The sequence below is a fragment of the Nicotiana tomentosiformis genome, chromosome 5 (assembly GCF_000390325.3).
Source record: "Nicotiana tomentosiformis chromosome 5, ASM39032v3, whole genome shotgun sequence".
Taxonomy (NCBI): Eukaryota; Viridiplantae; Streptophyta; class Magnoliopsida; order Solanales; family Solanaceae; genus Nicotiana; species Nicotiana tomentosiformis.
The window spans coordinates 43,123,499-43,195,587 of NC_090816.1; the positions used below are offsets into that span (position 1 = coordinate 43,123,499).

Genomic DNA, 72,089 nt, shown 5'->3' on the forward strand with positions numbered 1-72,089 from the left:
ATATATATATATATATATATATATATATATATGTGTGTGTGTGTGTGTGTGTGTGTGTGTGTGTGTGTGTGTATATATATGTGTGTGTGTGTGTGTGTGTGTGTATGTATGTGTATGTGTGTGTGTGTGTATATATATATATATATATATATTACAATTTACGATGTTAAATCAATTAAATATTGTGTACATATATGTATATATTAATTTCTCAGCACGTGCGTTGCACGTGTTTGTCAAGTCATATTGTCCATGATATATAAAATAATCTCAATATTTATTAAAATAAAGTTAAGAGTAATTAATTATACATGAAAGAAAAAAGTACAAGATCTTGTGAATGTGCATCGTAGTATGGTGGCTTATTTATAGAAGTAAAGATAATTGGATATCGTTTCAACCTACGCAATGAACAATCAAAGTTTGATTAGATACATATGATCTTTATTTTTTTTTATTTTATAAAGTACAAACATGAAATGAATTGTATCTTATATAATACCTTTAATGGACGATATTCATGGTAAATGTCCGTTTCATCTGTTTAGGTTGCTCTATCATAACAAAAACTCTTGTTGTTGAAATAGATATCTCTCTGAAAAGTGTAACTTAAAGTTAGCCATATGAGAAAACACATTACAACAATAACAACAACAACAACCTAGTATAATCCCACTAGTGGGGTCTAGGGAGGGTAGTTTGTACGCAGACCTTACCCCTACCCTGAGGTAGAGAGGCTGTTTCCGATAGACTCTCGGCTCCCTCCCTCCAAGAACTCCCCACCTTGCTCTTGTGAGAAAACACATTGTGGTAAATATATTCTAACATTGAAAATTGATTAATTCTCTGCCGTTAGTAAATGCCAAACATAAACATATAAAAAAATGTATCACGCTAGGCCATAAAATATGATACAATACATAAATATGTTGGCATAATACCTATAAATTGAGACTCTAACATCACAAAACCAAGGATTTGATTGTTTTCACCGTCATTCTAAGCAATATTTTCCCATAAAATAACAATTGTATGATCAATACCTATATTTTAAAATTATAAATTGCAAATATTACATTAATTTGTTCATATGGTACATCAAATGAACATTTTTCATGAAAAATTGTAATTTTAATTTATCTTTAATTTGTAAATATTATTTCTCTTCTCATGTTCCGTCACATTCCAAGAAATAACTTCATATTACTAACATGCAATCCACATTTTAAAAATATGATATTTCACGCATTGATAGGTATGAAATAATTATGTACAAACATAATTCATAAATTCCTATGAAGAATTATCAAAGATAATGTCGTCACTAAATTTATCGCCTCTTTCAATGATACAAAATCGTTTGAAATTTTTTCGGGGAAAGTAATTATTGAAAAATATTGCTTGGATCTTTATCCCCTACTAAAGATTTAACCAGCCCTTAATGACATAATTAAATATATAATTTCAAATAAAGATCCCCCTTGTTATAAAATAAAGACAGTAAAGAAAAGACAAGTATAGAGAGAAACTGATATATTATTCAAACTTCAAACTTATGTACATAATGAGCTGAATTCTCCTCTATTTATAGAAGAAAGGAAGCTGTTGTGTAAGCTGCTACTGCAAGCTGCTGTGTAAGCTGCTTGTAAGCTGTTGTATAAGCTGTTACTCTAAGCTGTTGTGCCAGATATAGATAATCTCCATAACGGAGTACCGAAATAATAAGCTTTTTCAGGAGGCTTATTTCCAATAGAGTACTAAATAGATAAACATATTTACGGTGAAGTTTCATATGGATAAGCTTCTTCTGGAAGTTTATTTACAACGGAGTACTAAATGAACATCCATAATATAATATATTTATAACACTCCCCCTTGGATATTCATTACAAGATAATGTGCCTCATTAAAACCTTACTAGGAAAAAATCCTGTGAAAAAAAATCCTAGTGAAGGAAAAAGAGTACACATATTTAGTAATACGCATTGCTAGCTGCCTCATTAAAAACCTTATAAGGAAAACCCTGTGGGAAAAAATCTTAGTAAAGAAAAAAGAGTACATCGCGTATTTTACTCCCCCTGATGAAAATCTTGTTTCAAATATTTAAGTCTCCGTATTCCAATCTTGTATACCATCTTCTTAAAAGCTGAAGTTGGTAAAGATTTAGTGAATAAATATGTCGGATTGTCACTTGAACGGATTTATTGCACATCAATGTCACCATTTTTCTGAAGATCGTGTGTATAGAATAACTTTGGTGAAATGTGTTTCGTTCTATTACCTTTTATAAATCCTCCCTTCAATTGGGCTATGCATGCAGCATTGTATTCGCATAAAATTGTGGGTCTTATCTCACATTCCAAATTATATTTTTCTCGAATAAAATAAATTATTGATCTCAACCATACGCATTCCCTACTTGCTTCATGAATAGCTATTATTTCAGCATGATTTAAGAAGTAACAACAATAGATTGCTTTGTGGAGTGCCATGATATGATAGTACCTCCACATGTAAAAACGTACCCGGTTTGAGATCTAGATTTATGGGGATCAGATAAATAACCTGCATCTGCATAACCAACAAGATCTGCACTATCTTTGTTAGCATAAAACAAACTCATATCAAGAGTTCCCTTTAAATATCGCAATATATGCTTAATCCCGTTCCAATGTATCCGTGTAGGAGAAGAACTATATCTTGCTAGTAAATTAACAGAAAATGCTATGTCAGGCCTTGTAGTATTAGCAAGATACATTAGTGCACCAATTGCACTGAGATAGGGTACTTCGGGACCAAGGAGTCCCTCATCCTCTTCTGGAGGTCGGAACAAATCTTTATTCACTTCAAGTGATCGAGCAACTATTGGTGTACTCAATGCGTGCATTTTGTCCATGTAAAAACGTTTTAAGACCCTTTCTGTATAGGCAGATTGATGGATAAAGATCTCGTCCGCTAAATATTCAATTTGCAGACCAAGACAAAGTTTTGTCTTTCCAAGATCTTTCATCTCAAATTCTTTCTTAAGATATTCAATTTCCTTTTGGAACTTTTCTGAAGTTCCAACAAGATTTATGTCATCAACATAAATAGCAAGTATAACATATTCTGAAGCCATTTTTTTTATAAAAATACATGGACAAATAACATCATTTATGTAACCCTCTTTCAGCAAATATTCACTTAGGCGATTATACCACATGCGCCCAGATTGCTTTAAACCGTACAAAGATCTTTGTAATCTGATTGAGTACATTTCCCAAGATTTTGAATATGCTTCAGGCATTTTAAATCCTTCATGAATTTTCATGTAAATTTCATTATCAAGTGACCCGTACAGATAAGATGTAACCACATCCATTAGATGTATTTTATGCCTTTCACGTAAGGCTAAATTGATGAGATATCAAAATGTTATGGCATCCATAACTGGTGAATATGTTTCTTCATAATCGTCTCCAGGTCGTTGTGAGAATCCTTGTGCAACAAGGCGGGCCTTGTATCTTTCAACTTTATTTTTATCATTCCTTTTTCACACAAAAACCCATTTATGACCAACTGGCTTTATACCAGCAGGTGTTTGGACTACTGGTCCAAAGACCTCTCTTTTAGCAAGTGACTTTAATTCCGATTGAATTGACTCTTGCAATTTTAGCCAATCAGATCTTTGTCGACATTCCTTGACAGATCGCGGTTCAAGATTCTCACTATCTTGCATAATGTTAAGTGCAACATTATATGCAAATATATTATCCACCACTATTTCAGATAGATTTAAATTAATCACATCACCAGTAGAACTTATTAAAAGTTCCTCACTCACTTGAGCCTCGGGTTCATTGATTTCTTCAGGAATCTCAGAACTAATCAGATCTTGGGTCTATTCAGAAGATCTCTTCATAATATCATTTTGATCATTTGTCGATTTTTTTTTTCTAGGATTTCGATCCTTAGAACCCAAAAGCGAATCTTTAGGTTCACTAGCTCTCATGCTAGTAGATGGTCCTGCTGGGACATCAATTTGGATAGGCATATTCTCTGCAGGGATATGCGACTTAGATGGCTAGTGTCCATTTTATGGGGGAAACTCAGCCGGAAATCTCCGTCGGAATCCACGATGAGTTAGACACCTCATAAACCCTTACATTCGAGGACGAATGTTCCTAAGGGGGAGAGGGTGTTACAACCCAAATTCGCATATCATAGATCACGCCGTAAGGTAGTCGATGTAAATCCAAGAAGAGATTATCTTTGAGATGATAAGAAGTTAATCCTATTGGTCTTAAACGATACAAGGGTGTATAAGAGTGGTTAACAAGTATTTGAAGTTAAACGAATCAAGGATGTTGTAACCCGTATTTTCGGATAACACTAGAGGTGATTTACTATCCCAAGAGGTCTTGTTTTAATGTATTTGAATCATATAATATCCGCATCATAAGTCTTGAAGTCAAGCGAGTTATGAAACAAAAGTTGATAAAAGTTGTCGCAACTTAGGTTTATAATTTTACTTAAACTTTAGGTCAAATGTTACTGCATTTTTCTCCCAATGTGCTTGGAATTATGGGGTGATCTACCTATAAAATTGAAGATCTATGAGTCTAGTTTCCAACGCATTAAACCGTTCATTGATACGATCTCGGAATAGAGAGATATTCGCGTTTTCGCGAGAGTGCGCCAAGCTGCTCTCTATGGGGCCCACAAAGGCGGTTTAAGGCATATGGACATATATAAGATACCTCAACCCCGTTTTAAGTCATTATGTTTCAGTATATTCAGACCTTATAACCCTAAAAACAGTCTCTCAAGGTTCTCTCATGATCCAAGACCCAAACAAAGGGCAAACAACACAAATCAAATGTCGGGAATCCCGTGGCGCTAGTAAGTTTCTTGTTCTTCTTGTTGTTGCTGATTTTTGTGTTGTTCCAGCTCGTGTGGGAGGTTGTTTTAAGTGTTTTATGTCCTGTAAATACACCTTCAAGTTTTTAATATCAACCCTAGGTGATTTCAAGTCTTCTAAAGTAATTCTAGTGCCGAAAAACCCGAATTAATTGCTAGTTTCGCTTCCTTGTTCTTGTGGCAGAATTGAAGGGATATTTCGTGGAAAATTAAGGTCAAATTGGAGTTGTTCTTTCTGTTTAAAGGTAAGGAACCTCTTACTCTATATATATTTAAGATTATCCAAGTTGCAGCTAAGTCGTTGAAGCTAGAACTTGTGAAATATATATCGAAAAGCTTGGTAGTAATGTTGTTGGTTGGTGGACTATTTTGGAGGCTCAATATGATTATTAATGATGTTGTTTGGGCTGTTTGGTGATTGTATTGACTTGTGGGAAGTCATATAAATAGGGGAGGTGCTGTCCGTTTCATCGTAAAATAGGTTGTGGTCGATACATAATAGTTACGACGCTTAAACGATAATGATAGTGTCATTTGTCTTATTGTAGACTAAGGAGTCGTGATATTTGCATAGCTTGAGGTTGGGCAGTATATACAAGGTATGTGAGTCTATCCCCTTCATTCTTTTGCACGACTCCAATTGTACATAATGTAATGAACGAGCTCCCAAAGATACTCTACTCTTAGAAGCTAGCAGTACTTACATTGCTGCCCTTCTTATGAAACGATTGATATTGATGTTACTTCTCTTATTCTTATATTATCAATGTTGTTGGTAGTTCCTGATTCTTATAAGATTCTTGATGAAGAGTTAATCCTAATAACGTGTACGAAGGATACCGACCTTACGTCACTCCGAAAGGTTCAAAATGTGATTCCAATGAGTCCAGCATGCATCATATATATGTATCTATTTTACTCTACCGAGCCGCGCTATAGTTGGCCGGGTATGGCACCTATTGTGCAACCACTGATCAGTTGGGTTTTACCGAGCTCCACGTGGCCGGGTACGATTCTACCGAGCCCTATGATGGCCGGGTACATTTTACCGAGCCTATTATGGCCGGGTACGATATGATGATGATGATGCCCACAAAGGCATATGTTTTAAACGTTTATGTATATATATATGTATGTATCATGTATTTCATGTCAGTAGCCCTCAGAGGTACCCAGATGTCACAGGTTGTATATTCTCTATCCGTGTTTACATTACTGTTCTTACTTATGCTTTCTTGCCTCACATACTCAGTACTTTATTCGTACTGACGTCCTTTTTATTTGTGGACGCTGCATGTCGTGCTGCAGGTCCTGATAGACAGGTAGACGTAGCTCCCCCACCACAGTAGGCTGTCCAGTTCAGCGGTTATTGGCGAGATCCCTTCTCCAGACTTGCCGTGGTCTTGGTATGCATTTTTGTTATAGACCTTATGGGTATGTCGGGGCCCTGTTCCGGCAATGTTGTAGCACTTATGTTCTTTTAGAGGCTCATAGACAGGTGTCGACTCATGGTAGCTCGTACCTTATATATAGTTTCTTGACAGTCTTGTCGTCCCATGTTATGTATGTTCATGACATTATCTTTCATTGTTGGATGTTCATGATCCATGTCTACCATTTATATTGATCTTGTCGGCCCTTAAAGATAATAAGGAAGGTTAGATAAAATGTACGTTGGTGCTCGGCAAGTATGGCCCGGGTGCTAGTCATGACCCTCCAGTTGGGTCGTGACAAACTTGGTATCAGAGCAAGTCTGTCCTAGGGGTTGTCTATGAGCCGTGTCTAGTAGAGTTTTGATTATGGATGTGTAGCGCGCCACATTTATAATCAGGAGGCTACATGACATCTAGGGTTGTTACCTTCTTCCTAAATCTAGATCGTGCGTAGAGTTGAGTCGTAAGTGTTCATATCTAATATTCACATTGTTTTCTTTCAGCGATGCCTTCGACTAGGAAGCAAGCGATTATTCAAACCCGGCATATATTCCTAACCTTCTCTGCGGGCCCATCTTACTGCGTTGTGGTGGTGCTACTGGCACATATACAGCACATCCAAAAATTCGTAGATGAGTAATATCTGGTTCATGACCAAAAACTAATTGTGACGGAGAATATTTATTATAATGTGTCGGTCTGAGACGGATAAGTGATGCTGCATGCAAGATAGCATGGCCCCAAACGGTAGTGGGCAATTTTATTTTCATAAGTAGTGGTCTTACTATCAATTGTAGGCGTTTAATAAATGACTCTGCAAGGCCATTTTGAGTATGAACATGAGCTACAGGATGTTCAACTTTTATCCCAACTGATAGACAGTAATCATCAAAAGCTTGAGATGAGAATTCTCTAGCATTATCAAGGCGAATAGCCTTTATAGGATAATCTGGGAATTATGCCCTTAATCGAATTATTTGGGCTAATAGCTTTGCAAACGCCAGGTTGTGAGATGATAGTAGGCACACATGAGACCATCTTGAAGATGCATCTATTAGGACCATAAAATATCTAAACAACCCACTTGGTGGATGAATAGGTCAACATATATCCCCATGTATAAGTTCTAAAAAGGCATGGGATTCAATGTCAACCTTCATTGGTGATGGTCTAGTGATCATTTTGCCTTGATAACAAGCATCACAAGAAAATTCATTATTTGTAAGAATCTTCAGGTTCTTTAATGGATGTCCACTCGAATTTTCAGTAATTCGTCTCATCATTATTGATCCAGGATGGCCCAAACGGTCATGCCAAAGCACAAAAATATTTGAATCAGTAAACTTCTGGTTTACGATAGAGTGTGCTTCAACTGTACTAATCTTTGAATAGTATAAGCTAGAAGATAAAGTTGGTAACTTTTCTACAATACACTTCTGGCCAAAAACATTCTTTGTAATACAAAGATATTCCATATTCATTTCATCAGTCGTCTCAATATGATACCCATTTCGGCAGATATTTATAAAACTCATCAAGTTTCTTCGGGACTTGGAGGAGAATAATGCATTATCTATTATAAGTTTTGTTCCTTTAGACAGAAATATAATGGTTCTTCCAGAACCTTCAATCAAACTTATATTACGAGAAATTGTTGAAACATTTTTTTTTCCTTATGCAAATAAGAAAAGTATTTCTGATCCTTGAATATGGCATGAGTTATTCCACTATCAATCACACAAATATCTTCATGATTGGTCTTTGATCTAAGCATAATTTGAGGATTATCTATATTCTTCAAAATGACATAAATAAAATATGTTATAGTAAATATTATTATCAAAGCATAACTTTTATTTATGTACAATAATTACATAACCATACTATCTATTACAAACAACCAAAATTAAAATATTTACATTTCTACAGATTCACCACCGATCATATGACTTGTTTCTCCTTCTGGGAGTGCAAAGTAATCAGCTATATCCAAATGCATGAAGTCTAAATTATCTTCAGAAATAAAATTTGCTTCAGCATTTTTCTCTGTCTTCTTTAGGGAGGCTTGATACAGCTCAACCAGGTACTTTGGCGTACGACATGTACGTGACCAATGCCCTTTTCCCCACATCTATAGCATGTATTTTCTGGCTTTGCTGCTTACACCGCTTCATGCTTTTGTTCCTTCCTTTTTCATTGTTGGTGGTGAGGAGGGTTCTTTGGTGCATTGTTATTACCACGATTAGAGTTTCCTCCCCGATCACGGCCATGACCACGACTGGGGCCACGTCCTTTTTCACGCTTAGTTTGGTGGAAGTTCGTCTCATTCACTTCAGGGAATGGACAAGAACCAGTAGGTCGGCTTTCATGATTTTTCATTAATAACCCATTATGTTGCTCGGCTACAAGAAGATGTGAGATAAGTTCAGAATACTTTTTGAATCCCATCTCTCGATATTGTGCTGCAAGAGCATATTCGAGGCATGAAAAATGCTGAAAGTTTTCTCCAACATATCATGATCAGTAATATTATCACCACATAGTTTCAATTGGGAAACAATTCTGAACATAGCAGAATTATACTCACTGCTAGATTTAAAATCTTGTAGCCTTAGATGAGTCCACTCATAACGTGCATGTGGAAGAACGACCGTCTTCAGGTGGTCATATCTATCTTTTAAATTATTCTACAGTATGACTGGATATTTAACAGTAAGATATTCCATTTCCAGGCCCTCATCAAGGTGATGGCGTAGGAATATTATTGCTTTGGTACGGTCTTGGTTTGATGCCTGATTTTTATCTTTGATGGTGTCTGCCAGACCCATCGCATCAAGATGAATTTCGGCATCAAGCACCCAAGACATGTAGCTTTTTTCCCGATATATCCAGGGCTACAAACTCAAGTTTAAAAAAGATTTGACATTATTTAGAACAAGAAAGTTCATACCTCTGATACTTTCAAAGTATTTTCTCGAGATGGCAGAGTCTCGTGCTGATAACGTGGTATAAAATAAAGACAGTAAAATAAAGACAAGTATAGAGAGAAACTGATATATTATTCAAACTTCAAACTTATGTACATAATGAACTGAATTCTCCTCTATTTATAGAAGAAAGGAAGCTGATGTGTAAGCTGCTACTACAAGCTGTTGTGTAAGCTGCTACTGCAAGCTGCTGTGTAAGCTGCTACTGCAAGTTGTTGTGCCAGATATAGATTATCTTCTACTATGGGTAATATTTATTCATAACGGAGTACCGAAAGGATAAGCTTCTTCAGAAGGCTTATTTCCAATGGAGTACTAAATAGATAAACAGATTTACGGCGGAGTCTCATATGGATAAAATTCTTCAGGAAGCTTATTTACAACGGAGTACTAAATGAACATCCATAATATAATATATTTATAACATCCCTCGACAAGAGACTCCTATAAAACCACCAAAAAGAGCTCGCTCAACAAGAGTCAACCTTTGCAGAAGAATCTATGCAAAGCTCAAACATATTCGTGCTACCAAATTTTAAGAAAAGACTACTGAGAGCTATAACTAACTAAAACAATTACAGTACTTAATTTTCCAACGGCACTACAGCAGTAGATAGCCACATGGAGAAAGGAAAAGAAAACAAAGTCGAATTCAAGGAAGCTAGAAGTCAAAAGGAGAAACTTATAGTATATGGAACCTGAAAGAAATTGCTACTCAATTTTTAGGCCTTTTGAAAGTAGTACTCGATCGGTTCAATTTATTCGAACCTTTTTGAAGTACAAGAATCAAATTGATTAATTTTCGATGTAAATTCTAACATAGAATTTTTAAATTTTTTAAAATAAAGTTTACATATTTAGAAACTGCATAAAAATACTATAAGTCATAATAACTAACTATTTAAAATATTTAAAAACATTTACATAAAACATGATCAAAGAAAAATCTTGTTTAACTCCCCAAATAATAAAATGAATATTTTTTAAAACGGAGTGAGTATTTATTTATTTATTTTAAATAATAATAAAATTTCAGTCTCATCTATGTCAATATTACTCCTCTATCAAAAGCCAAAGAACTATTCATCTAAAATGATGTCAAAGCATCCACTTACTCCAAAACCAAAAGATGATGACTCCTATATATGCATAGTGTTTAAAAGAGGATTTGGGGTTATAGTGCAATCAAATTTGATTGATGTAATTAACATGACATATTACCTTCAAGAAAATTGCATTTGAGGCTTATATTTATAGACTATATCTCCCTGTGGGTTGAAGACCAACCAAAGCAAATAAGTGTTGTCTCAGAATTATCTGAAAAATTCGTTCTAACTATCCAAAACCTATGCGAGAATAATTTGAATAAATATGACAAATTTATTGTAAATGGGGGAGAAATAAAGAAAGGGAAAGCATAACAAAGAAACAATATGTGCCAGAGGAAAAGAATAAGACGAAGAAATCCAAGTAGTAAATCTGGTCTCAACTATAAGAGTAGATTAGTTTAACTGAATAACCAACTATACTCAAAATATACACTACAAATATTACAGACGTCCGCAACTAAATGAAACTCTTGTATTGTTGTCTGTTTGTTTTTTGTGAGTGTGACTCATTCATTCTCCCTCAATATTGTTTACCACCCTGAGAATCTGCTCGGCGAAAGTTTCAACAGTACTATCAATATCTGTGCTTTTAATTATCTACTCATCAACATCTAGAAGAGCGGTAGATATACACTGGACTTGCACTTGGTGATCTTCATGAGACATTGGCGCCTAGAATAGATAGGTTCGTAAATATAATATTTACGACTGTTTATGAACCGTTGCTTAGGGATGATTGGTTTTTCGTTTTTCTTTCTTTTTTTTAATTTATTTTTTAAGTAGAATATTCATGTTTTTAGAAGGGCATTTTGGTAATTCAACTCTGAGGTTTCCACTTTTATAATAATATAGATACATACATACATACATACACACATAGTGCCCATATAAAAGTAATTAAATACACACACACACATATATATATATATATATATATATATATATATATATATATCAATTAAATATTAAATATTATTTATTTAAAAGATATCTATTGACTTTACCGACCGACTTCGGTCTGTATTTTACTTAAATTAATTTTTTTATAAAATTGAAATACTGACCGATTTCGGTCGAAAATGTGTGGTCGAACATTCCATTAAAAACTTAAATGTACCGACCGCAATTTCCGACCGAAGTCGGTCGTAAACTTTTAATATATGCCTACCACATATGGGTTTCTTCCCCGTTTCTCTCTTTTCTCTTTCTCTCATTCTCTCTTCCATAGTCATACCCTTCCCAAATCCCATCCAAAATCAACTCATCACTCCCTTCTCATCCAAAATCAATCCCCCCCTCCCAATTTCGTCTCTGCTCGTCCGTCGTTGGTCCCACCAGTGTCGCGCCACCATTGATCGTCCGTCAGCCACTGCTATTTTCTCCCAAAATCATACCCCTTTCCTCTCTTTGACAGTTAGTTATCTATATTTGTTAATTTTAGTTATTTAAACCCTTTAGATTTAGAGTTTACTGATAGTAGGCTATATTTATGCAATTTAGACACTATTTATACTCTAATTTAGCGGCACTTTATTGATATTTAAATGCTAAAAGATAACAAAATGCTCTAATTAAGAATTTGATGCTTTGTAGGAGCTACTCCGAGCTAGGAGGGAGCTAACGAGTGTTTCGGAGTCAACATGGAGTGTGAAAGGCCAATCGAAGGTTAGCCCGGTCGAAAAGGATAGAGAAAAGCAAGCGAGACGACCCCTCCAAGTGCGCGGCCGCGAAGTGGACCGTGAATTGGCCCGCGAACTCAAGGCAGTGAGGTAGTGAAAAACCGCGGCCGGATCCGCGGTCGAATCCGCGGCCGCGGACGGGCGGACGAAAGCCAAACACGCAGGGTGAACCTATATGAAGCCTAAACTCGCCCAGAAGTCAGATATAGCTGGTTTTAGAAGATTTTAGAGGCAAGAACAAGGGAGAGAAGACGGATAATTTTCTAAGAGTTTTTATCTTCTTTTTCATACTTCTATTTGTTGATTATGAATTATTTTAGTGATTTGTTTTCCATTAGTATGAGTAGCTAAATCTATTATCTAGGGTTGATGGAACCAATTGTTGGATGAAGTCTTGACTCAATTTTGTTATAATTGATCCGTGTTTGTTCTATGATTTTTCAACTACGTATTGTATTGTGGTTAATTAAAAGGGCCCTTGATTAATCGTGTCCAGTTACCTTGTGTTGCTTGAGAAAGAACACTTGGTTAGATTATTGTTGAACAACACCACTTTTGGGTAAGTTAATAGATTAATTACTTGAATTTAAAAGTGAGGTTAGAAATAACGAAGCTTTGGTGGGATAATTCTGAGTTACATAAATTGTTAACTAGAGTAGTTCGAGAGAATGCTTCTAGTAAATTATCGTAATTGATCGAGAGATAATTACGGTAGCCCGAAACTCATAATCCTCATAGAGTATTACGGCGAGATTATAGCTAAAGAGTTAAGAATTAATCTGGCAATTGGGAAAATCAATAGCCCTAGATCCTTTTACCCTTGAATTCAACTTTAGTCTTGATTATTGCTAATTTTATTGTCATTTTTCCTTAGCTAAATAAATTCCACTGATTATTCATAAAACCCTTGCATCCCGAAGTTGTCTGAGCTTATCATTAGCATTATTTAAAGTTGTAGTAAATAGGCTAGTTCCCTGTGAGATTCGACTCCGGACTTGAACCGGGTTATATTTGCAGCGACCGCTTAGTCCTTTTTACAAGGCATAGTTGGGCGTGATCAAATTTTGGCGTTGTTGTCGGGGAGCTAACGGTGTTATTTATTACAACTTAGAAGAATTGCTAGGATTCTTAGTTTAGATCAATTTCTTACGGCGTTTAAATTTTTCCATTGAAATTCTAACGTTTGAATTCTCCTGTGACTCGGGTGTATGCCTAGAAGCTGTTCGAGAATTGGTGAACTTTTTGAAGGACTCTCAGACCCCGAGAAAGCATTCAGGGGATTAAATTGAGCCAACAAGAAGAACAAATAGTTACAACAAAAATATACACTCGAAATTGAAATGGGCAACGTGGACGATGTCAACGAAAACAATCGGAATAATCGGGTTGACCCAAACAATGGAGTGGTGGCACCTCTTGTGCCAGAAGCTGCTCTTTATGATTGGGCACAACCAACTACTGATAACCTAGCCACCGCCATTGTTGTACCTCATATACAAGTGGAGACATTGCAGATCACCAACAATATGTTGCATCTGTTGCAAAATAAGGGACTGTTCTTCGGGTCATACATTGAAGGCCCACAACATCTGAAGAATTTCCTATCAATATGTGTGACCCAAAGATAGCCGAATGTGACTCCTGAAGCCATCAAGCTATTACTGTTTCCATTCTCTGTGATTGGAGAGGCTCAAACTTGGCTGAATTCGCTCCCAATAAACTCTATTGACACTTGAGAAGAATTAGTCAAACAGTTCTTAAACAAGTTTTATCCTTCCAACAAGAATAAAAGGCAGATTGATGAGATATTGTAGTTCAGGCAGAAACCAACTGAGACCTTGCAAGAAACCTGGGAGAGGTTCAAGGGTATGCTAGTGAAGTGTCCACACCATGGCACTCCAGATCAGATGCTGGGACAGAGATTCTACATGGGTTTAGCAGACAGTTTGAAGGCCAATGTAGATGCTTCAGCTGGGGGTGCATTTTTGAGCAAGACATTCACAGAGTGCAATATTCTTCTTGACAAGATGGCTTAAAATTCAGGCTGGATGGCTAGAGGTACGACACTTACACCAATAGTGCATTCTGTTGCTCTTGACCCAAACAATTCCCATGCAGAGAACATAGCCACTCTCATGACTCAGATGAGCATACTGACAAAGAAAATTGATGAGATGGGTACAAAGCAAGTGCACATTATTGATACAACAAATGGAGGATTGTGTACTCCTTGCATAAACCAGTCATATGTGTGCTCGTGGAGTGGAGAGAATGACAACCAGGGATTCAGAGAAGACATGAATTATGTCAATAATTTTGGAGGTCAGAGGCAAGGTGGGCAACAATGGGGACCAGCACCAAACCAGCAGTACAGACCCAACCTGCCATAACACAACTCCAATTCTGGAGGCGCACGGCCACAAGGTCAAGTTGTGCCTTATCAAAGGCAGCATGGTTATAATCAGCAGCACCAGCAACAGTTGGCCTACCGACCACCTCATCAACAACAGGACAACAACATGGTAGAAATCAGGGGTATGCTACAACAACTCATTGGAACAAATGGTAAGATGCAAGAAAAGTTAGCAACACATGACTCAGCAATCAAAGGCATTGAAACTCAACTGGGATAGCTGTCTAAGGCTTTGAACAATCGCTTGCCTGCAAATACAAATATTAACCCAAAGGAGCAAAGCCCAAATCAGCTAATGCAGTGAGTCTCAAGAATGAAAGAGATTTAGATAGAGAGCAAGCAGTTGTTCAATCTAGGAGAGAGACAACACCAACTACTCCAGTTACATTAGAGGCAGATGGTTCAGCAGAGCTCACCGAGGTGGTAGTTGAACAGGCACAGGTTGACAAGGGTAAGGCAAAGGAAGGTGAACAAGTCTCAGAACAGGTGGCACCTCTTGTGCCAGAAGCTTCCAACAAAGAAAAGACATCAAGTAGTGGACAGGGGTTGACTCCTACACCATTCCCTCAAAGATTGGCAAAACAAAAGAAAGATGATCATAACAAAAAATTCATGGAAATACTTCGATAGATTCAATTGAATATTCCACTGATGGATGCTTTGAGGGAAATGCCAGGGTATGCAAAAATGATAAAGGACCTGATGTCGCGGAAATTTAACTTCCAGGACCTGTCCACTGTAACTCTGACACAGACCTGCAGTGTGGTAGTGACAAGACCTACGGCCCAAAAGGTGTATGATCCAGGTAGTTTCACTATCCCATGCACTATTGGGAGTTATGTTTTTGCTAAAGCATTGTGTGACTTGGGAGCCAGCATAAACTTGATGCTCTTGGCAATCTATACAAAACTGGGCATTGGCAGAGCTAGACCAACCTCAATGTTACTGCAACTAGTTGATCGCACAGTCAAAAAACCTACGGGAATTCTTGATGATGTGCTTGTGCAAGTGGAGAAATTTGTATTTCCTGCAGACTTTGTTATTCTTGATTGTCAGGTGGATGAAGAGATACCTATCATTCTGGAAAGGCCATTCTTAGCCACTGGGAGAGCATTAATTAATTGTGAGATTGGAGAGTTGAAAATGAGGTTGAACAATAAAGAAATAATATTCAACGTTCAACAATCCATGAGGAGACCCAGTGAATTTGCAAACTGCTCACTAGTGGAGGCCGTGGATGTGATACTGCAAGAAGAGGATGAGACCCTTAATGTCAAGGATTCACTAGAAGTCTGCTTGATGAATTTGGAAGAGATGGGCGGTGAAGGGTTGGCAGAGTGGGTCATGGCTCTCGAAGGTCAAGGATTCTGTAAAAGGGAACCTCAGTTCGAGCCCCTACGCTTAGAAGAGAGAGCAACACCACCTGCAAAACCATCAATAGAGGAGCCACCACAGCTGGACTTGAAACTGCTTCTATCCCACCTCAGGTATGCCTTCTTGGGGCCTAATTCTACTTTGCCTGTTATTATATCATTTGGTTTGCTAGCTGTGCAGGTAGAGCAACTATTGGAGGTATTTCAAGAATGTAAGACTTGGTTGGACCATGATAGACATAAAGGGTATCAGCCCAGCCTTTTGCATGCACAAGATTCTTCTGGAAGAGGGGCACAAACCTTCCAGGGAACATCAACGACGGCTGAAACCGAATATGAAGGAAGTAGTAAATAAGGAAGTGATCAAGTGGCTGGATGCGGGTATCATCTTCCCCATCTCTGACAGCAACTAGGTCAGTCCTGTCCAATGTGTGCTGAAAAGGGGAGGAATGACGGTCATACAAAATGAGAATAACGAGTTGATCTCAACTCGTATAGTCACGGGGTGGCGGATTTGCATGGACTATCGGAAACTGAACACAGCCACTCGAAAGGACCATTTCCCATTGCCTTTCATTGACTAAATATTGGACAGGTTAGTTGGGCGGTCCCACTTCTGTTTCTTGGATGGATACTCGGGGTATAACAAGATCTTAATAGCCCCGGAAGATAGAGAGAAAACACCCTTCACTTGTCCATATGGCATCTTTGCCTTTCGGAGAATGCTCTTTGGACATTGCAATGCACCGGCTACATTCTAGCGGTGCATGTTAGCCATTTTCACTGACATGTTGGAGGATATTATGGAGGTATTTATGGATGATTTCTCCGTGGAGGGGGATTCATTTGAAGATTGTCTTCACAACTTAAGAAGAGTGCTCAAAAGATGTGTGGAGACAAATCTGGTGCTGAATTGGGAAAAGTGTCATTTTATGGTACAAGAAGGAATAGTGTTGGGGCATCGAGTATCCAGCAAGGGCATTAAAGTCGACCATGCCAAGGTTGATATGATTGAGAAGCTGCCATCGCCCACTTCGGTAAAGGCAGTGAGAAGTTTCCTTGGGCACGCCGGGTTCTATAGGCGATTCATGAAAGAGGTTTTCAAACTTTCTAACCCCTTATGTAAGCTGCTTGAAAAGGATCAGCCCTTTGTGTTTTCTAATGATTGCAGGTTAGTTTTTGAGGAGCTGAAGAAGATATTGGTGACTACACCCATCATAGTTGCACCCAACTGGGAGCAACTGTTCGAGCTCATGTGTGACGCCAGTGATTATGCTATAGGAGCAGTCTTGGGGCAACGCAAAGACAAGATGTTGCACCCGATTTACTATGCAAGCAGGACGCTCAGCGGTGCACGGCTCAATTACACTGTAACGGAAAAGGAAATGCTGGCTGTAGTGTTTGGCTTCGACAAATTCATGTCGTACTTAATTGGTTCAAAAGTTATTTTTTGTACTGAACATGCAGCAATTATACTTGATAGCAAAGAAGGAGTCAAAGCCACGCTTGATTCGCTGGGTTCTTTTGCTACAAGAATTCGATCTGGAAATCCGTGACAGAAAGAGGACGGACAATCAAGTGGTAGACCACCTCTCAAGATTGGAAGGAGCTGAAAAGAGAATGGAGGTTGAAGACATAATAGAGACATTCCCGAATGAACAGTTACTTGTTGTGACAATGGAGGAGACGCCATGGTATGCTGAAATTGCTAACTATTTAGCAAGCGGTATTGCACCTTTTGAACTCTACTCAATTCAAAAGAAAAAGTTCTTCCGCGATTGTCGAGCCTATTATTGGGACGAACCTCTATTGTTAAAAATATATATAGATAACATGATCTGGAGGTGTATCCCCGAGAAAGATCAACCTTCTATTTTGCAAGCTTGTCATGCTTCACCATATGGTGGACACTTTGGAGGAATCCGGACAGCAGCAAAAGTGTTGGAATCGGGATTGTATTGGCCTACCCTGTTCAAGGATGCCCATTCTTGGGTCAAACGTTGCGATGAATGCCAAAGGACAGGCAACATATCTCGCCGTCACGAGATGCCGATGACCACAATTCAAGAGGTGGAGGTTTTTGACATATGAGGGATCGACTTTATGGGGTCGTTCGTCAGCTCGTATGGTAACAAATATATATTGGTAGCGGTTGACTATGTCTCCAAGTGGGTCGAAGTGGTGGCTCTCCCAACCAATGATGCAAAAGGGGAAACAAGTTTCCTAAAGAAAAACATCTTCACACATTTTGGCACCCCGAGAGCTATAATCAGTGATGGTGGAACCCATTTTTGCAATAGAGCGTTCGCACGTCTGTTGGAAAAGTATGGAGTTTGCCACAAAGTAGCCAAACTGTACCACCCACAGATGAGCGGGCAAGTTGCAGTGTCCAATAGAGAAATTAAAAGTGTCCTGACAAAGACAGTGAATGCAACAAGGACTGATTGGGCGAAGAAGCTGGATGATGCATTATGAGCATACCGCGCAGCATTCAAAACTCCAATTGGTATGTCACCGTACAAGTTGGTGTTTGGAAAGGCATGCCACCTTCCAGTAGAGCTCGAACATAAAGCACTTTGGGCACTACGGCAGTTGAATCTGGATATAGAGACCGCAGGCACCAGCAGAGTCACTGAGTTATATGAGCTCGAGGAATTCAGGTTCCATGCATTTGAGACTGCTAGATTATACAAAGAAAAGATGAAAATGATACATGATAAGAACATCTTATATCGGAACTTCAAGTCTAGAGATCTAGTGTTGTTATACCACTCGAGATTGAGATTGTTTCCGGGTAAGTTGAAGTCCTGATGGTCAGGACCCTTCAGAGTGATGCAAGTGTTCTCAAGTGGAGCTGTAGAAATTGAATCCGAAGATGGGACAAAAAAGTTCACAGTAAATGGGCAAAGGTTGAAACATTACCTTGGAATGGTCGAAGAGAAAGGGGATAGAGTGGTGATAACTTTGGAAGAGCCCCAGTACGCAAATGAGGAGTGATAATGAAAGCCGGCATTGTGCTGCGATGTTAATTCAGGCACTTCTTGAGAGGCAACCCATGGTTTGTTATAAATCATCATGTCGCGACGTTAACTAAGGCCCTTTTTGGGGGCAACCCATTATTTTCTTACTTTGGTTGTTGTAATTGATTTTGTACGACTTTGACCGATCTACTAGTGTGCAGGGCAAAAGTTATACGTATCGGAAGGATTCGGGGGGTCGAAATTAACCCGAGAATAGGTAAAAATGCGGCAAAAACAAAAATTAGCTAGAGACGAAGATCCGCGGTCGCGAATTGGACCGGGGATATGGCCGCAGATTTTGGCCTGTGTTCTGTCCCCCGTCCACGACTGCGGATTGGACCGCAGATTGGGGTGCAGATATTTGGTCCCCCTCTGCCCAGAATCCGCATCCGCGAATTGGACCGCGGATATGGGGCGTGTCCAGGTAAAAAAATTTAAATTTTTAGTCAAATATTTTTTTTATTTTCCCTAACTTAAACGCCCACCACCCCCACTTCCCCCACTTCTCTTCTTTCCTTCCTAACTTCAAGTCCCCAAACCCTTCTTCTTCCCGCCACAACTAAAACGCCCCCCTCCCTTCCCCCATATTTTCCTTTCAACGCAAGACTCTTCTCCTTCCTTCTCTTCTCCACTCAACCAATCTTCAACCTCCGTTCTTCTCAAGATCTCCAAGTAAGTACATGATTTTATTCCTCTTTCTTAGTATTTTTCGTTTTTCTTTACAGTGATTTTTTTCAATCTTTTCCCTTGCTATTATATGTATAGGGTAGTAAAATCGTAGGAGCTTTTGTCTGGGATTTGGATTGTGGTTTATATGTGGTATATGGAGTCTATTTGAATTGGTTGATTTGGGGGAAGCCATTGTTGGGTTTGTCAGGAATGGTAGTCTAATTGGGTCTTTGGGTGACTTGGGGGGACATATGCACACTACCTATTTGTTGATTTACCTTAATGAGTGTTGAATATAAATTGTGACCAATTGTGCGAGTGAAGTCTGAGTAACCGTCATTGGGTCACATACTTCGCTCTCCACTGATAGTAGTATTTATTGTGTAGGTAACATGCAACCTTCAAAGAAGAGACGCGCACCGGCAGTGCAGCTACCGAGGCTCATCTCGGGGACGGGCACCGGCAGTGCAGCTCAGTTTGATCATACCAGGTTTGTCTCCAGAGCTGCCCAAGACCATTTCAGTTTAAAGGCCACTAAATGACCTGTATCGGAAAGGGGTATTGACAGGGCGTCCCTCCAGGATGAGTGCCCTAATATGTATCAGGAGTTGATCAGGCACAGATTGGACAGCTTTTTCGAAGAGCCGGAAGAGGGTAACTTGATGCTTGTCCGGGAATTCTATGCCAATTACCCCGAACATGAGGATAGAATATGCATTGTGCGACACACGAGGGTGGATGCCTCGATAGAAACCATCAGGAGAGTGTAGCGATTACCTGAATTCAATGGGGAGGAGGATTTCTATGATACTTACAGGAGAGAACCCATCATATGAAACAGGTTTTTCAGAACTATCTGTGCACCAGACAAAGAGGTAGTGTGGGTTGTGCCGGAATCGAAGCTACACTCTGCCTCACTCACTTTTTAAGGAAAGTGCCAGTTGTACATCATCAACAGTCGCTTGTTGCCGTCCCACAACACCACGGAGATAAATGGTCCGAGAGCTGCCTTGATCTGGTGCTTCGTGAATAGCCATGACTTTGATGTGGCCAAGGTTATTTAGTCTGAGATGTTCGTCCGTTCACCACAGAAGAGGTATGGGTTCTTTTTCCCCTCTCTGATCACTAGATTGTGCCGGGCAGCAAGGGTGCCTGAGAACCCAAATGCGGATGGCATAGTAAAGAAAGAAGCAAAGTTCCGGACAGACAAAGTGACCATCGGGAAAGACCCGGTGGCACCAGGGGCAACTCATAGTGACGATTCTAATGCATCGTAAGAGGGCGATGAAGGGCATGAGGAGGTTGAACCTGCCTCACCCCCACAGGAACAAGCTGCAGCGGCTGAAGGACCATCCTAGTTCATACGGAGTACACAGATGACAGCCTTAGAACAAGACATGGCAGGACTGCGCACTTCCGTCACGGAGTTAGGGGCTAGAGTTGATACTTTGGCCACCCAAAATGCGAAGTCAGAAAAGAAAATCATGGGTTGGCTACGTGCGCTAGGGATGGCATGTCATCTCGACCCTGGCACTGTCTCCGATCAAGACTGATCCACCAGGGAAGTTCCTTTACCCTGCATTACTTTACTTTGTATGACATGGGGACATGCCATCTTTTTAAGTGTGGGGTGGGGGATACTTTGTTGTATGTTGTATGTAGATAGTTTTGTAGTTTATTTGTATAAATCAATTTTGACTTGACCCGACGATGGATATCATTCGACGGGTTTCTTGAAGGACTAAAGTCGATCGAAAAAAAAACTTTCTTTTGTAGTAGTGTATCAATTCCCCCCCCCCCCCCCCTTGGTTTTTCTTTAAACTACGGTTCTTTTTCAAGGATTTTGTTTGAACCGGGTGTAGTTAGTTTTTTATTTTTAGTTAGGAACTTATGTGCTATGGGCAGAATTAGAATAGGATCCCTTAATTTCGTAATGCCCTGAATATAGCGGTTACTTTAGTGTGACGCTTAGGCTCATTTGTTGACTCTTGTAAAAAGGCCTTAAAATATATGTTCTTAATTTGGCTTAAGTACCCTGATCTGAGTGTTTGATGATCTAATCTGGAATGAGTCATGTGTCATGTGTGTGCGAGACTTGTTATATTCTGTGCACGACATTTAACGCCTAGAACTTGCCCTGTGTGTCTGCAAAGTGAAATGGTAGTCCTGTTTAGTCTGGGAAGTGATATAGGCATTTCTTTGTTGAACCATATATATACATACTCCACCCACCTATTTGCCATGTACCATAGTTAACCCCGTTGAGCCTGTAATCTTATTTCCTTGGAAATCACATTACAAGCCCTATCCCTTGTTTGAATTAACCATCTTTTTGAACCCTTTACCTCTCGTAAGCACTTGAAACACTATGAATTTACAAAGGATAAAGTGTGGGATAGTTGGTGGAGCTTTTGAGTGGAACTAGGGAAATAAGGAGAAAGGTATATCTTGTTGGAAAAGCCACTTGTGAAAAAAAAAAAAAAAGAACATTGTTAATAGTGTATCATGTTGATTGGTAATAATTCTTTGGTGGCTTTTAAGGTGATTGTGCTCAAAGAAGAAGTGTGGGGTGGTATATGTGGTGTTAAAGATGAAAATATTGGTTTAACTTAGGTGTGGACTTGATTGTAAAATAAATGTATTAAAGTGATTAGGAAGGTATAGTCACTATTATATCCAAATATATCATACCCAACTTGTAGCCTACATTACATCCAAATAAAGTCCTACTTGATCCTAAATGTAGTGAACTCAATTAGTAGAGTCGTACACTACGGGCAAGCCTATGGTGCATTTTCTGTGGCACAAGAATGTCATTTCTGAGGGTGAGTGAATTATGTTCCTTTTAAAGTTCCTCAGTGTGTGTGAATTTTACTAATTGTGAAATGAGTCTCTTTTGTTGTGAGCAGGCACTTGATTCATGAAGGAGAGGTAAGTCTGGACTTATGAATTAGAGTAAGTAAGTCGGTTAGGAACATTGCGTGGCTAAAGGGAGTCAACTCTTGAGGTGTAGATGTTGCACTAATGTCCTCAATTTATGTGAAATATTCTTGGTGTGACGAGTAGGGAAGTCGCTAAGAGAAGTTAGGCCTCTTAGAGTGTGGTTTGATTGCTCGGGGACGAACAATGGTTTAAGTGTGGGGTGTTGATAGTAGGCTATATTTATGCAACTTAGACACTATTTACACTCTAATTTAGCCTCACTTTATTGATATTTGAATGCTAAAAGATAACAAAATGCTCTAATTAAGAATTTGATGAATTGCAGGAGCTACTCCAAGCTAGGAGGGAGCTAACGAGTGTTTTGGAGTCAACATGGAGTGTGAAAGGCCAATCGAAGGTTAGCCCGGTCGAAAAGGAGAGAGAAAAGCAAGCGAGACGACCCCTCCAGGTGCGCGGCCGTGAAGTGGGCCGCGAATTGGCCCGTGAACTCTAGGTAGTAAGGCAGTGGAAATCCGCGGTCGGATCCGCGGACGGGCGGACGAAAGCCAAACATGTAGGGTTAATTATGTAATTTTCTAGGCGACTAACCCAAACCTATATGAAGCCTAAACTCGCCCAGAAGTCAGATATAGCTGGTTTTAGAAGATTTTAGAGGCAGGAACAAGGGAGAGAAGACGGATAATTTTCTAAGAGTTTTCATCTTCTTCTTCATACTTCTATTTGTTGATTATAAATTATTTTAGTGATTTATTTTTCATTAGTATGAGTAGCTAAATCTATTATCTAGGGTTGATGGAACTAATTATTGGATGACGTCTTGACTCTATTTTGTTATAATTGAGCCGTGTTTATTCTATGATTGTTCAACTACGTATTGTATTTGTGGTTAATTGAAAGGGCCCTTGATTAATCGTGTCTAGTTACCTTGTGTTGCTTGAGAAAGAACACTTGGTTAGATTGTTGTTGAACAACATCACTTTTGGGTAAGTTAAGAGATTAATTACTTGAATTTAAAAGTGGGGTTAGAAATAACGAAGCTTTGGTGGGATAATTCTGAGTTGCATAAATTGTTAACTAGATTAGTTCGAGAGAATGCTTCTAGTAAATTATTGTAATTGATCGAGAGATAATTACGGTAGCCCAGAACTCATAATCCTCATAGAGTATAACGGCGAGATTATAGCTAATGAGTTAAGAATTAATCCGGCAATTGGGAAAATCAATATCCCTAGATCCTGTTACCCTTGAATTCAACTTTAGTCTTGATTATTGCTAATTTTATTGTCATTTTTCCTTAACTAAATAAATTCCACTGATTATTCATAAAACTCTTGCATCCGGAAGTTGTCTGAGCTTATCATTAGCATTATTTAAAGTTGTAGTAAATAGGTTAGTTCCCTGTGGGATTTAACTCCGGACTTGAATCGGGTTATATTCGCAGCGACCGCTTAGTCCTTTTTATAAGGCATAGTTGGGCGTGATCATTTACTCTTATTGATTTTGTTTATAATATCATATAAGGTACTTGGCTTAGCTAATTTAGAAGATATTATGTTAGAAGGTTATGATTATGATTTGCTTAGCTAATTATTGTTTTTCAATTTTATTGATCATGATTATGATAGAGTTTGTTAAATTATAATTTAGGTCTTATTAAATTATGATTTAAGATTTATTAATTATGATTAATAGTAAGTGAGTTAGTCTAATTGAATGGCTTAACTAATTCATTATTCTAGTGAGTCTAATTATGTTTAATGCTAGGGATAGAACAATATTGTATTCAAATTAATATGCACTCAAATTATATAAATTAACTACTTTGTAACTAAAGTTTATTATGTAACTTAATTCTATAAATTAATTGGAATATTCAATTAATATAACATATAATTTATTTGTTCTTTGTGTAGATGGAATATCGTAGTTGGATGTATAATAGGAATTATCCTAATCGTCGATTCTTTAGGGAGGAATTTATAGAAGGGTTAAATTTATTAGTCATGCAATGTCACATTAACCGTTTCGGATTGGAGGGATGATTAAGTGTCCTTGTACGAAGTGTAAGTGTTTGAATTTTTTGGGTTCAGAGGATGTTACGACTCATCTTTATAGAAAAGGATTTATGGATAATTATTTTGTATGGACTAGTCATGGAGAGGTTGATGGCAGTGATGGTGTATTTCATAACGTAGTTGTTGGTGAAAGTAGTAGGTCGATGGAGAATAGCGTCCAACATCCTAGATACTATAAATGGTTGCGGATGCTTTTGGGATGCACTTCGAGTTTGAACCCCATGAAAGTGTTGAACAAATTCCTAACGAAGAGGCAAAATATTTTTATGAACAGTTAGAGGCCGCTAGTCGTCCACTAAATGAAGGGAGTGTGCACTCTCAGTTAAGCGGGAATGAATTCTTTCCTTGGCCTTATGAGTGAACTAGTTGACCCAACTTTCAACATACCTGAAGATTTTTATAAGGCTAAAAAATTGATTTCTAAGCTAGGACTCTCGTCTATGAGAATCGATTGTTGTGAAGATGGTTTCATGTTGTATTATAAGGGTGATGCATATTTAGAAAGTTGTAATTTTTGTGAAAAAACTCGTTTTAAGTGGGTTTCCAGCAGGAAGAAGGTTGTTGTGACGTCGATTCATTATTTACCTCTTATTCCTAGATTAAAGAGGTTGTACGCATCGATGAGTACAGTCAGAACTTGCCACCGAATGACCAAGGCAAGCGACATTCCATTTCAGATGAAGAAGCACAGAAGATATGGTTGGATGTTGTCGGTGGTCCTAAAAAGGGGATAGCATACGGCCTTCCAGAGAGATCACTTCGGCGCTACAGGGTTGGATTGCAAGGTATAGGGACTTCCGCCCAGGGCGAGGCACTTGATAGGTCGACTCTCTCAGCTATGGAGAAGAAGATCGCAAAGCTGTCACCAGAGCTTGAAGAGATAAAGGCTAGAGAAGAAAAGAGAGATAAACAATTTGATAGCCTTCAAGGTCAGCTAGAAAAAAGGGACTAACAATTTAATGTCCTTCAAGGTTAGCTGGTCAATCTTCTTGCTAGTGGTGCTTTCTCGATTTGTAAGGCCCCGTAAAATTTTGCAAATGAAAAAAATAATGTTTCATGGTGCCGGACTAGGATTACGTGTTGGAGGATTGTAGAAATTCTTCGCGGTGAGCTTGCGAGCCGCAGCTCGAACTTTTTGGGTTGAACAATGCACTGAAAATTAAAGGAAAAATTTTGGCAGTGAAATGCGTTTCTGCGGTCCATTATGCGATCGCAGAATCACTCTACGGGCTGCATAATGGCCGCAGAAGTGAGGTAGGAAAGGGTCAGTTTGGATGCCATTCTACAGTCGACTATGCGACCGCAGAACTGTTTTGCGGTTCATTATGCGACCACAGAACAGGTCTGCGAGCCGCATAGTGACCGCAGACACAGACAGATTTTTGCCGGTTTTGGACACCAATTATGCGACCGATATGCGGTCCGCATATCGATTATGCGATCGCATATACGATCGCAGACCCTGTTCTGGAGCTTCATTTTTGGATTTTTACAACCCGACCCAACTTCGTTAAATACACGCAAAGGATCATTTTTGAGTAAACATTCTGATGTTTTAGAGAGAGAGGAATCCTAGGCTAATTTTCATCAATCTTTACTCAAATCTTGGAAGATTAACAAGGATAACCCACAATGTCTTCATCCTAAATGTAAGATTCTACACTCAAACCCTCAATTTCTAATTTTGTCTAGAATTGGGTAATTAGTAAGATATATTTTGATGAGAGTTGTTCATCTTGCATGCATGTATTATCAAAGGGTGTAAGAAGATTATTGAGCTAAAATGGTAAAGATTGGGTTGTGGGATGATGGAATCCTCCATAAAAGGACCTTGAAACCTTAATGCACACCTAGTGTTTGATAAAATGCTCAAATGAGCTAGAACCATGAGCATCTTCCTAATTTTGGTTTAATTTGTTATATTTCTATAATAGATTGAAGTTGCTAAGAATTCCGAAATATTTTAGAGTTTAAGAAAGCTCGATTGAGGTATGTTGGCTAATATCTTCTCTTAGAATTAAATCCCACGATATTCACGTAATTTATGTAAGACCCGAGTGGTTCATTAGAAAATTGCCTATTCCGAGTAAGTTTGTGTTGAAAGATATATGTTCAATAAGTATCCTAAATGCTTTATTCATGTTATGTTATCAATTGAGGATGTATTCAAGTATGGGTTGTATATTAATAATGTTTCAATTTCAAGTCAAGTTCAAACGAAGGCTATTATGCCAACTTTTGTGAAATATCTATGTGCCTTAGACTCTTAATTGCACACATGCATACTACACACTATGATTTGAGTTGTTGTTATTGGTGATAATGATGTTGATGTTTGAAAGTGAAAAAGTTGAGCATGAAATACTAAATACGGCCAACGTGCGAAGAATGGTTTTATAATTGTGACCAATAGTGCCAACGAAATGAAAAGATGAAAAAGAAGTATGAAATGCGATGATTGATATAAAAAGGTTGATGTCTCGAATAAGACAGCCTAGCCGATCGGGTCGTGATCGGACACCATGTCGCACACATGGTGGTGATTGTGCTAGAAATTATAATTGAATTTGAGGTTGTGGTTGATGTCTCTAATGAGATAGCCTAGACGATCGGGTCGTGATCGGACTCCGTGTTAAAGGTACGGGAGTATTGATATTGAGAGTGATTGTGGTTGATATCTATAAAGAGATAGCCTAGCCGATCGGGTCGTGATCGGACTCCATGCTAAGAGTACAGTGGTATTGGTATTGTGAACAATGGGAGTGTGAACAATTGTATATCGGTGCTAAGAATCACTAATCTGAAAATATGGAAATTTACGTGAAACTTGATGTTTTGGTATTATTCGAGACTTTCATTGATTTTATGATTATTCCTCCTTGTAATATTATTTGTTCTATTGAGAAGGTGTTTAGTTATACATACTAGTGCTATTCGATAGTACTAATGTCTCTTTTGCCGGGGGGGCTGCATCTTTAAATGGATGCAGGTGATTCCACAGCAGGAGATATTGATCAGTGATAGCAGTACACCTTCTTCCCAGCTGACTTGGTAAGCCCCACTTCATCTCGGGGTCATGAATCTTTTGTACTTTGTGTATTCTGTTTGAGGTATAGTCGGGGCCTTATTTCCGGCATTATCATTGTACTATTCTTTTTCTATAGAGGCTCCGTAGACATAGTGTGAATTGTATATTGGTGCTGGGGAAGTCAAACTCGTTGTGTTGTGTTTGAGTTACTATTTCCACTTCATATTATGAAAAATAGGTGTGAAATTGAGACTTTAAATGAAGTAACTAATGATAACAAATTAGTATTACAGACATGATCACTTTATTATTTGATTAACAAAGATATATATTCTCTTTATTCATGAATGAGTTTGGGTAGAAGAAAATCTAATAGGCTTGCTCGGCCGGGTTAACTCGGTTAAGCGCCGGTCGCGCTCCTCGATTTTGGGGCGTGACATGATTTCTCGGTCTCGTGAGTCTTTCTCAGATGCTAATCCTTCTTGTCGTGATCCTTCAAACCATGCCGACTATGAAGCTTCTAGTAGTGAACATAGAGATGATACAATACAAAATACTCCTTGAGTGATGTGTATTGCTAAACAAAGTCTTGAACTTGTGAATATTTAGTTGGAATAGTTTTGAATGATGATTATATTGTTGATATTCTTTTGTTGATATTATTTTATTATTGAACATTTTTACTGTTGTTGTTGTGGTTGGCGTTGTTGTTGTGGTTGTTATTAGCGTTGTTGTTGTGGTAGGCGTTGGTTAATTGCGGTTGTTGTTGGTTAATTGTGGTTGAATGGAAGCAATATAATGCTGCCATTATAAGATGATTATTGGTTATAATTGGTATGTGGTGTAGCTTAAAAGTAACCATATTCTGTTAGGTTTTTACCCAGAAAACCGACCGACTTTCGACCGATTTCGGTCGGAATGCTCATATTAAAAGCCCAGAAAATCATAATTTTCGACCGACTTCGGTCGGTAATTTCAATGTGCAATCTGCAAAATTTGAAATTACTGACCGAAGTCGGTCGGAAATAGCATTTTTTATTATTTATTTTTTAATGATTCCGACCGATTTCGGTCGGTGTGTTAAAATTTAAAAAGAAATGTAAAATTATCAAATAATTATATTTTCGACCGAAATCGATCGCTAGGTGTCATGCGGAAGCTAGCAATGCAAATCTTGAATGAGGATAAATCGTACAATAAAAGAGAAATATACCAAAAAAGGCACAAATATTTAACATGGTTCGGTTAATTTGACCTACATCCACGACAGAGATGAGCAATCTACTATATAAAAAGAGAGTACAAAATATCTAGAGAACAACCTCACGAAGAGGCAAACACAAGTGACACACTAACACTTGTCCCGTAAAGTTCTCCCCCCTAACACGACTCCCAAACCCCATATGGCTACATTGTAGATGCTCATGAATGAGAAGGAAGGATCCTCAATTTATAAAAGTCCAAACATTTTCCTACAAGAAAAGGGACTAGCCAAATATGTGAGATTTATAATTTCCTTCTACAAGAAGTAAAACTCAATTATGGTAAACATGTTGCTCTTTCCTTCAAGAGATAGGAAAACTAAATATGGTAAGAAAATCTGGACAACACCTAACACCGACTTCAGTCAGAAATTATGATCGTCTTCGGTCGCCACACGTTAGCGACCACTATTTTTTCAACGAATTAAAATCAGTCAGTTTTTCTATGTTTCCGACCGATTTCGGTTGGTTTTCTTGGACGGATTTTTGCAGTTTTTTAGTAGTGGACTAACAATCGAGTTTGCTTGGTATTGCAGAGCTTCATCATGTTTTAACCTCTCACGGATTTGCTGCTGTTTGAAGATGCCAAACTGCTGTAACTGTAATTTGTGTAACTGCTGCTCATCCATCAGTTGTTCAATACCGAAGTGTCGATGTTGCTCCTGTCCATGTTTCCAGGGCTGCAGCAATTCCATATGCAAATGCAGTTGTTATAACTTAAAATGTCCTTCCTGTTTGAGTTGCTCTTGTACCTCATGTACTTGTTATCCTAGGTTTCCAAAGTTAAACTGTATTTCTTGTTTTACAAAAACCTGCTGGTCCCCATGCTACTGCTGCTAATACTACAACAAGCCAACAAATAAAAGTGGAGTAGTGGAATCACGGTTTGGTAATGTAATACCGATCTTATCTTATTACTCCATTGAGTCTTATCATGTGAAAATGAGATTCTTCTTTGTAACACTCGTTTGGACAATCGGGAAGGGAATGATTCATCTGAGACTCAATCCTTGACGTCAAAGATGACAAGTACAGGCATAAACCTAACTATTACTCCCTGACGTTATGATGATATCGAGAGTAAAACTTCCTAACTTTAACCGTGAATTCAGAATATAATTTGTAAGGTTTTTAAAAGAAATTTACATATTTGAAAATTACGTTAATATCACGACCTCAATTTTCCTCCGTAGGATGTCGTGACAGCACCTAGTCTTTAAGACTAGGTAAGCTTAACACTTACTAAATTAATAGAAGAATTCAACCATCAATGATAAATATGAAATAGAAATCTTTATATATAACTTACAATTCCAAAAACCGGTAGTACAAGTCATAAGCTCTACTGAGTTTACTACAAGAATCCCTAAATACAACTGCTCAGAATGGAAATTAAACGGTAAAAGTACAATATCAGAAGGTGACTCTGAGGCCTGCGAATGTGACAGGTTTACCTTGAATCTCCACATCAATGCTCGACCAGCTAGCTAATAATAAACAATAGCCGAGGCACCTGAGATCTGCACAAAAAATGTGCAAAAGTGTAGTATAAGTACATCACAACGGTACCCAGTAAGTATCAAGACTAACCTCAGTGAGTAGTGACGAGGGACAGTCAACACACCCACTGGACTAAACAATCTGAACAAGTATACATGTAGAACTAGCGGGGAACAATATCAGTATAAGGCTAGGTATGATGACAATAATAATACAACATTTATAAAAGGGACTAAAAGTAACAGATAGCAACGAGACACAGCAGGTAATAACACTGTAGAGTAAGCTGAGCACAGTCCAAATCCGGTGAAACCAGAAAAGAAGACAAGTCATAACTAGTAGGAACAACCAATTTCACACCAGTTTTACACAAGGATTTCCACGAGGTGCCAAACCTCAAAATCACAAATCACGGGTCCCAATTCGTGAACCCTAACCACTTGGCATCTTGTGCCCACATTACAACTCATAATTGCACGGACGACTGACGTGTTAATAGAACATCCCTCACACAAAAGGCAAATAGACAAGAGTACGTATAATGGTTAATAACGTCAGGATTCATCTTTTACAACCGATATGGGTAAATTAACTACGTGTATGCTTGTGCAAGTGTTCTACCACAATTCAAGTCAACAAATAAGAGTAGAAACAATGAATGACACATAAGAAACGGTCACCACGAAATGTACAATATAATAAAGGCAGCAATGAAGTTTGGTGCAGCGACTAGCAAAATAAGATTAGCTACATAGAACTGAGCAAATAGTGCAACATGGAGGGAAACAATTAATAGTATGCCAAGGAAAACAACAATCAAAGACAAGTGCACACAAAAGGGAAATGACAACAAGAGCCCTACCGAGGTACCGCCTCGTAGTCTCAAATCATAAAATGAATCACAACTTTCCTTATATCACCGCGGGAGCCTTTATATTTAGTTTTGAAAGTCATTTTTCACGAAATAGCATCCCGCATTTTAGCCCACTTTATCACACCGATGACTTCTAGTAGTTCCCCTACTAGCCACGCGTTTCAAGCCCACCTTATCTCACTGCATGCGTTTCAACACCCAAACCTTATACCACCGCATGCATTTCAATAACAACCGCACGACAAAAACCGCGTGCAAACACAATAACAATCGCACGACAGAAACCTCGTGCAAACACAATAACAATCGCACGTCAGAAACCCCGTGCAAACACAATAACAATTCTCTCAACAACAACACGTGTGCCAAAACATAACTCTCAAATAAATGACTTTCACAATATGTGCCCACATGCCACAACATTTCCTCAAAATAGTTTCAATATCATAACCACGTATAGCCATCGGCTCAACAACAATGAATACAACAACAACAATAACACGAGAATACGGCAAGTAAATTAACACGAGAACTTCAGAACACAAAGAAACGGAAGAACGAACTCACAAAGAAAGACACAACATTGAAGTAATAATCTCAACAAGAATAGTTCAACAAGGGAGAGGTAATGTGTAACAATTATTCTACGAAAGTACAATTCGACAACAAGAGAAATAGCATGAATCAATGACCTCAAATAAGAATATGTCAACAATGAAAGGGATAACAAACTTCCATTAAGGCTAAGCAATTACGGAAGAGATAATAATGATTTCAATTAAGGTTAAGCAATTACGGAAGAGATAATAATGACTTCAATTAAGGTTAAGCAATTACTGAAATATAATAATGATTTCAATTAAGGTTAAGCAATTACGGAAAGGATAGCATGACGACAAAAGAGGCAACAACTTCAGTTAAGGCACATAAGAGTTTAATCGGCAATAAGGGTAGAACATGAAGCAATTAATTCCAATTAAGACACGTAAGGGTGAATTTAGTAAATGAGGGATTTAACATGACAAACAACTTCATATCTAATGAACGTAAGAACCTAAGAGCCCTAAACGGTCAAATTTCCACAAATACGCCCGAGCACGTACTCGTCACCTCGCGTACACGGCCTTCACATGACACAATTAGCACAAATGACTCAAATTCTAAGGGGTAGTTCCCCCACACAAAGTTAGGCAAGATACTTACCTCAACTAGGCCAACTCAACCCTTGGAAATAGCTTTTCCCCTAAAATTCGCCTCCACACGTCTTAAATCATTGCTATTGCAAAGCCTAAAAGTGGTTTGATGAAGTACTGAGCCAGAAATCCAACACCAACAGTCCATGGGTTCCTTAAGCATCGTCGGAAGTCCTCAAATGTTAGTGTCAAACCATCAAAAGCATTAGAAATCCCAAACCAAGAGTGAACAGGTATGTTTCCAACCAAGTGACCACGACAGGTTTATAGATGCCAAGGATTGTACCTAATATAACCCAGAGAGGAAAAATAGTGGTCAAAGTCTCAATTATTTCTTTCGTATTGACACATTTGTAGCTGCGTTGCAAGATATTTTTGAATTCCACAGTGAAGTGATCCCAATAAATGAGGATTGAACTGGGAAAGCAACATCTGAAATTTGGTTCTTATTTAAGAACAAATTACATCTTCCACTCTCATGTCCACTAAGTCCACTCCTTATACCTTAATATGGACATTCAATATAACTATTAGGCTTAATAAAAGAAAATTTCAAGTAAATTCCCAAAATCAACTACTAGCCAATGATCATTCCTAAACAATCGTATCATTAATCAACAGTACCAAAATTGCAACTAAATAAATCAAACTAATGAACAGAACACTAAAGAAGTAAGAAAAGAAATGTGGAACATACTAAAATGGGTGGATGTCCTTCGAGCAGAAAACCCCTAACTTGGTCTGTGAAGTGCGTCTGAAGACTGCAATTAACAATCTTTTACAATAAATCTGGACAAAGAAGCCATTTGATTAGATTAGCACAATATGAAGGACGATTGAGGGTTCAAGTAGCAGCGATATTGATTGGCATGAGGGGTTTTGTTTTGGAAAAGTGAAAGAGATGGGGTCCAAGATAGCAGATTCTAAAAGTTGTGGAAACCAATGAACCACACAAGAAATAAACTCTAAGAGCCCGTTTGGACATAAAATTTGATGGAAGTTTTTTTCAAAACAAATTTAATTTTTTTCAAAATCAGCATTTATAATTTTTAATTTTCACTTGAAGATCCATTTTGGAAATTTTTGATAATTTAAAAAATTCCAAAAAGCTATTTTTCAAAATTTTCACTCACAAAGCTTCAAAAACAACCCAAACTAAAATTTATGTCCAAACACAACTCTAAATTTCAAATACCATTTTCTTTTGAAAAATATTTTCACCATTTTTTCGAATTTTACAATTCTTATGTCCAAATGCCTACTAAATGTTGTTCGGTTGTATTTTGACTATGGGGTAGTGTGCTACTGTCACCCGGTCGGATACCTCCAAAACCAAATCCGAATATACGTACAATTCCAAAATCATCATACGAACCTATCGAAATAATCAAAATCCGATTCCGAGTCCGTTTACCCAAAAGTCAAACCTTGGTCAACTTTTACAACTTAAAACTTCAAAAATGAGAATCATTCTTCCAAATCAATTCTGAACCGCTCGAAAACAGAAACCAACCATACACGCAGTCATAATACATAATATAAAGTTACTCAAAGTTTTAAACCACCGAATAGAATACTAAAGCTCAAAACGATCAGTCGGGTCGTTACAATTAAAAGTAGAATAAATCACAATAATTCACAATTTCAAATATTTAAAAGATATACCCCCTCCGTTTCAAAAATATTGACATTAGTTCCTTATTATTCTGTTTAAAAAAGATTGGCACCTTTTAATTTTTTTTTTAATAGGAAGCACTTATAACCACACAAATGTTATGACACATTTCATATTATAAATTTTAAAAGTTTTATAGTCACACAAATATTATGGCTTATTTAAAACCAAATATCTCAAAAGTCTTCCTTTTTTATTAAAATTTATGTCAAGTCAAACTATGATATTCTTTTTCAAACGAAAGGAATATGAAAAGATCAATATTAAAAAAAAATTATTTGACTCTCGAAATTCGAACAATAACTCTTAGTTTGCAAGTATGGTGGATGGATAGGTTCCCACCCTTATTAAGAAATCTTGGTTTCAAATCCTTGGAATGGAGAAATCTCTAGTAAGTAGATGTTTCCCTTCTAATAGACTGTATCGTGCTAATCTATATTAGTTGAGTCCAATGGGTTCAGGATAGAGGAGGAAAAAAAAAAACTCTCAGCAATGAACCTTGTATATATTAATTGCTTCAGTCGTGTTTTTCATTGCCCTTTTAGAAATAAAATCAATTACTAACAATTAGCGGCTTAAGAAGATTAAGGGAGAAATAAAATCCAAATTTAAATACTGCGAAAAGATTAATGCACTGCTATCGTCTAGAGCACTTGCTGTCTCGTTCGGCCTTCTACTACTTTCCAGAAATGGACGCTCTTTGATGGACAATAGGCATATGACAGATATATTACAGACAACAAGGTCTTGTATAACGAAGTGTCGCTTTGGCCGAGTGGTTAAGGCGTGTGCCTGCTAAGTACATGGGGTTTCCCCGCGAGAGTTCGAATCTCTCAGGCGACGGTACTTCTTTTTGTTTTTCTTTTTTCTGTGTCTTTGTTTTATCGGCAAAGGGCCAAATATACCCCTCTACTTTCGAAAATGATCTAAGAATACCCTTCGTTATACTATTGAGTTATCTATACCCCTGCAGTCATACTTTGGGTTCAAATATACCCCTCATTTAAACTGAGGCACACGTGTCATCATCATGTTGGTCAATTGCGAGTGTTCGAATCTCTCCGGGGACGATACTTCTTTTTGTTTTTCTTTTTTCTGTGTCTTTGTTTTATCGGCAAAGGGCCAAATATACCCCTCTACTTTCGAAAATGATCTGGCCAAATATACCCCTCTACTTTCGAAAATTGATCTAAGAATACTCTTCGTTATACTATTGAGTTATCTATACCCCTGCAGTCATACTTTGGGTTCAAATATACCCCTCATTTAAACGAAGGGACACGTGTCATCGTCATGTTGGTCAATTCTAAATATCTCCTAATTAATTAAAAAGACTCATTACCCATACCCGAAAAATAATTTTTTAAAACAATTCTTTTTTTGTAAAAACTGGAAAAAACTGAAATTATTTTTACTAAAAACAATTATTTTTTTTTCAGTTTTTACAAAAAAACTGCTTTAGAAAAAAGTGAAAAATATTTTTGTAAAAATTGAAAAACAAAGAGCTGAAAATTAATTTTCTAAAGCAATTTTTTTTGTAAAAACTGGAAAAAACTATTTTTGTTTTTTACTAAAAACTGAAAAAAAATAAAAATATTATTTTTCCAGTTTTTACAAAAAAAATCTGCTTTAAAAAAAGCTGAAAAATATTTTCTAAAATAATATTTTTAAAAATTAAAAAAAACTAAAAAGTAATTTTCTAAAGCAATTTTTTGTAAAAACTGAAAAAATAAATATTTTTTTTTTCAGTTTTTAGTTAAAAATATTTCAGTTTTTTTCCAGTTTTTAATTGCTTTAGAAAATTACTTTTCAATTTTTTTTTCAGTTTTTACAAAAATATTGTTTTAGAAAATATTTTTAAGTTTTTTTAAAGCAGGTTTTTTGTAAAAACTGGAAAAAAATATTTTTGTTTTTTTTAGTTTTTAGTAAAAAAAAAAAAAAATTAGTTTTTTCCAGTTTTTACAAAAAAAAAATATTTTTCGAATATGGGTAATGAGTCTTTTTAATTAATTAGGAGATATTTAGAATTGACCAACAAGACGATGACACGTGTCCCTCCGTTTAAATGAGGGGTATATTTAAACTCAAAGTATGACTGCAGGGATATAGATAACCCAATAGTATAACGAGGGGTATTTTTAGACCATTTTCGAAAGTAGTGTGGATTTGGCCCTTTGCCCTTTTTTTATGCATAACTGTTTGGACATTTTCTGAAGTGTCAAACTCAACTGGTATAGGGGGTCCCAGAAAGAAAGAAAATAAAAGGTATTGGGCCAGCTCGAATTGTCTTTGTTTCCCAAAAATGGGTTCTGAGATTGCATTTAGGGAAATTAAATGGTCCAGCTAACGGCAATGGCGCCTTTAATCTATATTTTCTGCTCTCTTCTTATATACGTTAGGCGGGCTTAAATAGACCTAAGTCTAGTTTTAGAGGACATTAATACAACTAGAGACCTTTATGCCTCTGCAATTGCAGATAACGTGTCACTAACTGATGTACTACAATAACTTTTCTAGCTAATTAGGGATAAACACATTTCAAGTTAGATGGCAATTGATCGAATAAGTAGATTATAGCCTTCCTGTTTGGTTCACCTTAGGACATAAGTAACGGCATCAACGCCACTCAATAGAGGGCAGCAAATATAAATAACTTTCTAAAGATGATAGTCTCTCCCGGAGTAAAAGGTATTGTATTATTTTAGGATGCATCTAGATACAAGAGAGCGTATTTACCCGTAAAATAGTACAGTTTAATTTATAATATGGTTTATAAATAAGTGAATTGATTTGATCCAAAAAATATTAAAAAAATAAGAACAAAAAAATTATGAAACGAAATTAAAGGAAATTACAAGTCTAGCTTAGGACTTAGCCTTTCCGATGGCAAGAGTGAGAACAATATTCAAGAACTAAGACTGAGAGTTATATTATCAAATGAGAGTAGAGTACAGCTTTTTTGGGTACAAAATGTTTTTGTCCCCTACGATGATGATAATTTTCTTATTTATAGCTATATTTAGGGAGATAAGATCCCTAAATCAAGCTACTCTTAAATGAGAATAAAACTATCATTAATGGCTATATAACGGATGGCTATAAATGCAGATATTCTTTATAACGATTGCTCATTGAATGATATCCGATGACAACACTTTGAATCTTTATTATCGGCTACTCTGCTTTCGGGATTCGTTCAGCACCGATTGCATACTTACACCCGGTGCCAGCTGTTTGCTGACTCACGTCACACATGTCTATAGTTTCACGTGTCACTACGTCATTTGCCCAGTGTTGCTCCCAAACGCATACACAAGTATGCGTGATCATACAAGTAATATAGGATTGTAAGTTCAAATATCGTACCCTCAAGGACTTGATTAACTATCAACTAAATTAAACCCAAACAATTAATCTATTCAAGCTATTTCTAAAGTATGAATATTTAACTACAACTAATCTACAGTAGCAAACTAAAAAATTAAAAAAATAAGTTGGTAATCTTTGAGATGAATTCAATGAGAGAAAATATTCCAGAGCTATGGGTTAGCTAACAATCCCATTGAGTTTTTTTTTTACTTAAATTGTCTAATTAATTTATCTGGTTTATTGGTTGACAGGGTTAATATTGCTCATAGCCTTTTTCCGAAGTACTACTCGCATATTCAAGCTAACCTAACGCCTATATTCCAATGGAATTAGGATTAACAAGAGCGCATTAACAATTACCGTATAATAACCAAGCAAGGAGATTAGGTATATCCCTATCCTAACCGCAAATTTGTTCCCCGTTAATCAGGTTCAAGATCTCGCTCTACTCAATCTTATATGCAATCTAAAATTCTCTCTCCCTAGTTCAATCCTAGATTCATAGATAATATTCAATTGTTGATCAAGCAATCAAATAATTAAGCGCAAGATTGAATAAATAAACCAACATGATAAAATAATAAGAATAATTCAAGCTTCATACTACAACGTTCATGTAGCACCCAAAATTCTAGAACTAATAAATTATGAGATTAAAAGAAGAGAAGAAAAGAGAAGAAAAACTAGTTAGAAGCCTTCTCCAAAGCGTGGTTTGTGCTCTCCTTAGGTCTAAAGTATGTCAAAAGTCCAAAAAATAATGTTTTTTCATGTATTTATACCAAGTAGGGTCAGACCTAGACGAATTCTCCCTTTCCTAGTCGAAATAGGAAAACTTGCAAACCTAATACTTTCCATGCGTCGCATTGTGCGTCACCCAGGGAATGTCGCACTAATGCCTATTCCTGTCATACCAAAAAACTCAGTCTCTGAACTTTGGAGATTTCTGACAAAACTTTGCACTAATGCCTCGCACTAGTGCATTTCTTCAACAGTTGCTTCTTCCTTGAATTTTGACGTCCAGAATTGATCCTCGACCCCCGAACACGATCCCGACTCAATCCCTTGGGCTTTTACTCAGACTTCAAAGCTCCACATAGCTCGAATTAGTTCCACAATATCTACATAACTCAGAACAGCTCCTACAAAATATAAAACACATAATAAGTGCAAAACACTAGCGATTAAAGCTCAAACACAATAGATACAGTAAATTAGAGTGCGATAAGCGACTAAAATACGCAATTATAGACTACCATCAACACCCCACACTTAAATCATTGCTCGTTCTTGAGTAATCAAACAACACTTTATATAGACACAACCTTTTTAAACAATCCTCCTAACTCATTACACCAAGAATATTTAAAATACACTAAGGACAATAGTGTAACATCATCATCTCAAGATTTGACTCACAAGCACCATGCATTTTTCACAACCGCTCACTTACTCTAACGTAGAGGTCAAGCATTACCTTTCCTTTATGAATCAAGTGCCCTCACACAATAAAAAAGAGTAGTTCCATACTCAATAAAATTTAAGAATAATTAGGAACTCAATATATAAAGAATTCTCTCACTCTCAGAAATAACATTCATATGCCACAAAAGATGCGCCATAGGCTTTCCCGTAGTATACTGCTCTATTAATCGAGCTCATTCAGTCTAAGATCAAGTAGGACTTTAATTGGTTGTAATATAGGTTGCGGGTCGGGTAGGATACATTTGGATATAAGAGTGACTACACCTCCCTAAGTACTTTAATACATACACTTTAATATTTAAAACCCCACACTTATGTCAAACCATAACTCCACATTCACATCAATGTATATTAACTCCATTCTTCTTTAAGCACAATTATATCAAGAGTCACCACTATCAAGGCAATATTTTTTACAACAATACAACTATTTTTTTTCTTTGTTTTTCAATTCAAGTGGCTCTTACTTTTTTAAAATAATGCACCTTTCTCCTTATTTCATTAGTTCCACTTAAAAGCTAAACTAACCACCCCACACTTTAACTTTTACAAAGTTCATTACAATACAAGTGCTCATGAGAGGTGAAATGGTTAAAATATATGGTTAATTCAAATAAATGGGTAAGGCATATAATGTGGTTGCCAAAGAAATATGATTATAGGCTCAAAGGGTTAACTACGATACATAACAATTAGGAGGGTAAAATATATATATATGGCTCAACAAAGAAACGCCTATATCACTTCCAAGACTGAACAAAACTACTATTTTGCTTTGCAAACACACGGAGAAAGTTCTAGACATCAAATGCAATGCACAGAATAACACACAAACCTCACACACATGGCACATAACTCACTCAGGATTGGACTCATCATGACACTCTAGCCAAAGCGGTTAAGCAAAGTTAAGATCATACAATTTAAGGTACTTATACAAGAGTCAAAAACTGAGCCTAAATGTCACAACCAAAGTACTCACTATTCTCAAGGCATAACAAAGTCAAGAGATATTACTTCAATTCCAATCACATCACACTGGCTCCTACTCCTAAAAAAATACAACTAACTACACCCGGTTCAAACAAAACCCTTGGAAAAGAATCGCGGCACAAAAAAAAACTAAGGGGTAATTGCTACACTACCTACAAAAGAATTTTTTTTTTGTATTTTTTCTTTCGACTTAAATCCCTCAAGAAAACTATCTAGGAGATCCATCGTCGGAAAAAGTCCCAATTTTCTGATTTTTTTTTTCGCAATCAAAAACTACTACACTAAGCTAAGATAGCACAGAAAATGACACAGACAATCTCCTCACCCTACACTTAAAATTGTGCAATGTTCTCAATGCATACTATAAATAACAAGAGGGTAAAAGAGGCTCTCTGGTAGGCCAAAGGCCGAAGAATTAGCAGCTCACGGGTACTCAGACTTCCCTCAGGTATGGTCCTTTGTGCGGGCACCCCACACTTAACTTCAACCACCTGCTCAATTTTTCACACGCCTAATGGATTTATTCCATGCTCCTACTCCTACAAAACACAAAAACAACACTACAACGATAACACACAAAAAAAAATAGAATTGGGTTGCCTCCCAACAAGCGCCTTATTTATAGTCGTGGCACGACTTACATTACTTCATCACTTTTCCTTCCACTTTGGGGATATGAATTGCGCCCCTAGTTTTGCATCAATTTTTCTGTCACGTTCCTTGGGCGGTGGTGTAAAAATAAAGAAACCAAGCAATAGGTATCGCATCTTGCACTTCTTGGCCTTTAAGTGAGGGATGTCGTTTTGTCTCCTTGGCATCACAAATTTCAGAATATAAGCACTTTGTCCTCCATTCATTGACTCTTCCATAGGCTCGAGTGGATCAATTCTCATGTCACCAATCAAGCACAATATTGAAAAATGGTTAGAATGAGATCCAATGCGCTCCAACTCTAGAATCGCTTCACTTTTGACATCCTCACTTTTGCACACTTTGTCAACCCTGGCATTATTAATAATATTTTGGTCGAGTAGTTGGAATTTCTTTTTTCGCTCCACAAGGTGGCCTGTATCCACAAAAATTGGTTGTAGGGCATCAGGCGCCTCAAATTTTTTATTTAATTGAGCCTGTATATCATGAATATCTGAGCCAAATTGGTCTATCTCTTGCCTGAGCTAAGTTTTTTCGTCTCTCAGCTGTTCTGCCATATTTGAAAGACCATTACGTAGAACCCCATGAAATTTTACCAGTTGAGCTTGTTCCTCTAGCCAAGATTGGATCACGATATCTGCTTCTTCAAAGTTATCTTCTTGTAGGAACTCGCTCTCTTCGTCGAGTTAAGGTTCTTCTTGAAAACTGGCCATTAATTCATCCATTCTAGCTTGCAGTCCTTTGATCACTAAGGTAGTCTTTTTTGTGAATTTTATCTTGTTGCTCGGCTACTTGCCTCATCACATCTTGTTGCTCGGCTACTTGCCTCATTATGTCCATAATGCGAGCAATGCGTTCCATATCATCCACTTCATTTCTCCTATCAAACTCATAAATATTATTAGAAATATCATAATAAGAGCTCTGAGAAGGATAACAAGAATTAGGACAACCATCCCAATGGCCACCTTGACCACCACACATATTACGAATATTCCACTCATAAGATTGAGATTCATATTTTTGCTACAAGTGTGATCCTCCACAATATGGACAAAGATCACCATAATAAGAATAACCAATATTCGACCAATTCTCATTCCAAGATGTCATATTAACAAAGATAATAAAATATTAAACTAAGATAAAAATTAAAAAAAACTTGAATAGACAAAAAAGTAAAAATCTAATCTAGTAGAATAGTTAATTTCTAAATCCCCGGCAACGGCGCCAAAAACTTGTTGCTCCCAAATGCAAAGGCAAGTATACGTGGTCCTACAAGTAATATAGGATTGTAAGTCCAGATATCGTACCGACAGGAATTTGTGATTAACTATCAACTAAATAAACCCAAACATTTAATCTATTCAAGCGATTTCTAAAGTATGAATATTTAACTACAACTAATCTAGAGTAATAAACTAAGAAATTAAAGAAATAAGTTGGCAATCTTTGAGATGAATTCAATGGGAGAAAATATTCCAGAGCTATGGGTTAGCTAACAATCCCGTTGTATTTTCACTTAAATTGTCTAATTAATTTATCTGGTTTATTGGTTGACAAGGTTAATATTACTCATAGCCTTCTCCCGAAGTACTACTCACCTATTCAAGCTAACCTAACGCCTATATTTCTATGGAATTAGGATTAAAAAGAACGTATTAATAATTTTCGTATAATAATCAAGCAAGGCAATTAGGTATATCCCTATCCTAACCGCAAATCCGTTCCCCGAGTTAAATCCTAGATTCGTAGATAGTATTCGATTGGTGATCAAGCAATCAAATAATTACGCGCAAGATTGAATAAATAAACCAACATGATAAAATAATAAAAACAATTCAAGCTTCAAACTACAACGTTCATGTAGCACCCAAAATTCTAGAACTAATAAACTATGAGATTAAAAGAAGAGAAGAGAAGAAAAACTAGTTAGAAGCCTCATCCAAAGCGTGGTTTGTGCTCTCCTTAGGTCTAAAGTATGTCAAAAGTCCAGAAAATAACGGTTTTCCTTGTATTTATACCAAGTAGGGTCAGACGTAGACGAAATCTCCCTTTCCTAGTCGAAATAGGAAAACTTGCAAACTTAATGCTTTCCATGCATCGCATTGTGCGTTGCCCAGGGAATGTCGCACTAATGCTTTTTCCTGTCAGATTAAAAAACTCAGTGTCTGAACTTTGGATATTTCTGACAAAACTTTGCACTAATGCCTCGCACAGTGCCTCGCACTAGTGCATTTCTTCAGCAGTTGCTTCTTCCTTGAATTTTGACGTCCAGAATTGATCCTCGACCCCCGAACACGATCCTGGCTTAATCCCTTGGGATTTTACTCATACTTCAAAGCTCCACATAGCTCGAATTAGTTCCACAATATCTACATAACTCAAAATTGCTCCTACAAGGCATAAAACACATAATAAGTGCAAAACACTAGCAATTAAAGCTCAAACACAATAAAAAAGCAGTAAATTAGACTGTGATAAGCAACTAAAATACGCAATTATATCCTACCATCACCCAGCTACCACTAACCAATGTTACCACATACAGATAGTCCCCTACTTTCCGGTGACGCAACTCTGTGTTATGCGAAAGTAGATAAGAGTTTCTTTCATAGCGGGGAAAGTTCTTGAACGGCCTTCTAACACTTGAAAGGGCGCACATCTTCTCCAATTAATGACCCGAACATGTGTTGCTTCATGATTCAGCAAATATTTCCGCCCATTTTTGAGGTAATCATGACCACGATTTTTGTCATCTATAACTTCTCTACTACTCCTCATTTTAACTTTTTACCTTTTACAACTTATTCTTCTTCGATTTATATCGGAACCCTACTGCAATTTCAACTTATTTAGTAATTCTTTTCTTCACAAATTTCTCACCATCATGTTTTCTAACATTGCTGCCTTCGGGAATTTTGGCCTTTTCTTCGGTGGAGGTCCAAAGAAAATAAGAACCAAAAAGGTTGATGTCGAGTCTGAACCTCCAACCGTAAACACCATCATACCTCTTCACCTTAGCACAAAATCTGACCTTCAAGAATAAAAAGAACCTACAAATCCCAAAAGTGATAGACACTGGCGTGTTAACATGTGCCCTTCTTCTATCCGTCCTCCTAGCATTCTTGTCGTGAAGGAGGATTGTCACTGGGACAACATTGAAATCCTCACTCCTAGTGAGGTAGAAAGGGTCACTTTCTCCAAATCAGGGTTCATGTATGTTTTTACATACCCCTTCACTTTGGGCCCTTTCATATTGATAGTGGGTGAAGGAGTCGACCCAATAATCTTAGAGTTTTGTCACCGGTACCATATATGGTAGGCATAAGTAGGCCCTTCCGTGTAGCGTACGGTGGCCTGCCTCAGCCAGTTGTGCTCGAGATCGGGAAAACCTTGACTCTTGAACATATGATGAACCTTTACTCCCCGAAGATCTTTCGCGGGGGTGTGCTAAAACTTACCAAACGTGGTCATCATGCCCTGCTCACCATCGTCGATGATGATAAGGACTGTGGATAGATGGAACGATTCATTGTTATTACTACTAGGGACATCCTCCCGGCCGCAGCACCTCTTCTTCCGGAATCATGGAATCCTTTCCGTAAGTTTTTCGGGCATCTATTTCCTTTCCATGTAAAAAGAAAACTTCTTTATTTGCTAAATTTTTATTTTCTACATTCCAGCCACTCAGTATGAGCCTCCACGAGTTCAAGATATGGACCGATGGGTACAAAAAATTCTGGATATTACAACATCAGAGTCCCGGAGATGGAAAGAAATGGCTCCCAAATATGGGTCAAAAGCCAAAAACCATGGTAAACAAGGATTCTTCTTCCCTTCTTTCAATCTTTCAATATATCTCAGAAGCAATTTAACCTTCTTCTTCTATCACACAGGACTTTAGAAAGGATCTGTCGTTTGCCCCGACATCGATATCCTTGATAACTCGGAAGAAGCCAAACAACTACTTTAGAATGTCCTTAACCAGAGGAGGGCTCGCTAATCTACTCGCCCTTCCGGTGAAGGTACCTCCTCTCTGAATCCCCAGCCCAAAAACAAGAAATAAAACATGAAACATCCCTCCTCAGCTGGGACTCAGGAGAAGAGAATAAAAGAAACACCAACCGGACCGGCCACAGTGGTCCTAGATGATGAAGAAGGAGCCGATGATGAATAGGCTCCCCTTCAAAGAAGAAAAAGGTCTTCGTCAGCTCAATCGGATGATGAGTCGGGAGAGCTTCAAACTCCACCACCAAAGAAAGGTCAGAACTCTGGGGGGAGATGGACATAGTCGAAAACGCTTCATCTCGTTTTTGAATCCCCATGGTTGTTTTTGGTCAAAGGAGTTCAATTCTTGACCTCCCTCCACCGACAACTTCTGAGCCGATAACAATTTCTTCTCCATCTATGCCAACTGTTTCTTCTCCACCGGCCCCAGCTGAACAAGTAGGAAATGCCCCTTCTCGACGATCGTCCTATCACGAAAACTTGGGAAATACTTATTCGGCACCCTCTAAATACCCTCATGGAAAACTAAGTGCCATTCTTTCGGTTTCGAAAGAGTGCCATATACTTTCCAAGCTAGTAGAGCTTGCTAATTATCTGAAGCCGCTGGCCTCAGAGAAAGATGGACTCTCTTTCTACGGAATGTCTGATAAATAATAGCATGTATTGCTCGACACATGTAATAATATAACTCCCTTCTATCTCCTTTCAATTTGTGCTTCGTATTAGTAACCTCACCACTGATATTTCTCAAGCCAACCTTCTTGCTTCCGAGGGCCTGCAAAGGTTTATTCTAAATAAGAGATCAACTTTTGGCTAAAAGAAATCAGCTTGTCGAGCGCCTCCCAATGTTGGAGGCAAGAATTACTCAAATGGATGACCTCGAGGCCCGGTTGAAGCATTCCAAACAAAATAGGATGGCTCATAGCTAGGAAGAGGCCCAGCTACATAAAAATCTTAAGGAAGCAAAGGCTAAGTGGGTTGAACTTTATGGTACCATGACTGCTGCTGCCGATCATGAGTTTGCCTTCATGGAACAAGTTAATAACTTGGAGGTTAGCTTACACTCCAAAACCGAGGATTCCAATGCTACCGAGGAGAAGAGGGCAAGAATGGAGGAAAAGCTCAAAAGGGTCATGGAGCATAATCAAATCCATTCAAGAACCAATGTCGAGCTTGACTCCAAAATCAGCATTATGAAAGCTAAAAATGAAAATCTCCAATCCAAGATTGAAAAACTTTAAGCCAAACTCCAAGACCAAGAAGATTCAATCGCCTTCATGAAAACCTACGCCATTTATCATACGAAGAGGAAGACCTTGGAGGAGGCCAAAGAGGGTATTGTTAATATTGTTGAATGCATTGTCAAGGCCCAGGAGCTGGAGACAACTGCTCATGAGAATCTCCCTGCTCGGCCCATTGCTTCTGATTCTTTGAAAACTAACTCCGAGAATTCGGGAACCGAGGGAGAAAATGAAGAAGATGAAAGCCTCGAACCGGAAGCGGAACAGCTTTCTCCCACAAGAGAAAATAAAGACTCTTCTCTCCCTTCGGGTTCTGGCAGCAAGAACTGATGTACATATTTCCTTTAATTTTTGCAATTATGCCAAAACTTTTTACTAAGTTTGGAATTTTAGTCAATGAAAGAAACTTTTTGCTTAAGTGTTGTGCAAAAAATATTCTATTTCATTTAACTAACAAAGCTTCAAGAATCTTTTCACATCCGATAACTTTTGATTTTGGGTATAAACACTTCAGGAATCTCCCTTTAACTATGAGAGTTTCATAAGAGAGGGCCCTTATATTTACGGTGCTCTTGAAGAGGGCGTCTCATGTTTACTTTGGTAGAAGCATTTTAAGTTTTTGTTAACTTTCAAACGATAAAGTAAATTAACTTACCATTTGGACACGAAATAAGATAAAAATAAAAGGGCTTTGGTTTGTTCCCTTTATATTTAAAAGTACATTTACATAAACATTCATCTAATTAAGTAAATAAAGCTGCCAATACATGTGGCTAACTTGTACAACTTATTTCTATGGGGCTGATCATGCAGACCCTGATTTTGAATGAGAATAAAACCGGCATTGATGGCTACACAACGGTTGGCTATAAATGCAGATATTCTCTATATTGGCTGCTCATTGAATGCTATCCAATGAAAATGCTTTGAATCTTTGTTAGCAGCTACTCTGTTTTCATGATTTATTCAGCACCAATTGCATACTTACACTTGATGCCAGTTGTTTGCTGACTCACGTCACATCTATCTATAGTTTTTGTCATGACCCAAACTCCCTCTGTATAACGTCATGACGGCACATAGTCTCTACGAATAGGTAAGCCTAACAAATTACAAAAAATAACAAAACAAAAGTAAAACTTGGCAACTAACAGTAGTGGATAACTGAATACTTAGTAACAATGCCGCTCGGCATGTACAATAACCAATACTCTATAAATACACAGTCTTTCCAGAACCCGAAACATCGTAAGTCACAAGCTACAGAAGGAAAATAGCATTTCTATACACTAGAGTCTAATAAAAAGAATACAGGAAGTGTTTGACATAGGGGAGAATAGAGGGGGACTCCTAGGTCTGCGAACGCGGTAAATGTCCCTTGAAGTCTCCGTACAACAGCAAATACTCTCAGCTAATAGCGGGGCTGATAAGAAGTACCTGTATATGCACCCAAAAATATGTGCAGAAGAGTAGCATGAGTACACCACAACGGTACCTAGCAAGTGCCAAGACTAACCTCGGTCGAGTAGTGACGATGTCAGGTCAGGCCCACTGGTATATAATAAATAAAGCATGGGAATATAACAGTATATTAAGATACTGGAATTTAAGAAAAGGAAAACATAGTAAAAGTAGCAGTACAACACAAGGGTAAACAGTAGGGGATCTCCCGAGATACCGTCTCGTAGTCCCGAAGTAAAGAAGTAAAGAGATCTCCTGAGGTACCGCCTAGTAGTCTTAAAAGTAAATACGCAGGGAGAACTCCCGAGGTACCGCCTCATAGTCTCAAAAGTAAATGTGCAGGGAGAACTCCTGAGCAACCGTCTTGTAGTCTCAAAAGTAAATATGCAGGGAGAACTCCCGAGGTACCACCTCGTAGTCTCAAAAGTAAACACACAGCTCAAACCGATAAATACGACAGTTAACAGGAATATTTCTACAGTTAAACTGATAAAGAACAAGGAAAAGCAGGAAATCAACTAGGCATGCTTCACGGAATTCAAATAAATAGTTAAAGCAAGTAGACATGAGATATTAGACTAAACAGAATAACTACACATATTGGAATAGCTCAATTAAGAATGAAAACAGACTAATACTTATTTAAACGGTATAACACAAATTAAAGGAAAAACACGTTACTACTTAGTAAAATAAATCAAGTCTTACAACAAATAGCATGTGTACGTACTCTTCACCTCACGAACACGGCGCTCACATATCACAACAGTACCAGATCCTAAGGGGATTTCTCCCACACAAGGTTAGGCAAGCACCTTACCTCGAACCAAGCTTAATCAATCGGTAACAATGCCTTTCCATGAATATCCGACTCTGAATGGCCCAAATCTAGCCAAACTCAATTACATACCATAAATACAACTATAAGAAACTAATCTAATTAATGAAATCAAAGCTAAAGCAAGAAATTAGAAAATCGCCAAAAACAAAAAGCCTCCTCGGGCCCACGGCTCGAAATCGGGTAAAAGTCACAAAATATGAACACCCATTCACTCACGAGTTCACTCGTACCAAAATTATCCAAATCCGATATCAAAATCTGAATCAAGACTCAAAACGTAGTTGAAGAACTTCCAACCTTTTTCCCCAACTTTCTCAACCAAATTCCTTAATTAGATGATGAAAACAACTATATATTAGTGGAATATAACCATAAACAAGTTAAGAATCATTACCCCAAAGTTCTATCTAAAAAATCCTTGAATTATCACCTCAATCCGAACTCTCAAAGACCCAAAAATGAAAATAGGCTAAAACCCTCGAACTTGGCTCTTTTTTGCCCAGCGATTTCGCATCTGCGGGCCTATAATCGCACATGCGATGCCATGCCTGCAGAAATTCCATCGCAGGTGCGGACTTAACTTAAGTCCCCTGGGTCCGCATCTGCGAGAGATGCGTCGCACCTGCGGATGCGCTCCTGCGACCAAGGAACCGCACCTGCGACCCTCACCGCTCCTGCGCACAATCTCACCGCAGAAGTGAGGCCGCTTTCGCGCAAATAGATCCACACCTGCGAACCTAGTCTGGGCTTCCCAAATCCGCATCTGTGCTCCTCCTTCCGCACGTGCGGGTGCTCACCTGCGGTCTCCCTACCGTAGGTCCGAAAACACTAGAAACCAGAAAACTTCAGCAATTTGCATAAGTCCAAATTCAATTTGTTAGCATCCGAAAAACACCCAAGGCCCCCGGGAGCTCAACCAAACATACCAACAAGTCCTAAAACACCATTCGAACTTAGTAGATCCCTCAAATCACATCAAACAATGCTAAAAACACGAATAACCCTCCAATTCAAACTTAATGAACTTTGAAACTTCTACAACCGATGTTGAAACCTATCAAATCACGTCCCATTTACCTCAAATTTTGCACACAAATCATATTCGAAATTACGGACCAACTCCAACTTCCGGAATCGGAATACGACCCCGATATCAAAAAGTCCACTTCCGGTCAAAATTTTCAAAAATTTGTCTTTTGCCAATTCAAGCCTAAATCAGCTACGGACCTCCAATTCACAATCCAGACAAGCTCCTAAGTCCAGAATCACCCAAAGGAGATAACGAAACTGACAAAACTCTATTCCAGAGTCGTCTTCGCACAATTCTAAATACAGTCACAATCCTAAGACTTAAACTTTTGTTTAGGGACTAAGTGTCCCAATTCACTCCGAAACCACAACAACAACCTCCTGGCAAGTCACATAAGCAGAAAAAGATACGGGGAAAGCAGTAAACAGGGTATCGGGGATAAAACTCTCAAAATGACCGGCCAGGATGTTACATCCTCCCCCTCTTAAAACAATCGTTCGTCCTCGAACGAGTATAGAGACATACCTGAAGTGGTGAAAAGATGTGGATAACGATTGCGCATATCATGCTCGGTCTTTCAAGTCGCCTCCTCGACCGGCTAACCCCTCCACTGAACGTTCACGGAAGCAATGTTCTTTGACCTCGTTGCAACACATCAAATGGGCCGATAAACCTTGGGCTCAGCTTGCCCTTCTTTTCGAACCTCATAACACCATTCATATGCGAAACCTGGAGCAAGACCCACTCTCCAACCATGAATGCAACATCTCGAACCTTCCGATCCGCATAACTCTTCTGTCTGGACTGGGTTGTGCGAAGTTTGTACCCAATAATCTAGCCTCGCCCGGCTCGAACCAACCCGCTGGAGACCGACACCGCCTACCATACAGAGCCTCATACAGTGCCATCTGGATACTCGACTGCTAACTGTTATTGTAGGCAAACTCCACAAGTGGCAAGAACTGATCCCAAGAACCTCCAAAATCTATCACACACGCACGGAGCATATCCTCTAATATATTAATAGTACACTCGGACTGTCCGTTCGTCTGAGGGTGAAATGCTGTGCTCAGCTCCACTTGAGTACCCAACTCATGATGTACGACCCTCCAGAACTATGATGTAAACTGCGTACCCCGGTCAGATATGATAGATACAGGTACGCCATGAAGCCTGACGATCTCGTGGATATAAATTCGAGCAAGCTGCTCGGAAGAATAGGTAGTCGTCACAGGAAGGAAATGAGCTGACTTGGTCAGCCTATCCACAATCACACAAATTGCGTCAAACCTTCGCTGAGTCCGTGGGAGTCCAACAATGAAATCCATAGTGATCTGCTCCCATTTCCACTCCGGAATCTCTAACTTATGAAGTAACCCATCGGGCCGTTGATGCTCATACTTCACCTACTGGCAATTTAGACACCGAGCTACATACTCCACTATGTCCTTCTTCATCCTTCTCCACTAGTAATGATGCCTCAAGTCCTGGTACATCTTCGCGGTACCCGGATGAATGGAGTATCGCGAGCTGTGAGCTTCCTGGAGAATCAACTTACGCAACCCATCTACATTGGCCACACATAGCCCGCCCTGCATCCTCAATGCACCATCATCCCCAATAGTGACCTCATTAGCACCACCGTGCTGAACAATGTCCTTAAGGACAAGCATATGGGGGTCATCATACTGACGCTCCCTGATACGATAGTAAAGAGAAGGCCCAGAGACCACACAAGTCAATACTCGACTCGGCTCAAAAATATCCAATCTCACAAACTGGCTGGCTAAGGCCTGAACATCCAACGCCAATGGCCTATCTGCTACTGGTAGATATGCTAAACTCCTCAAACTCTCTTCCTGGCGACTCAAAGCATCGTCCACCACATTGGACTTCCCCGGATGGTACAAAATGGTGATATCAGTCCTTAAGTAGCTCCAACCACCTCCGCTGACGCAAGTTAAGATCCTTTTGCTTGAACAGATGCTGCAAACTCCAATGATCGGTGTAAATCTCACTAGGGACACCGTACAAATAGTGCCACCAAATCTTCAAGACATGAACAATAGCTTCTAACTCAAGGTCGTGGACATGATAGTTCTTTTCATGTACCTTCCGCTGTCTGGACGCGTAAGCAATCACCCTACCATCCTGCATCAACAACGCACCGAGACCAATCCGCGATGCATCATAATATACAGTATAAGACCCCTAACCTGTAGACAATACCAATACTGGGGCTGTAGTCAAAGCTATCTTGAGCTTCTAAAATCTCTCCTCACACTCCTCTGTCCACCTGAACGGAGAATCCTTCTGGGTCAGCCTGGTCATAGGTGTTGTAGTAGATGAGAATCCCTCTAAAGAATAATAGTAATACCCCGCCAAACCAAGAAAACTCCGGATCTCTGTGATGGTCTAGGCTAACTCTGCACTGCTTCCATCTTCTTCGGATCCACCTTGATCCCATCACTTGATACTACATGATCCAAGAATGCCATTGAGCCTAGCCAAAACTCACACTTTGAAAATTTTGCATATAACTTCTTTTCTCTCAAGGTCTGAAGCACAGTCCTCAGGTGCTGCTCATGATACTCCTGAGTCCGGGAGTATACCAGAAAATCGTCAATAAACACAATGATGAAAGAGTCAAGATAAGGCCGGAACACACTGTGCATCAAGTGCATAAAAGCTGTTAGGGCATTAGTCAGCCCAAATGACATCAAAGGAACTCATACTGACTATACCGAGTCCTGAAAGCAGTATTCGGGATATCTGGCTCCCGAATCTTCAACTGATAATAGCCGGAACGTAAATCAATCTTGGAAAACACCCTGGCACCCTGTAGCTAATCAAATAAATTATTAATACGAGGCAATGGATACATGTTCTTCACTGTAACTTTGTTCAGATGGCGATAATCAATGCACATATGCATAGAACCATCCTTCTTCTTCACAAACAAGACAAGAGCACCCCCAAGGTGACACACTGGGCCGAATGAATCCCTTATCAAGCAACTCCTGTAACTGCTCATTCAACTCCTTCAACTTAGGAGGAGCTATACGATATGGAGGAATAGATATAGGTTGAGTGCCCGGGAACAAATCAATGCCGAAATCAATATCTTTGTCGTGTGGCATGCCCGGAAGATCAGCTGGAAACACATCTGGAAAGTCCCTCACTACTGGGACTGACTCAGCTGTAGAGGCATCAATACTGACATCTCTCACATAAGCTAGATATGCGTCACACCCCTTCTCAACCATTCGTTGAGTAGTAAGAAATGAAATAACTCTGCTGGGAGTATACTCTAAGGTACCTCTCCACTCTTATCAATGTAATCTTGGCATAGCCAGTGTCACGGTCTTAGCGTGACAATCAAGAATAGCATAATGGGGAGACAACCAGTCCATGCCCAAGATAACATCAAAGTCTACCATACTAAGCAATAATAAATCGGCTCTGGTCTCAAAACCACTAAGAGCAATCAAACACGAACGATACACGTAGTCCACAACAAGAGAATCTTCCACAAGAGTAGACATATAAATAGGGAACTCAAGGAATACCGAGATACGCCCAAATACGGGGCAAAATAAGAGGACGCATAGGAATATGCAGAGCCTGGATCAAATAAGACTGACGCGTCTCTATGACAGACCGGAACAATACCTGTAATGACAGAGTTGTAAGCAACTGCCTCTGTACGAGCCGAAAGAGCATAATATATGGCCTGGCCTCCTCCTCTAGGGCGATCGCGACCTCCCCGACCTCCACCTTGAGCTGGCTGAGCAGGTGGGGCAGTAGATGGTGCTGGAATCATAGCCTGAGGACCCGGTGGAGCACGCGGTGGATGAGAAGTCTGTGGACGTGCACCCCTCCTAAGTCTGGGGCAATCCCTCACCATATGGCGAGTGTCGCCACACTCAAAACAAGCTCTTGGAGAGCGTGGCTGCTATGACCAGCTCCGGCTAGATCAACTAGACTGACCACTAAAAGCACCCCGTGCAGGAGGCACACTAGATACTGGCGGTGCATAATAAGGCTCCTAGGGCCTAGAAGGGGTGAAATACCACTGGCGGCTGGAAGAGATGAATGAACGGGGCGACTCCCATAGCCCCTACCATGGTAAACTACAGTTGGGGCACGAGTACCACTATAAGTGCCAGACTCTCAGGACTTCTTGGCCTCCCTCTCCTCTCTATCCCGAGTAAGCATGCTCTCCAATCTCCTAGCAATACTCATAACCTGCTGGTAAGAAATATCCATCTCCTACTCACGGGCCATACTACTCCTGATACTGGGACCCTCAATAAACCGACGAACCCTCTCTCGAACTGTGGCAACCAAGGCCGGTGCATGTCGGTCCAAATCACTAAAACGAACTGCATACTCTGACATATTCATAACACCCTTGCGTAACTGCTCAAACTTCGCGCGCCATGCGTCCCTGAGGCTCTGAGGGACATAGTCTCTCAAAAACATGTCCGAGAACTGAGTCCATATAAGTGAACCTGCCTCAGCCCGACTACTCAATTCATAAGCATGCCATCACTGATAGGATGCTCCTCTAAGCTGGAATGCAGTAAAAGAAACCCCACTCGACTCCGCTACACCCATAGTACGGAGAATACGGTGACACTCCTCCAAAAACTCCTGGGCATCCTCTGACGCCAATCCACTAAAGGTAGGAGGGCGACACTTCTTGTACCTCTCAAGTCTGAGCTGCTCCACCTAATAAACTGTTGCCCTAACCTCGGGCTGAACTGGAGCTACCGGCTGCACTGGTATGATCTCTGGATCCTGGTCTACCTGAACTCGCTACTCTGGGGTACCGACGACGGGAGTCTGTTCTCCTTCCCCGGCCTTAGATGTGGCAGGAGCAAGTGGAATCAATCCAGCCTGAGGTAAGGTGCTGAACATGCTCAGAAACTAGGCTAGAGTCTCCTGGAGGGCTGGTGCAGCAACAGGTATCTCAGGTGTCTGCCCTCCGGCTGGAGCTACTGGGGGCTCTTCTATGGCAGCGCGTGCGGGTGCTCTGGCTGCACCACATGGATGTCCTCAGCCTCTACCCCGGCCCCCACCTCTCACGGGTGCCTGGTCATCAGATCCGCATATACGTATCCTCACAATCTGTGAGAGAATAGAAAATAGAAGTTTAGAATTTTGAATTCAACAATTTTCACACGACAAGGAATCAAGGAGTGTAATATTTCCTAATAGTTCCATAGCCTCCCGAAGATAAATACAGACGTCTCTGTACCGATCTGCGAGACTCTAATAAATCGGCTTGTGACTCACGACACTTATGAACCTAGAGCTCTGATACCAACTTGTCACGACCCAAACTTCCTCTGCATAATGTTGTGATGGCACCTAGTCTCTACGACTAGGTAAGCCTAACAAATTGCAGAAAATAACAAAACGAAAGTAAAACTTGGCAACTAACAACAGTGGATAACTGAATAACTAGTAACAATGTCGCTCGACATGTACAATAACCAATACTCTATAAATACATAGTCTTTCTAAAAACCAAAACATCGTAAGTCACAAGCTACAGAAGGAAAATAACATCTCTATACACCAGAGTCTAATAAAAAAATTACATGAAGTGTTTGACATATGGGAGAATAGAGGGGGACTCCTAGGTCTGCGGACGCGGCAAATGTACCTTGAAGTCTCCGTACAGCAGCAAACACTCTCAGCTAATAGCGGGGCTGATAAGAAGTACCTGGATCTTCACACAAAAATATGTGCAGAAGAGTAGAATGAGTACACCACAACGGTACCCAGTAAGTGCCAAGCCTAACCTCGGTCGAGTAGTGACGAGGTCAGGTCAGGCCCACTGGTATATAATAAATAAAGCATGGGAATATAACAGTATATTAAGAGACTGGAATTTAACAAAAGGAAAACATAGTAAAAGTAGCAGTACAACACAAGGGTAAACAGTAGAGGATCTCCCGAGATACCATCTCGTAGTCCCGAAGTAAAGAAGTAAAGAGATCTCCCGAGGTACCGCCTCGTAGTCTCAAAAGTAAATGTACAAGGAGAACTCTCGAGGTACCGCCTCGTAGTCTCAAAAGTAAATATACAGGGAGAACTCCCGAGGTACCGCCTCATAGTCTCAAAACTAAATGTGCAAGGAGAACTCTCGAGGAACTGCCTCATAGTCTCAAAAGTAAATATGCAGGGAGAACTCCCGAGGTGCCGCATCGTAGTCTCAAAAATAAACACACAGCTCAAACCGATAAATACGACAGTTAACAACAAGATTTCTACAGTTATACTGATAAAGAAGAAGGAAAAGCAAGAAATCAACTAGGCATGCTTCACAGAGTTCAAATAGGCAGTTAAAGCACGTAGACATGCGATATTAGACTAAACAGGATAACTACACATATTGAAATAGCTCAATTAAGAATGAAAACAGACTAATACTCATTTAAATGGTATAACTCAAATTAAAGGAAAAACAGGTTATTACTCAGTAAAATAAATTGGGTTTTACAACAAATAGTTCATGTACATACTCGTCACCTCACGTACACTGTGCTCACATATCACAATAGTACCAAATCCTAAGGGGATTTCCCCCACACAAGGTTAGGCAAGCCACTTACCTCGAACCAAGCTCAATTAATTGGTAATAATGCCTTTTCCACGAATATCCTACTCTGAATAGTCCAAATCTATCCAAAATCAATTACATACCATAAATACAACTATAAGAAACTAATCTAATTAATGAAATCAAAGCTAAAGCAAGAAATTATAAAATTGCCCCAAAAAGCCTCCCTAGGCCCACGTCTCGGAATTGGCTAAAAGTCACAAAAATGAACACACATTCACTCACGAGTTCACTCATACCAAAATTATTCAAATCCGATATCAAAATCTGAATCAATACTCAAAACATAGTTGAAGAACTTCCAACCTTTTTTTCCCAAATTCCTTAATTAGATGATAAAAACAACTATAGATTAGTGGAATATAACCATAAACAAGTTAAGAATCATTACCCCAAAGTTCTCTCTGAAAAATCCTTGAATTATTGCCCCAATCCGAGCTCTCAAAGACCCAAAAATGAAAATGGGATAAAACCCTCGAACTTGGCCCTTTTCTGCCGAACGATTTCGCATATGCGGGCCTATAATCGCATATGCGATGCCGCACTTGCGGAAATTCCATCGCAGTTGCGGACTTAAGTTATGTCCCCTGGGTCCACATCTGCGAGAAAAGCGCCGCACTAGCGGATGCGCTCCTGCGACCAAGGAACCGCACCTGTGACCCTCACTGCTCTTGCGCACTATCTCACCGCAGAAGCGAGGCCGCTTCTGCGCAAATAGATCCGTACATGCGAACCCAGTCTGGGCTGCCCAAATCCGCATCTGCGCTCTTCCTTCCACACGTGCTTGTCCGCACTTGCGGTCTCCCCACCGCAGGTGAGAAAACACCAGAAACCAGAAAACTTCAGCAATTTGCATAAGTCCAAATTCAAATCCTTAAGCATTTGAAACACACTCGAGGCCCCTGGGACCTCAACCAAACATACCAACAAGTCCTAAAATACCATATGAACTTAGTCGAGCCCTCAAATCACATCAAACAACGCTAAAAACACGAATCACCCTCCAATTCAAACTTAATGAACTTTAAAACTTCTACAACCGATGCCGAAACCTATCAAATCACGTCCGATTGACCTCAAATTTTGCACACAAGTCATATTCGACATTACGGACCTACTCCAACTTTTAAAATCGGAATACGACCCTGATATCAAAAAGTCCACTTTCGGTCAAAATCTCCAAAAATTCGACTTTCGCCAATTCAAACCTAAATCAGCTACGGGCCTCCAATTCACAGTCCGAACACGCTCCTAAGTCCAGAATCACCCAACAGAGTTAACGGAACCGACAAAACTCTATTCCGGAGTCATTTTCACATAATTCCAACTACAGTCAAAATCCTAAGACCTAAGCTTCCGTTTAGGGACTAAGTGTCCCAATTCACTCTGAAATCACAACAACAACCTCTCGAAAAGTCACATAAGCAGAAAAAGATACGGGAAAAGCAGTAAACAGGGGATCGGGGATAAAACTCTCCAAACGACCGGCCGGGTCATTACAGTTTCACACGTCACTACGTCATTCGCCTAGTTGTCACTAACCAATTTTACCCCATATAGAGAGTAAATTGTGTCGCCCAATTTTTGTGTATTAAAGAACTTGGTATTTTAACCTAAGAATTCTAGATACAAACAAAAAATAAAGTGTGAAAATTAAACAACACAATGATTTTTACATGAAAAAACTCTTTGTTCAAGGAAGTAAAAATCACGATCTATCCTCATAGGATTTGCCTCAAAACTTCACTACTTCAAAGAGCGATTTTAGGTTACAACTCAATAACCAAAATGACTAATTCTAGTACCTTTACTCACTACAATCAACCCAATTGTAACTAAACTTTAGATTACAACAATTGTAAACAAACTCTTCACAATTGTTCACCGACATTTAAACTTTTTCAAAAGCAAAATAGGTTAAACTTTAAGAACAATTTACTCAATCCAAAATAACTAAATAACTTGAGTAGTTTTGTCTTCTAGACCTGGTTTTTCAATTGAGTAGCTTGAATCTCTGAAAGTACATTTTTGCTATGAATGTTATTTTCCTTGAATGATTCTCTTACTTGCGCTAAATAGCATTAACTTCAATAGGAGCAACGTGATGCATTACATATGAGTGAGGTTGACCGAATCGTTTTTCAGTTTTTACTCCAAGACCTAAAATAATTGGTTACCTCTTAAGAAAAATAAATCCTACAAGAATTCTATCTTATTTTATTAAAATACTCATTCACTTACTTTTTCTTTCCATACAAATACTCCTATAATTAATGAATCCTTGTTGACCATGAATTCCTCCAATTATTGTATGCTTACAACCCACAAATTAATTCCTTAAAGGAATCCAACTTACATTAGGAATCAGCTTCCTGGTTTTGATATGCATCTTCTAAGAAACCTGGTCCTTGCTTATGTGCTTTGAGAAATCTGTAATCCAATTAATACAAAAAATAACTTCAAGAGATCTAGTTCCTTAATAACTGTGTGTTAACTATCAAAACTAATTTAAGCTTAACTCAACAAAAAGCACAAAACATTAGAAGTTTTAGTCATATTTCATGACTTGTTTCATTGCATCAAGTATATGAAATAAAGAAGGGAAAAGGGCATAAAGATACCTTAAACTTGTCCAGTATCCTTAGGTACAAATTTATCTTTGTAAAGGTCCTATGACCCCCCTCCCCCCCCCCCCAAACTATTTTAAAATGAAATATTTACCAACAAAAGGTATTAAAATTTATTGTTATAATAATTTTTTATTAAATATATATTTATTTTATTTTTTCTTTGTTATGTCTTATTCTCATCACCCTATGTTTTTCCCTTTTTTTCATTCTCGTCTTTTTTCAATTGACGTCACGTGTACCCACTTCTTCACCCTCCCCCTCACCTTCCTCCTCTTTCTCGTGACTCTCCCAAGCTCTAAGAACAACAACGGCTAAAACCACCTCTGGTAACCAGTGTAATGTAGGCATATAAACTTTTCTAATATTTTAATTAGAAGGTTTTTCTAATTTTATAACTTATAATCTGTTTATTTCCAGCAGTTGGAGAATCTAAAGATCTCTTTGATGGGAAGATGAACTTGTCCAATATCTTTATCTCCAAGAGCAGGATCACTAGTGTTTTTAAAAAATTTCCAATAGGAAATTCGTACAGATTATATGAATTGTTTTCCTATTTTCTCCCCAAAGCAGATCTTATATTGAAAAAATATACATTATATTTTCATGATTACTGTGTTCAGGTCGAAACTAAAATTTTCACAAGGAGATGTAAGTATTAGCTAAAAAGGGTTTGGATTAGGGGAGGAGAATCAAAAAATGAAAAAGATGTTATGTTGAGTTGAGCATGAAACTATGTTTTGATGATTTACAAACCGTATTTGAGAAAAGGTTTCATGTTCCAGTTTGGTATGCTACTAGACTGGTGTTCAGATAAGAGATATGATTGTCGAGTGAGCCAGGTTCATAGCAAAATAATGAGTTCATGGCACGAAGGGTATTTTCGTGCAGGCGAGGACGAGGGACATGCCTTATGTTGTGATATCTTTTCCTTGTGTGTACATTCATGCCCTTACCTGGACTTATTACTGTTGCACCCATGTTATCTACGTGACTTGTCGTTGTTGTTCTGTCTTTGTCCTCTATCTCGGTTGTTGTTGTGTTGTCCATGCCTTCTATCTGTTTAACTGCAAATATCATGCCTCCCTTCCTGCTGTTATATCCACATCCATGTCATTTCTATTTTGTTACACTTTAGTCATGTTAGTCATTCATGCATCTATTTATTAGCTTATAAAAATCACGCTTTCCCTTCTTATTTGTTATATTTGCATCTATGCCTTCTACTATGCTAGTTAGGTGAAATTATGTTCTTCTTTCCTAATTGATATCATCATTCTTATGCCTCCTACCTAGTCTATTATTGTTGTCCATCTGTACTGCCTAGTTCATCACTGCTACCTGTGTATTTCCTACCTTTTCATTACTGTTATCGACATTTCTTTCACCTGGTTGGTACTGTTATATGTATAGTTGATGATGATGGCATAAATGCACGAAGGGTGTTGCCGTGCCATTTTATTTGCTGGTTATCGCTCTAAGGAGAGGATTGGTCATGATATTGAGGAATATTAATCGTGGTTCTTCTAGAAATTATCTACTGCTTCGCATATTTGTTTCTTGTACTCTATTCTTTCTATTGCTAGCCTTCTGTACAGGTTATATCAGTGAGTATCTTTTAACTAAAAAGTCTCGTCACTATTTCACCGAGGTTAGTCAAGATACTTACTGAGTACATGAGGTCGGTTGTACTCATACTACACTTCTGCACCTTGCGTGCAGATTTTGGAGTGGAGCTGCGGTGGATGTCGGGGGCTGACTCTGAAGATGTTCGTGCCTTCCGGATGTGGCTATCACTTATCCCTGGGTAGTTCTAGAGTTGAATTCTGCTTATGTACATTTCAAACAGAAGTTGTATTTATTTCATATCCGTTTTTGCAATAATCTAGTCTTGTACTATTAGTCCTTGGAATATTGTATAAAAATATATCATTTGTTGATCATCTTTATTTTATTAGAATTGTGTTAACTGTTAATTGGCTGACCTAACAGGTCGGGTTAGACGTCATCACGACTAGTGAATTTTGGTGAAAATGTAGGTATTAACAATTTATCGAAGTTTCTTTTCAGCATTGATGACAGTAGAAGAGGAACTGTTGAGTATGAATTCCCATTCACTTTACGCTTACAGGAAGTTATAGTGAGCAGACATCTGGAGAAAAAAAAACCCACTCGCCGTAATCTGATAGGAAAGACAAACATCAACCATTTTGATCCACTGCTGGTCTTGATTCACCCACAAAAATGACAAACCACATGAATTCGTTGTGTTTATATTGTTCAATCAATGATATATAAACAACATTGAAGAGTGTGGCCTATATCATTTGCCCTAGCTCATTAAATTCGTACACTTTCATAGATGACATAAAAGACAATTTATGTAATATACTTTTTTAGTCTGTAATATTACATAAAAGACAATTTATGTAATTTTTTAAAATAAAAATAATTTTATTTTAATCTTCTCATCCTATTCTTAATATTGTCATCTATAATCACATAGATTTTAAAACTATATCTTTATTTTTTAAACTTTGAGACGGAGAAGTACAGAATTTTTGACCCGTGGAGAGCGAGTTGATTCAAGGAGAGAGAGGTTTTTTTTTTGGGTGCTTAGTGGATGCCTAGAGATAAGAATTGTGAAAATCCGAAAAAAGTGAAAAAAAAATCAAATGAAAATGATATTTGAAAATTAGAGTTGTATTTGGACATGAATACAATTTGGGACTATTTTTGAATGTTTGTGAGTGATTTGAAGTAGGGGTGGGCATAAAATCCGAAAAACCGGATCGGACCGAATTAATTCGGTATTTCGGTAGTAATTCGGTATAAATATTTCAAAGGTTCGATACTGTTCTTGGTATTAAACTTTCGATACTTCGGTAAATCGAAATACTGAAATACCGAGATATTTCGGTAAGCCCAGCCCAACATTTCCCAACCCAAGTCCAAGTCCAAGTCCAACTGTACATTTCCCAACCCAACTCCAAGACCCATTTGCCGAACATATGCTGACATATATTCCATCAATTTAACGTTTAACATGTTACTATATTTTTGTAAGTTATGTCCTATCTGAATGCTAAACTAGAATGCAATACATGAAAAGTTTATACAAACGCTAACTGATTCTTAAAGCCTCTTGCAGCTGCATTTCCCTTATCTCTCAATGATGAAATATTCATCAACTGCCTTGAACTAGAAGTATATATACACATAATATGTAGTTAAATTTTATCAAAAATTTAGATATATGTAAACAAACTTTATCTTCACTCACAAGTTTTAAAATCCTAGATCCTGGTATTATTGAACCTACTCAATCTTATTGTAGTGAGGTGTCAACCTGTGAACATAGGCCAAGACAAATTGGAGGGTACGTGGATATGTTATATCTAGGAGTCAATGGATATTCGAAAATCGACTAAACCGACCGAATCGTATCGCACCGAATCGATTTTTAGATTTCTTTTTAAGAAACCGTAGGTTTTTATATAAATCTATAACCGCGCCGATAATTAGGGTAGGTTTTTTATTGTATAAAAATAAACCGAAAAAATACCGAACCGTACCGAATAAATTTTACATGTGGAAAATATATTTATCTAGTAAGTTTAAAGATAATAATGCATTAAATTTTTTTTTAGACCTTGGAATTATGAAAACTATTACAAACCAACAAGTAATTAAACTCAAAATACTAATTCCTAAAACCTATTATGCTACTTCTACTTAAACTAAGTTATTTCAAGTATCTTTATTAGCAAGACATAAAGTATTTTAGAGATTATGAGTAGCAAACTACAATGTATTGAATATGTTTCCTTGATATAATTTTTGAATATTTAATCTTCTATAGACTTTATTCTTGAGTTCCAACTTGGTTAATATCTTTCCACTTGTGTAATTTATATTTTCTTTGTCTTTGCTTGGTTTCTTTTACGTTATTGTAGAATAGTTGATGGATCTATACTCTAGCCATCTTTATTTTTTTTAATTCATCACTCTTTAAGCAATAAAAATGTCTAGAGAGTTTTGCTAAGTCCTATAAAAGAACGTATGTTATTGCATTCTACTTCTACTAGTGTATTTTACATGATATTTAAAAAAATACTGAAGATTAACCGAACTGTACCGATACCGAAGAGAAACCGACATGATTGGGATGGTTTCGAAAAGTCAAATTTTGGTTATCCATAATAGAATAACCAAAAAATTGGTATGGTACAAATTTTATAAAATAACCGGCCGAACCCAATCATTGACACCCTTAATTAAATCTCATGGTGTGTTCTTTCTACCAAACAATCAATATGGTAAAGATGACTGCAAACTAAAAATGCCACAACAAAGGGCTCGCTAGAGGATATATAATGCTATTGAGTAATACGACAGAACATATATGTGAAGAAATTATTTTTTCTTTGAAAATTATATAAAGAAAACTAACAGCTATTTTACCGAGCCTTACCGAAAATGTAGCAAACCAAACTAAGAAATATCGAACCGTACCGAACTATATTGGTACGGTATTTGGTATGCACAATTGATATACCGAATACGAACTACCGAACTGAAGTTCTTAAATTCCGTACCAAAATACCGAACGCTCCCACCGCTAATTTGAAGAGAAAATTTTTAAAAAAATAACTCTTTGGAGTTTTTTAAATTTTCAAAAAATTTTAAACTTTAATTCATGTGAAATTTAAATTTTTCGTGATAAAATGCTAATTTCAAAAAAAAATTATCGCTAAATGGGCCCTTAGGACCCGTTTGTCCAAAGATAATTTTTTTCCTTTTTAGAATTTTTTTTTTTAAAAATATGTTTGTCCATAAAATTTTACAAATTTTTGAAATTTTTTTGAAAATGAGTTTTTTAAATAAACCACTTTTTCAAAAAGTTTTGTTTTCTTGTAGTAAATTGTAATATTTTTTCAAATAAAATGGATATTCAAATATAATTATTCCAAATATTATTTTTTAATTTAACTCCAAATATTTTTTTTTTTAAATTAAATTTTTATGTTCAAAGGCCTACTTAGTTTTGTTTCGTTCCAATTAGATCTATGCAGCCTCGCAATCACGTGTTCAGATACATTTGCCAGCACATAAAACTCAATCTCATTATTTGGACAAAAAAAAGAAGCTGGACGGAAAAGCAAGGGTGAGAAAAGAAGTCCAAAAATCAAGTCAGTTTTCTCTCTCTGTCCATCACTATCATGAGTCATCTTCCCTTCCCCCACACGTTGATTATGTAAAATCAGCCGCAACAACAATAGTAATTTAGTATAATTCTATTAGTGGAGTTTGAGAAGAGTAATGTGTATGCATATCTTATTTCTACCTTAAGTTAGAGAGATTGTTTCTGATACATTTTCGTCCTCTCGCTCCAAAAACTCCCCACCTTACTCTTGGAGTGAAACGAACTCACAACTTATTAGTCGAAGGCGGACGGCGATCACTTCCAACTAAGATTGGCCAAAAGTCATGTGGGACTGGTTGTGCTTCTTCTTCTGTTTCTCTAATTTCAACCCCACCAAATACTATTACCCTGACCCTGAGAACCAGAATTTGCTCCCACTTCAACATGATCAAAACCAAACCCCACCATCTCCACTTTCCTTTTCCACAATGATTCTCACGTCTTGGCTAAGTCGTCGCCGCTTCCGGCGCTACTTGTGTCTCCTTCTTTGCTCTCCTTTTCTTCTTCCTCTCTTCTGCGCTACTTTCCCTTTTATTTGTGCTGCCGAAATCTGCTACCGTCTATATCATCGCCGCCGCCGATCAACGCCATGGGAATCGGTTATAGATGGAACTTGTCAAGAGAGTTTGTTGTTGCAGAGATATCTGGAAGATCAACTGCTTCTTGTGTATAATTGTGGATTTGGAAATGAAGATGAACTGGAAGATGGGCTCGATGTGCAATTTATAGATTGTACAAGCCCTCTTTTGCAATAACGGAATAGATCGCAGAGAGATCTTTGTTTTCTCTCTTTTCTTAGTTTTTTTCTTTGGGTTTTGTATATAAAAGTTAACGTTGACAATTCTTATATATTCTTATCAAAAGAACGGCGAATGAATGGAGGAAAGGGATCATATTCATGTTAATATCTGAAATTCAATCAAATGGAAGATTTTGATTATGCATTCTTTTAGACGGGGATAATCCAATTCGCTAAAAGTTGCAATTTTTGTCCCTTGGGAGTTGGTATATATATTTATTTTGGTTCTCATGATATCATATTTCACCTTTGCTTCATTAATTTGCGTACTATTCGCTCTCAAGTATCAACATTTCACGTGGATTGACTATAAAATTTTCAAAAATTAATTGACATTTAAAGATCCCTCTGGCTCTCCCTCAATGTTTCACTAGCGATATTTTATCAAAACCCAATATTTATTCCCCCTCCCCTCCCCCACAGGCCACACCCACACCCACACAAAAAAAAAAAAAACACTCCCCAAACAAAGGGTCTATCAATTCAACTAATTATGTACATTGTTTCTAACTGGGAAATTTACTTAGGTATACTATTATATAAATTTATTTATCACTTTTCTTTAGATTTTTTAAAAATTACATTCTCCATCTATATTTACTACTTATATACAAAATCTTTATAAACAGAGTGTCCCTTAAAATTAGGATGTAACTGATATAGCCCCCTCCTCCAACGTCGCCCCATTCTCCTCCCCTTCTCACTCTCATATATATCAATTATACAAAGCCCCCAAAATCACGTTTTCATGATGTTTTCAAAAATATTTCAAAATATTTCTTTCTCTTTCCTACAAATCAACCCAAATCTCTTTCTCGTCACACAAATTCATCGACATTATCTCTAAAATTGCAGCAACAATGAGTTCTCATTGACATCCATTAAAAAGATTCGAAACTTTAAATTCAATATTTAGGTTTTATGAATATGTGATTTGTTTGGATTGAGTGTTCTTGCAAATGAATGCGAATATACTTGGGGTTTATATCTTAATTTTGAGGGAGATTAGTTAAGTTTAAATTTGGTTTTAGGTAACTTCAGATTAAAACTCGAAGAAGAAAAAGTTTTAAAATTATATCACGATTGTATGATAATTGTATCGCAACTGTATCAATATTCGGGTTTTACAAATTTGTGATATGTTTGGATTGGATGTTCTTACAAACGATTGAGAATATACTTTGGAGTTTATATCTCAATTTGAGAGAGATTGGTTAAGTCAAAAGTTGATTTTAGGTAAAATTTCAGATTGAAACTCGAATAAGAAGAAGTTTCAGAATTGTATCATGATTGTACAATAATTATATGATAATTGTATCACAATTGTATCGTAACTCTTTCAGGACTATAACATAACTATATGATAATTATATCTGAATTGTATCTGATGCATCAATACATGCATGAAATAATATCTGATATAACACTATTACAAGTATAATACAATTTTTCTATTAGACGAATCATATTAGTTTTTTATTGTTTTGAATGACTTTTGTATGTGATGTGTTCTTCCTATTTGATTTTCAATCTAAAAATAAAAGCTAAGATTATTGGCGATTTTGTGCTGGTTATGGAGTTTGTTGCTGGTTTTAGGTGGAATTTCATATTAAAACTTAAAGAGGAAGAAGTTCAAAATTGTATCACAATTGTATCATAAGTGTATGATAATTGTATATGATACATCAATATGTAAAACAACCTGATACAATACTAATACAAGTATAATAGTAGAAATGACACATATAGCCACTCTAAAGAACTGCTATTTAGGAATTAACCAGTAAATCCTGAATTTTAGTTTTTCAGTTTAATTTTCTAGGACAAAAATGTCCTAAGTTAAGATTTTTAGTTTAAAATTTCTGGACAAAATAAATACTTAATCTCTAAATAGCGTCCCTGAGAACGACTATCTGTTGCACTTGTCACATTATAATACAACATTATATCATAATTGTATAAGAAATTTATAAGAGTTGTTTCAGAATTGTATTAAAATTGCCTCAAAATTGTATCTGAATTGAATTTGATAAATCAATACCTAAAAATATTACATGATACAACTGCTAAATCTCAGGTTCGTTCATTTGTGAAACATATATTAAGTATATAGAGACTTATTGGATTTTTTATTCGTAACTCCATTAGACTGTAGACTATTGAGCCTACTTGAGATGAGGAAAGAAAAAAAAGGAGAAAGACGAAAGCTTGGCAAATTTGGGCTGCCACTCAACCCTCAACAGCAGTCAAATGTCACTACAATTTGCGTAGAAGAAGAGGTAGAGAGGAGTGGAGAGAAAAAAAAGGAAAGCATATGGGCTGTTATCTGGCCTAATGGGCTGTTATCTGGCCTGCTCTGTCCAAGCACAGATTGGCAATCGAAGGATGGACTGTGTGAGTTTGGATTTATAGAGCAACGAACAACTTTCACTCTGTGCAGTGGAAGGATAACAGATTGGCATCATCCAGGCCTAACAAATGCCTGATTAGTTGCTCCAATTAAATCATCACTTTTTCCAAAAAAAAATTAGTTTCTAAATAAACTATACTCCTGCTTATCCAAACTAGTTATGTGATATAATATAGGGCTTCTGAAAAAGAAATACTATCTTATATTTTCCAAAAAAAAGGGAAAAAGTTGCAGACACCACGCGCGAACTGTTAACATCTCGCTTGACATCTAGTGGTATATAGGATATATATAAGTATTTGAAGGTTTATCAAACATATTGCAATATAAAATGTCTATGCACGTCTTTGTGGAAAAGTTGTCCGGCCTGGTAATTAACACTAATCTTTGATCATTATCTTTTAACACAACTGGTACGTGGCTTAGTGGTCCTTATATTACGTAATACACATATTTTAATTGATATTTCGTATATACCCTTGGTTTTGATACCATGATTTAAATAATGGGAGGCTTGATTTGGTGAGTGTAAAGATTTTCTGCACAATATAAATTTTAACTTGTGATCGCAATTTTTTTAGGTTAGTTCCATTTTTACCAGGTTATTAGTTAATCGTTTATCCACAGATTTACCTTTAACTTTTTTTTTTAATGATCTGTTTGTGTATATGATTTGTAAAGTGTATAGAAGTACTTAAATTCTTCTCACTGTCATTTTTATTTAGAGGCACGATTATTTTTAATTAGCGTCATGGCATGGGTGGCATCAATCAAAATGTTTCGTTGTAATTTGAATTTTTTTTGCTTTGGAATGTTTATTTTTTGGAAATACAACATATACAAAGTTGGTATCTGTCTCTCTTTCTGGTAATTAAGTAACTTTATAAATTACTAAGTAAAATATTTACAAAACATAGCTTAGCATAAAATATATAACTAGCTAATCCCTAAAGATAGAAAAAAAAAAACAAAAAACGGCTACTAAGTATGGGAAAAAATTTTATGGTATGACTCATACAACTGACATTAATTAATTATGTGAGGCCACAAAATCTTAGGTCTACAAAATTATGAAATAAAAAAGAGACTTGTGTTAAGGCACAAAATAAACTTTTTAGTATCGTGGCTATCAGGTTATAAGGTTAGTTGATATCTGTCTTGTCGTAACTTACGGTGAATTTTCTTCCCAATTGTTCAACCGCTAAACAAATCTCTAAAAGAAAGAAAGAATTTTGAGCATTTTTTGCTCTTCTCATTAAAATCATAAACTATTACTCTATCAGGTAAAAAAAATTAAATAAAATATGGATGAATGATCTCTATCTACAGTTTTTGTTACAGAATTTGTTTTTATAATTATTTATATCTAAGCTCTATGGAAATCATTGTGCAATGGTGAATTTGGACCGAGTTTCTTGTGTAGAGCCTTTTCTGAGTAAATTGTTGAATTTTGAGGACTTCTTCTATGCTTACGATCAAGATGATGATGATGGTATGGGCTATTTTCTTTCTTGATCGTTTTCTTTTGGTCTTCCTTTCCATTTTCTTTGCACAATTCTTTCACTTCGGCTGGAGCAATATACACAAATGTCATGTTTGAAATATCCTTATAATCCTTCAATGGTTCAAGGGTTTTTACCACTGAAGTCATTTCTGGTCTAGCCTTTGGCCTGTGACTTAAGCATTGGTAAGCTACTAATGCTGCTTTTTGTGCTCCTTCTTCCGAGTATAAACCTTCTAGCCTTGGATCCATTATTCTACGTAGTTTTCGGGGATCTTTCAGTTGAGGTCTTGCCCAATCTGCTAAATTCTGCTCTCTATTTGGACGAGTTTTATCAACTGATCTTCTACCAGTTAGAAGCTCCAAGAGTACTACTCCGAAACTGTATACATCACTTGCTGCAGTCAAATGACCTGCAAAATTTTTAAAATATTCATTAATAGGTGGACCGAAAATCACGGCACTCACTACTACTTGGTGAGACTTTGTATAAGTATATATATTTAAAACATTTAAAATATTAATAATGAAATCTGAGATATTAAGCCATTAGGTAAGAATATCATGGTACCCACTACTCTTTGATGACAATCAATGAAAGACTTAGTGTAAGTATATATTTCATACATTATATAGTTAATAATTGTATACTCCTAGTTTAGTTAGAACCTAGCTACCTCTGCGGTTCGTGACTACAATGGATTAGGCACTGTTTCATATATCTAAACAGATTATAAAATTTCCCTTCGACCGTGCAAAATAAAAAAAAAGAAATTAAAGAAATAATGGTGAAATGATCAATGAATATTTACCAGTCATGAGGTATTCAGGAGCAGCGTAGCCTTGGGTCCCCATTACTCGGGTGGAGACGTGTGTGTCATCTCCTTCTGGACCATCTTTTGCAAGACCAAAATCTGAGAGTTTGGCACTGTAATCCTGGAGGACAAAAATTTAATTAGTAAATATATATATATGTAAAGAGAAGTTACACTATGTATCATGTTGTTAGCTTTAGTACTTTTCTCAAGATCATTTAGTTCCACTATTTAATTTATGGGCAGTTACATGTAATATTAATCTTTAGATCACTTGATAGTTTAATTAAAAATTAACTAACATAGGAACTTACCGAATCTAACAAGATGTTTGAAGCTTTAAAATCACGATATATGACTGGTTTTTCAGCTTCATGGAGGAAAGCAAGACCTTTTGCAGCTCCAAGTGCTATTTTCATCCGCGTTGACCATGGAAGCGATACTGAATATCCTGCAACATCAACAATAAAGCTAAGTTATTTAATTGAACAATCATTGTTTTATGTTTTATTTTTTCTGAATCTTGTATTTCAATTCATTCGTGAAACAACGTAACGTGAACAAGTTAATTTTTTTCCTTTTCATTTTGGACAAGTATAATCCAAATAAATAATGAGCTGAACTGGCAATTGCTTTTTAACCAAACTTTATTTGACTGATTCGGAGTTGGTAAAGGGAAAGAGTGGACCAATCTGTGGTCAATTGTCACACATTTACACTGTAACTGACCTTTTCCAATCCTGTTTTTCTTCTCCCTCTTCAAATTTCTAAATTATACTAATATTGATCACAAGTTGGATGAGTGCTTTATGTGGGATACAGCTACTTTTAAAGCAGACTGAAGTTCCAAAAGCCAAAATTGACCTATAACAATAAGTAACTTCCTATATATATATATATATATATATATATATATATATATATATATATATATATATATATATATATATATATATATTAAGGTTGCTATTTTAATGTTAAAATTGAACATAAGTACTAATAATTTACTACATAAACGTAAACTCTTTCAGATTAGCAAGGTAGATAGTGGAATGGTAAAATTAAAGAGAACATACTTCTAAACAACTGATTCTCCAAGCTGCCTCTGGGCATGTATTCATACGCTAACAGCCTGTGTTCTTCTTCACAACAATATCCTATCAACTTCACCAGATGTGGATGCCTCAATTGCCCAAGAAATATCACCTCAGTCTGCTCACAAAAATTAAATATATTTATAAAACATATGAATGTTGTTCGAATCCTCAAAACTCCATAACTTTTAGAGGATCTGGCATATTAAAGTTGAGTAAAGGGTTATTAAGGTAATTTTCATACCAGCCATTCTCTATGACCTTGAGTGCCATCTAAATCCAAAAGCTTTACAGCCACAGGTTGAGCCTTCAAACCAGGTCTAAGTTTATCATCAATGAAACCTTTGTGAACTGGTCCAAACCCTCCTTCACCCAAGAAATTACTCGAAGAAAAATTCTGTGTGATCACTTTCAATTCTTCAAGTGTGAAAATATGAAGATTTGAACCAGCAAGAGAAATCGAAAGGTCCTCTGAAATAGTTGAAGCGCTGAAATCCGAAATAGAAATCCTATGAAATGAACTTTGTTTGGTCACCACTTTTATCTCCTTTGGCTTTGGTTTTGGATTCTCGCCTTTAAAACAGCTAGGAACTAGAGATTCCCATGTAATCTTCATCACTTTACTACTCAATCTTATGCCCAAAAACCAAATAAAAAAATGAATGAATGTTCTATATTCTTTGAGAAATGCCTTCAAAAGATATATATATATATATATATATATATATATATATATATATAGAAAGAATGTCTTCTTGAAATGTTGTTGTCGTTGGAGAAGAAGAAGATTGATGAGCAAGAAAAGAAGACGAGTTTTCTTGAATGTGGAATGGTCTATTAAGAAGTTTATAAGGAGAGAGGGGCAAGACCTAATATTCAAATACGTACTCAACTGCGGACACAAAGAAAGAGGTTCTCAACTCCTTTATATAATGTACTAGATGTATTTTGTTTATATTTTTTATATAAGCTTCTGGCTATTTACTTTGTTTTTTTCTAAATTATATTAAGTCAACTTTATTTGTCATGAATACTTCTTCCTTTTCCACGTTATAGCGTGTGTTTTTATGTGCACTTCCACTAACATTCTTTTTATGTGTATAAAGACGTTGTGATACAGTAAAAGCAGATACCGTAAAGAATTTTTACTATTAGGTTATTTAAAGACCAACGAATTTAAGTTATATGTACGGTCATTATCAGTGTACTATAACCTGTGATAGCAATAAGATTACCACTTACATAATACCTATCATAAAAAGTTATCTGTAATTTAAACACAAGTAAATTAATTATGTAAATATTTTTAGAGCATCAGTGCATAACTTAAACTCTAAACTATTTACAGGTAACTTTTGTAAATATGATAAATTTGTAACCTGCAAAAGATTGTATAAGTAACCTGTTACAATTGGTAAAAATACATGAATAGTTTAAAAAATATTTTTATCCTAAATATATAGAGGGGAATATTCAAAGAAGAAACATTACTAATACTAGGACGAATTAGATGTGCTAAAATATTCTCAACCAGACTGTAGCAGAAGCAGTCATACGTTTTGGTTGAAAAAAAGACTTGACTTGGCTGCCCCCTATTTTGACTTGGTTTCTATGTGATTTTGGAAACTCTTAATTGGAGGAAAGCTGTTCCCAGACCTTCTAAACTTGTTTCAAGCGGCTCCAACCGGAAAGTGAATTTGAATTATTGACTTTCTCTCTTTTTATAATAACTAGTATCAGTACTCGCCCAATACGCGATTTATATCAATAGAAACTAATTATTGCAAATTAA

At 37.5% G+C, this 72,089-nt stretch overlaps 4 protein-coding genes, 1 long non-coding RNA gene and 2 other non-coding genes across 7 annotated transcripts; 3 read left to right on the top strand and 4 right to left on the bottom strand.

Moving 5' to 3' along the window:
• Positions 1-1,585: 1,585 nt before the first annotated feature.
• LOC138892248 (uncharacterized mitochondrial protein AtMg00810-like) lies at positions 1,586-3,118 on the bottom strand. Its single transcript, XM_070175952.1, has 2 exons — positions 2,846-3,118; positions 1,586-1,675 (listed from the first exon to the last, which is right to left on the bottom strand). Exons 1-2 carry the CDS (start codon positions 3,116-3,118, stop codon positions 1,586-1,588), a joined length of 363 nt encoding a protein of 120 aa, XP_070032053.1.
• A 10,779-nt stretch (positions 3,119-13,897) lies between these two features.
• Positions 13,898-14,004, bottom strand: LOC138893235 (small nucleolar RNA R71). Its single transcript, XR_011408272.1, has one exon. It is a non-coding gene; the product is annotated as a small nucleolar RNA R71 (small nucleolar RNA).
• A 1,167-nt stretch (positions 14,005-15,171) lies between these two features.
• LOC138892249 (uncharacterized) lies at positions 15,172-16,248 on the top strand. Its single transcript, XM_070175953.1, has one exon. The coding sequence runs from the start codon at positions 15,172-15,174 to the stop codon at positions 16,246-16,248; it is 1,077 nt and encodes a 358-aa protein (XP_070032054.1).
• Positions 16,249-30,164: 13,916 nt separating this feature from the next.
• LOC104104393 (uncharacterized) lies at positions 30,165-33,410 on the bottom strand. The gene is made up of 3 exons (XR_688124.4): positions 33,155-33,410; positions 32,468-32,743; positions 30,165-30,410 (listed from the first exon to the last, which is right to left on the bottom strand). It is a non-coding gene; the product is annotated as an uncharacterized lncRNA (long non-coding RNA).
• Positions 33,411-34,893: 1,483 nt separating this feature from the next.
• On the top strand, positions 34,894-34,975 carry TRNAS-GCU (transfer RNA serine (anticodon GCU)). The gene has a single exon. It is a non-coding gene; the product is annotated as a tRNA-Ser (tRNA).
• A 28,664-nt stretch (positions 34,976-63,639) lies between these two features.
• LOC104104392 (uncharacterized) lies at positions 63,640-64,711 on the top strand. Its single transcript, XM_070174840.1, has one exon. It carries the CDS (start codon positions 63,963-63,965, stop codon positions 64,431-64,433), a length of 471 nt encoding a protein of 156 aa, XP_070030941.1. The 5' UTR covers positions 63,640-63,962; the 3' UTR covers positions 64,434-64,711.
• Positions 64,712-68,101: 3,390 nt separating this feature from the next.
• LOC104104391 (serine/threonine-protein kinase RIPK-like) lies at positions 68,102-71,198 on the bottom strand. The gene is made up of 5 exons (XM_009612463.4): positions 70,542-71,198; positions 70,280-70,415; positions 69,518-69,654; positions 69,201-69,324; positions 68,102-68,801 (listed from the first exon to the last, which is right to left on the bottom strand). The coding sequence occupies exons 1-5, from the start codon at positions 70,911-70,913 to the stop codon at positions 68,254-68,256; spliced, it is 1,317 nt and encodes a 438-aa protein (XP_009610758.1). The 5' UTR covers positions 70,914-71,198; the 3' UTR covers positions 68,102-68,253.
• Between the last annotated feature and the right edge of the window lie 891 nt (positions 71,199-72,089).

Excerpts from the sequence above, each read along its gene's own strand:
- LOC138892248 (XM_070175952.1), bottom strand. The coding sequence starts at position 3,118 with ATGGCTTCAGAATATGTTATACTTGCTATTTATGTTGATGACATAAAT. Across the intron at positions 1,676-2,845 it reads TAGTTGCTCGATCACTTGAA|CTTAGAGTAACAGCTTATAC; the intron begins GTGAATAAAGAT and ends CTGGCACAACAG.
- LOC138892249 (XM_070175953.1), top strand. The coding sequence starts at position 15,172 with ATGGATGCTTTGAGGGAAATGCCAGGGTATGCAAAAATGATAAAGGAC.
- LOC104104392 (XM_070174840.1), top strand. The coding sequence starts at position 63,963 with ATGTGGGACTGGTTGTGCTTCTTCTTCTGTTTCTCTAATTTCAACCCC.
- LOC104104391 (XM_009612463.4), bottom strand. The coding sequence starts at position 70,913 with ATGAAGATTACATGGGAATCTCTAGTTCCTAGCTGTTTTAAAGGCGAG. Across the intron at positions 70,416-70,541 it reads AAGGTCATAGAGAATGGCTG|ACTGAGGTGATATTTCTTGG; the intron begins GTATGAAAATTA and ends TTTTGTGAGCAG. Across the intron at positions 69,325-69,517 it reads CAAACATCTTGTTAGATTCG|GATTACAGTGCCAAACTCTC; the intron begins GTAAGTTCCTAT and ends TTTGTCCTCCAG.